Source organism: Thalassophryne amazonica, chromosome 18, assembly GCF_902500255.1.
Source record: "Thalassophryne amazonica chromosome 18, fThaAma1.1, whole genome shotgun sequence".
Taxonomy (NCBI): Eukaryota; Metazoa; Chordata; class Actinopteri; order Batrachoidiformes; family Batrachoididae; genus Thalassophryne; species Thalassophryne amazonica.
In genome coordinates this window covers 17840630-17912718 of record NC_047120.1, presented here as the reverse complement: position 1 = coordinate 17912718, position 72089 = coordinate 17840630, and the positions used below count along the sequence as shown (strand labels likewise).

Below are 72089 nucleotides of genomic sequence, written 5' to 3'. Positions count from 1 at the left end.
GTTGCACCATTGCTTTCCTCACACACCCTGGTGCCTAGGCATGATTTGGGGACCTTTTTATCCTGGGAGACATCCGAGCAGTACAATTTATCATTTTTAGACTTTTTCGCATTTGCTTTGTGGAGTTTTTAGCTGGGGTTCATTTTCATTGAAACATCCTCATACAGAGATCTCTGCCCGCAAACCCTCTTCACAGTGGGACCGAGGACACTCGAGGCAAGTGTCCAGAACCCACCCAAGTGTCCAGAACCCACCTTTATGAATTATCATGTGTCTGTTCAGAGTGCTCTTTAGTCCAAATCTTTGACCACACTCAAAACAGGCCAAATGTTTTTAGTTTATTTCTCTTAGATTTCTTTTTCTATTTATACAGTTCAATGGGCTCCAGACCCGGGGTCTATAGTTGCATTCTAAACATTATTGGCATTGTGTCGTGTATGAATTCTCATGTGTGTGTTCAGGTGGCTCTTTCGTCCAAATCTTCGACCACATTCAGAACAGCCAAATTGTTTTTGTCCTGTATGAATTATCATGTGATTGTTCAGGTTGCTCTTTAGTCCAAATCTTTGACCACACTCTGAACAGACAAATGCTTTTTGCCCTGTATGAATTATCATGTGTCTGTTTAGGTGGCTCTTTCTTCCAAATCTTTGACCACATTCAGAACAGACAAATGCTTTTTGTCCTGTATGAATTATCATGTGTCTGTTCATGTCACTCTTTCGTCCAAATCTTTGACCACAATCAGAACAGACAAATGCTTTTTGTCCTGTATGAATTATCATGTGTGTGTTCAGGATACTCTTTCGTCCAAATCTTTGACCACACTCAGAACAGCTAAATGGTTTTTTGCTTCCTTGCCTCCCCCTTTGTTGTTCTGAGTTGTTCATGTGACCAGATGCTTTGCCATATTTACAACCTTTAAACTGTTTCTCATCAGTGTTGCTTGAACTAACAATATTGGTATTTTTTCGACAGTTAAAACTTGACTGAAATTCTCTGGTCTGTTTCCAGTCATAACTGTCATCAGTCTCAGTTCCAGAACTGTCTGAGCTCCTGCCACTGGCATCTGGTTGTAAATGACTGTTTGGACCTGAGTTGCTGGCTGGTTGTGGTCCTCCATCATCCTTTCCATCATCTTCTGCTGTCAGTGTTCTGTGTACAGATGAGCTGCTGGCTACAGGCTCAGCCTCTGTGCTCTCATCACTTCGGTTTTGATGAAGCCGTGATGACTCTGGTTTTTCATCATCATTTTCATTCTTCACAGGGACGGCAGTGAAACCAAACTTGGTGAGATCTGCCTCCTCCAGCTGCTGAAGCTGCTTTCCTTGCTGACTTATCCGCAGCTTCTCTTCTTCTTTAATGTCCTCCTGGTCCACACTCGGATTCCATTCCTGATGTTCATGGAAAGTCTCTTCCTTAATCACCAACAATGGCTGAATGTCTGCAAAGAAACAAATTAACAATAAATATTCGAACAACACTCATTGAAATAAAGTAGTAGTGTGATGGGTTTGACCTGATAACAGTAAAGGCCCCTTCACACTGATCATGAATGAAGCAGAATCAGGTTGAATTGGGGAAAACGCCAAAGTTTAAGACGCAGTCAGGTGGGACAGACATTCCAACAGCCATGTACAAGTGCCGTATGACCACTTAGAATGTTGGTGGATCCGTGCCGACTAAGTTGTGCACAACCCTATGCATGCACATGAGTGCCGGACAATACGGTTCAATTGGTGCCCTGTGTCTTAGATTCTGGGAGGCAAACGTGAGCCAGCACTGTGTCTACTCTCTCCACAAGACCTGCCGACACTGGATGTTATAATACAGAAACATGTTAGATGTGTCAAACGTGTATTACTTACTTTTATTTATTTTTAATTTTTGTTTTATTTTTTATTTTTCCTTTTCTGATGACCTCCAGTAATACTGTGAGAAATCTTGGAGTCATTTTTGATCAGGATATGTCCTTCAATGCGCACATTAAGCAAATATGTTGGACTGCTTTTTTGCATTTGCGCAATATCTCTAAAATTAGAAAGGTCTTGTCTCAGAGTGATGCTGAAAAGCTAATTCATGCATTTATTTCTTCTAGGCTGGACTATTGTAATTCATTATTATCAGGTTGTCCTAAAAGTTCCCTGAAAAGCCTTCAGTTAATTCAAAATGCTGCAGCTAGAGTACTGACGGAGACTAGAAGGAGAGAACATATTTCACCCATATTGGCTTCTCTTCATTGGCTCCCTGTTAATTCCAGAATAGAATTTAAAATTCTTCTTCTTACTTATAAGGTTTTTAATAATCAGGTCCCATCTTATCTTAGGAACCTCACAGTACCATATCACCCCAATAGAGTGCTTCGCTCTCAGACTGCAGGCTTACTTGTAGAACCTAGGGTTTGTAAGAGTAGAATGGGAGGCAGAGCCTTCAGCTTTCAGGCTCCTCTCCTGTGGAACCAGCTCCCAATTCGGATTAGGGAGACAGACACCTGCTCTACTTTTAAGATTAAGCTTAAAACTTTCCTTTTGCTAAAGCTTATAGTTAGGGCTGGATCAGGTGACCCTGAACCATCCCTTAGTTATGCTGCTATAGACTTAGACTGCTGGGGGGTTCCCATGATGCACTGTTTCTTTTTATTCACCCCTTTTTGCTCTGTACGCACCACTCTGCATTTAATCATTAGTGATTGATCTCTGCTCTCTTCCACAGCACGTCTTTTTCCTGATTCTCTCCCCTCAGCCCTAACCAGTCCCAGCAGAAGACTGCCCCTCCCTGAGCCTGGTTCTGCTGGAGGTTTCTTCCTGTTAAAAGGGAGTTTTTCCTTCCCACTGTCGCCAAGTGCTTGCTCATAGGGGGTCGTTTTGACCGTTGGGATTTTTCTGTAATTACTGTATGGCTTTTCCTTTACAGTATAAAGTGCCTTGGGGCAACTGTTTGTTGTGATTTGGCGCTATATAAATAAAATTGATTTGATTTGAATTGATTTGATGAGTTTTTTGTGCTGAATTTGTGTGTGTATGCCAAATAAATTCATTCATTAATATATGTCAATTGGTGCCCTCCCCCCACCAGACTGTGCAAGGTTCAGGGGCAAGCGAAGTCCATGGCTGCAGCAGGGCAAGGTGAATGAGGAGCTTTATCCAGCCACATGGAGGTGCCACACATCCTGTCTGGCCAAATAACGCACATCATGGCACATCCGTGTCAAGTGGATGATATATCAATAATTATATATTAATTAACTATGACTCTATAAGCTTGAAATATGACAGAATTGGTACATTTTCAGCAACATTTCAATTCATTTTTCAGAAATTCTGTGCTGGGTGGCACAGCCAATTTGAACCTGAGAGCCGGGTGTAAATTTGCAGTACCAGGCGGGGCCGCCTGGTAAGCACACACATGGGGGGGACCACTTCTTTATAGTGAATGGATGTCTATAAAAACCTTACTGTAAATTATGTTCTGGGTTTTTCTCGGATGGAGCTCCCACGAGCTCACACCCCATGACTGGTGGGATAGGTTCCGGCCCCCCATGACCCTTAAAATTGGTGTAAGAAGGTACGGAAAATGGATGGATGGATGGATTATTATTACTTAGATGGAACTCAAAACAAGATGTCAAAATTCATCAAATATGACATGAACACATCTATAGTGACATTACAACTCATTAAAAATATATGTCAACTAATTTAATAAATAATTTGTGATGTTGCTGTTCGCAAACACAAAATGTTAATGGACTGCATTTCTAGAGCACTTTTTACCATCTGATACACGTTCAAAGAGCTTTTGGCCATTTATTCAATGTCTATAAATAGATGTTAAACTTTCTCTTTCAAACCTGTTTTCAAAGTATTTTTACCATAGTTCTCACATGCCTGAACTATTACCAGCAGCTGGATAAAAACCGATTTCCAGAAATGACAAAAGTAGCAAAGAAAATGGTCAGCATTTATAGATCCACATTTGATTAGTTTTGATCCTGACATAGAAAAAGTAGGGCGTGACTCATCTTTTGCATTCTGAGAAACCAACATGTCTCTTCAGAATGTGTGAAATTTTGACTCATTGGGTACAGTGTTGCAGACATAATTTCAGTGAAGTAAGTAGGGGTGTGTCAGAAAATGGACGAAGCTGGTAGACGTGCTGTAATTCAGTATGTCAAGAAAAAGGTAATGTCTCAGAAGGAGATCCATAGGGACATGGTAATGGCATTAATGGAGGATACCCTGTCTTATGCTACAGTTAACACTGGTCAGCAGATTTCAAGAAGAGCAGAACAAGCATCAAAGATGGAGCATGCTCAGGAAAACCCAGAACTGCCACCCGATACGAACCAGAAGATTCATTATATGGTCCTCACTGACAGAAGAGTAAGTGAGCTTCATGTAGTTCTTCTAGAACTTCACAAGGCTTCTCACAACCAAATCAGAAACCCACAAGGTCTCAGATGTCCAGGGAGAATCTTCTGCATTTTGAGGCAGATCCAGATAACTTCATGTGACAATTTGTGACCAGGGATGAGACCTGAGTCCATCACTTTAAACCGGAGTCCAAACAACAGTCGAAGGAATGAAAACGTGGGTTCTCCCCTGCCGAAGAAAGCCAAAGCTGTCTTATGTGATGGAAAGGTCATGGCCTCTGTCTTCTGGGATGCTGACGGCATCATAATGGTGGATGATCTCCAGAAGGGACAGACAGATAAAATGAAGCAGAAGTGGTGTGGAATGCTCTGATGAAATGTTCTGTTTCAACAGGGCAATGTTCCGGTCATAACAATGCCTTCATGAATGTGGCTTCAAATGTCTTCAGCAACCACCTTATACCCCTGATTTGGCCCCTTCAGACTTCCATTTGTTTCCAAACATGAAAAAGCATCTCGTTAGAACTCATTATATATATATGAGATATATATATATATATATATATCATTATCAGTATATATAATGATGTCATATCTTCAGTGGATGGCTTCCTTGAGCTCCAGGATGAGACCTTCTGTGAGAACAATATTAAGTCACTGCAGCCAAGCTGGAAAAAGTCTGTGGACTTACATGAAGATTATGTTGAAAAATAAAACATATTAATTCAGTTGTAGTTTCTTCATTGTTGGGCTCAAAACTTTTCATTCATCCCTCATATCTGTGTGAACAGTTATGAACACTCACGAGAACTGGTTGAGGTCAACACTCAGCAACTCCCACCTGCGTGATATTTTACACATCTCAAACACTGCTCTCAAACCAGACCTGGACACTGAAACCCAGATCTCAGGATCACCAGACTCTTTAAATGGGAACTAGACTGCATTTACAGGAGCATCTCAGAAAATTAGAAAATCATGGAAAAAGTTCAATATTTTAGTCAGGTATTTCAGAGTAAAAAATTTACATATTCTAGTTTCAGAGCATAGAAACTAAAATGTTTAATTTTTTTTTAAACTTAATTTTGCTTATTGCTGCCTACAGCTCCAAAAAACAGAAAATGTATATCTCGAAATATTAGAACATTTTAGTTCCAGTCACCATTTATGCAGTATAAATATCATGAATCTTTCAAATCTGCTTACACACAACCACAATCATGGGGAAGACTGCTGAAATGACAGCTGTCCAGAAGACACTCACGGATTCATGGAAAGTTGGCTGGAGGGGAAACGTGGTCAGAAAAGATGCACAAGCAACAGGGATGACCACAGCCGTGAGAAGATTATAAGGCAAAGCTGATTCTAGAATTTCGGGGAGCTTGACAAGGAGTGGAGTCAGTGCAGGAGTGAGGCTGGAATTGGTGCATCAAGAGCCGCCACACACAGACGCATCCAGGAAATGGGCTACATGTGTTGTATTCCTGGTGACATGCCACTCCTGAACCACAGACAGGAGTAACAGGAATAACAGAACACAGGAGTAACAGGAAGACAGAGGTCAGGAAGGAGAGGTACAGTAGTAGCCAGTAAACCAGTATTGATCAGCATGTCTGGTATTTATATTGCAAAATGTTTTTCTTTTTACTTTTACTTTTGAATTCTGTGTACTTCTTACCCTGTGTGCTGCTGGAACCTCAATTTCCCTGAGGGAGTCTTCCCACGGGATCAATAAAGTTATGTCCAATCTAATCAGACTGTCAGAAGTGTCTTACGTGGACTAAGGAGAAAAAGAACTGGACTGTTGCTCAGGAGTCCAAAGTCCTCTTTTCAGATAAGAGTAAATTTTAAATTTCATTTGGAAATCAAGGTCCCAGAGTCTGGAGGAAGAGTGGATAGACACAAAATCCAAGGTGCTTTAAGTTTGATTGACTGTGGATTTTCCACACAGTCAGTGATGATTTAGGACATCATGTCCTCTGCTGGTGTTGGTCCACTGTGTTTTATCAAGTTCAACGTCAACCCAGCCCTCAACCAAGACACCAGAACCAACAATCCAGATGAGCTGAAGGTTGCTGTCAAAGCAACCTGGACTTTCAGAACACTTCAGCAGTGCCAGAGGCTGATCACCTCCATGCTGCACTGATGCAGGAAATCCCTCAAAAAGGAGCCACAACCAAAGACTGAGTGCATAAATGAACAAACTTTACAGAAATTAGTTTTTTTTTTTTTTTTATCATTTTCTAAACTGATCTTCTGAAATATTCTAATATTTTGAGATGTGCATTTTCTAATTTTTGGATCTGAAGATCATAATTATCAAAATTTAAATATGATTCAAACATCTCAGTTTCAGCATATAGAAACTAAATTTTTTTCAGTCATTTTTAAATTGCTGTTGCTCATGTGTAAAATTTTCACACACTGAAATGCTTGAAGAAAAAATATTGAATGTTTTCATAAGATTCAATTTTTCTGAGATGCACCTGTATGCTCAAAGCACTTTACAATGACAGACACACACACCTTAATTTTGATATTTTAAATGTCAGAAGATCATGCTTTTGAGTGATTTATGGCAGTGACAACTAAAGTGTGGGCCATGAAGGTACTGCACATAGTCCATGAGAAATCATAAACTTAAATACAACTTCTTTTTTTCAATCTTGTAAAGTTTCAAAATTACTCTAAATATTTCTTTTTTATGTATTCAGAAATAAAAACAAACATAGATTTTCAAATATGCATTATTCTTCATTTATGTCTTACATTTTAATAGAAAATATGTGGAAATGCTTCATCTTAGTCTCATGTGTTGTTCAAAGTTGTGATGAAAGTTTGGGTGGGCTCCAGAAGTTTTTCAGATCCACAGTCTCAGCTCTTTGCTGCCCCCTTGTGTCCTGCTTTAATTTGTGAGAATGCAACATATTTCTGTCGGCACTGAGCTCTGGGTCTCTGGAACTCTGTACTTCTGTGAGACACTGTTACTGTGGTCATCATGTCATTGTTGCTCACGTGTTCTAGTCTTCATCTCACTCCCTCAAGCTGTTCACAGACACTGTTCCAGGTTTTGGGGGTTCCTTCCAGGACCTGTAGTCCGTGAACTGCTGATGCAGCTTCCTCAGACCTTTGAGCTTTAGCCTTTGAGCCTTTAGCCATTCAGATGATGAGTTAATGTGCTGGATTGGACCTCACAACTGTGCAGCCCAACAACAGTCTGAAAATCAGCGCATCAGGAAAAACAAAGTTTTAAATATGTTCACATTTCACGGAATGTATATATTTGATTGATTGATTTACCTGTGACAATAAATCAGAACTTTATTTTGTTGTTTTAAATCACTTTGTCTGCACGACGGGTAGATTATCTGTAGTGTCCGTGGATATCAGTGCATCTCTTGTAGTTTGTCAGTTATGTGCACCAAATAGAGAGTTACACTCATTACACTAGTTCAGTTACAGACTCTCTCAAACTATTCTTTTTTGAGTTATCCACATCAAACATGGAAAATAAAATGTGATATTTCCAGATTACAGATACTGTACTGATTTATGTTACAATTTATGTAAAAGACCGTGTCTAAACATTTGATGAAAGTACAGTTTAGTGCTATAAACTCGTATTTGCAACTTAACAACACAGAGACCTTAGCTTACCTGTGCTACGTCCCGCCTTGATGGGGTGCGTGTAACTACAGTTATGTGCATAAACTGATGATGCTTCTCGGCCTGACCTGAAGATGGCTGTTAGCACCACTCATGCTAACAGGCTAAACTGACTGCTGTCACAAAACCAAAGACAGTTCTGTTAACAAAGACTGTTTCTGGGACCAGACTTCCATCACAGCCTCTCTTTCTCCCTCTCTCTCTCTCTTTTGCAAACCCACATTTCTGCACACTTCCATATTTACACTATTTGGGTCAACATGTCACGCCGGGTAACGAAGCCAGCTATTAATGCTACCAAGTTACCAAGAAAATGGAGGAAAATACTTGACTGTAAGAACATGTTATAAAAGTATCAGTAACATAAACAAAGCAGAGTGAACAAACCTGTTCTCTAGAAGAGATATGGAAGATGAAAAACAGCATCCAGCCCTTTACCTCTTTTGTTCTCTTCTTTTACATGACACATTTCTTCTTCCTGGTCTGTGATCATTCCTTCTTCAGCAGGTGTTAGCTGTAGTTTCAACATGTCCCTCAGCTGCTGGACGCCAGACATGTTTGTAGAAAGACTTTAAAACACAAAAGAGAATGAGAGAACTTACACGGTCAGTGATCAGGAAGAGAAAAGAAGACAATGACACACAAAAGAAAAACAGAGTCAATGACCAAGTGGAGGAAAGCCTAAAAACAGGCTGATTTAATATCTGCTGCTACTCTGCTGCACAGACTGACCAATCACAAGCTGAGGCAACACTGAAATGTCCCTGTGCTGGGACAGACATCCTAAAGCAGGAGACACCAACCCTGATCCCAGACACCTGACGTGCACGTTTTCCTTACATACCTATTTGCCAAATATTGTGGTAGCAAATACAGAACTAATTTTAACACAAAACCTTGTAACTTCTGTTTTCATTTACATATATTTTATATGTTTAGTTGCTTCAATGGTCAAATTTACAGCCTTGTTGAGTGAATTTAAATGTCCAGGTTTGTTGAAAAATAACGGAAATGTTCAGTTTGGGTCATATGACAAAAAAGTTAACACTTTCCCCCATGTTGATCAATTTTGATCTTGACTATGATACACAATTTGACTGAAACCTGAAGAAACCATGCCAGATTGAAAAATAACGCAATGCTAAAATACCCTCGGCTGAATGAGCATAAAAATAGGAAACAGAAAGTGACCTTTTGACCCCTTTAAATAGGTCAAGGTTAGCCATCTTTGAACTTGTACAAGGTCTGTGTCCCAAGAATGTTCCCTGGAATTTGAAGGCCCTGGCAGGAATAGGACAGGACTTATGCTGGGCACAGACAGATGCATGGATGCACGCAAAGTCTTCACAATACCTGATGGCCATATTTTGGCCTTGGGTAAAAACAATGGAAGCACACAGAAAAATCCAACAACAATAAAATGCAGGAGCCAATCACATCTACTGCTCACACCTAGCAATGACAAAGACAACTGATGATGTCATATAGCCTAGCGGTGGCCGATGTAGTCTCAAAATTACATATTAGACTCTATAACTGTTTCCTCTGACACTGATTAACATGACAGCAGTCCCCTCCCTGTCTCATTGTGTCTCATCCGTCATCCTTTTTATGCTCCACAAATGTCCAATAATAACATGTCTGCAGCTGCTCACATGTCCAAGAACTCTTCCACTCTCAGAATGTACAGTCAAGCATTTGTATGTGTGATATTATTAACACTATCAGGAGCCATAATTCACCCTCAGTGTTAAAGAGGTTTTTAAAGTCGTCTTATCCGGACAGATTTTCAATTTTACTTTCTTTTTATTATAGGGCAGCGTGGGGGTTAGTGCGCTTGCTTCCAAACCAGAAGGTTGCCAGTTCAAGACCACACGTGCCCATTTTGGAGGTCATGTGGAGTTGTGTCAGGAAGGGCATCCGGTGTAAAACTTGTGCCAAATCAACATTCAGATACATGTCAGATCTGCTGTGATGACCCTGCGCAAAAAAGAGAGAAGCTGAAAGAACTTATGATGGTTAGTTTTCTTATCCAGTCTCCTCCTCTTCATGTTGACTTGTGTCTCTGTTTATCTGTGCAGTTGGAACATCAGCAGTTTCCTTCAGGATAAACTAATTAAATGATTTGAGTGAAACCATGGTGTTGTGCTCAGAGTTCAGCAGTTTGGAGTCATGATGTTGATACAGTAGTGTTCAGAATAATAGTAGTGCTATGTGACTAAAAAGATTAATCCAGGTTTTGAGTATATTTCTTATTGTTACATGCAAAACAAGGTACCAGTAGATTCAGTAGATTCTCACAAATCCAACAAGACCAAGCATTCATGATATGCACACTCTTAAGGCAATGAAATTGGGCTATTAGTAAAAAAAAAAAAAAAAAAAAGTAGAAAAGGGGGTGTTCACAATAATAGTAGTGTGGCATTCAGTCAGTGAGTTCGTCAATTTTGTGGAACAAACAGGTGTGAATCAGGTGTGCCCTATGTAAGGATGAAGCCAGCACCTGTTGAACATGCTTTTCTCTTTGAAAGCCTAAGGAAAATGGGACGTTCAAGACATTGTTCAGAAGAACAGAGTAGTTTGATTAAAAAGTTGATTGGAGAGGGGAAAACTTATACGCAGGTGCAAAAAATGAAAGGCTATTCATCTACAATGATCGCCAATGCTTTAAAATGGACAAAAAAACACGTGGAAGAAAACGGAAAACAACCATCAAAATGGATAGAAGAATAACCAGAATGGCAAAGGCTCACCCATTTATCAGCTCCAGGATGACCAAAGACAGTCTGGAGTAAGTGCTGTGACAGTTAGAAGATGCCTGTGTGAAGCTAATTTATTTGCAAGAATCCCCCGTAAAGTCCCTCTGTTAAATAAAAGACATGTGCAGAAGAGGTTACAATTTGCCAAACAACACATAAACTGGCCTATAGAGAAACTCTGAATTCAAGACACAGTTCACAGTGAAGACAGTGAAGCAGTGGTGCAAACATCATGATATGGGCACGTTTCTCCTACTATGGTGTTGGGTCTATATATCGCATACCAGGAATCATGGATCAGTTTGGATATGTCAAAATACTTGAAGAGGTCATGTTGCCTTATGCTGAAGAGGCCATGCCCTTGAATTTGGTGTTTCAACAAGACAATGACCCCAAGCACACTAGTAACCGAGCAAAATCTTGGTTCCAAACCAACAAAATTAATGCCTCGCAGATGTAAAGAAATCATGAAAAACTGTGGTTATACAACTAAATACTAGTTTAGTGATTCACAGGATTGCTAAAAATGCAGTTTGAACATAATAGTTTTGAGTTTGTAGCGTCAACAGCAGATGCTACTATTATTGTGAACACCCCCTTTTCTACTTTTTTTTTTACTAGTCTTGTTGGATTTGTGAGAATCTACTGAATCTACTGGTACCTTGTTTCCCATATAACAATAAGAAATATACTCAAAACCTGGATGAATCTTTTTAGTCACATAGCACTACTATTATTCTGAATACTACTGTACATGAGCTTCAGATTTTAGTAATTGTGTGCATAGTTCCATTGTTGCATATTTAAAATGAGAAAAAAAACTGTAATCAATAGTATCAATTGATCGGCTTCGTCAGTCCATCACCAAGCTGAACTGCCCTTCATTTGTCATTATAAAGCACAGTTTGTTTTATATATAGTTGCTGATATTTGGTGTCCAGTCTATAATACAAGCGACGCAAAGCTCACTTTCTGGTAGACGAAGGCACAAATTGGAAATGGCACAAAACAATCCGGAAAAGGTACAGAAAATCTGTCCATCTAGGGAAAAAGCCACAAACTGGACAACGCTGTCGTAAAAAGCCGATGGCAGACAAACCCACAAACCAGAAATAGCACAAACAAATCTGCCCATGGTAGTCAAAGCCACAAATCAGACAAAATTGTTGTAAAAAGCCACAAACAATGGTAGACAAAGCCACAAACCGGAAATGACACAAAAAAAATCTGCCCATGGTTGACAAAGCCACAAAATGGACAACATTCTTGTAAAAAGCAACAAACCAATGCTAGGTTCTGCAACAATTATTCAATTTTAAATTATTGCTTGATGATATATATACACAGAGTGAAGAACTTTGTTCATTAATGTCAGTGACATCAAACATATAATGTGTGAAATAGCAAGTGTCCCAATACTTTTGGAGGGCACTGTATCCTATTCCTAACCTTATGATGACTGTTTAAGAATGTTTCATTTTCACTGTTGCTGCACTTTGTGTGAAATCAGTCATATCGTATATCACATTGATATGACATTATTGCAATATGATAATTTGGCCATATTATACAGCCCTACTGTCAACTAGCTGATAACTTTGAATATTAATTTTAGGGATGTGAATCGTTCAACAACTCACGATTCAATTCGATTCTGATTCTTGGGGTGACAATTCAATTCAGAATCGATTTTCGATTCAAAGAGCTTTGAGAAATAGTTATATTACTGAAAAAAATGTTTATGTTTAAGAAAATGGAGCTTTACAAGGTTAATCAAGTGATTCTAGATGTAAATCTACTTATCTGCTTTGCTCGTTCGGAGGTGGCTGGCAGTTTAGCAAAGCGCTGGTCAGTAGTCGGCAGATAACGCTGCTCCCCTCTTAGCTCCAGGTGATGACGTAGCATGTGGGCTTGCGGATTTGAAGTGTTTTCGAAGTACTTGACTTTCATTTTGCAGATTTTGCACACTGCATAAGTCATGTCAAGCTCCTTCTTATGCAGCAAATAATAAAATCCAAAATGCGCCCAAACATTTGCCTTCAACAAAGACGGTGCTGGCTGAATTAGCTGTTCGTCCGCCATGCTAAGCTACAGCCACTGAACTCTGCAGCTCATGAGTGTTTGAAGCACGCCGGACCCCCCGCGGGGACGCTGTAGTATGGAAGCCGTTGCCTGACAAACAGTACACGCAGTGAGTAATCAAGAAAATGTTTAAAAAAAATGCTTTTTAAAAATCAATCCTTGGACATTTTGGATCGATTCAGAATCGTAATAAATAAGAATCGCGATTCGGACGTGAATCGATTTTTCCGACACCCATAATTCATTTACATCTACATTTAAAAAATGCTTAAAGTGGCAGGGGGTTAAAAGGGCTGTAATTAGGGGGTCTGTGGGGTGGATCCCCCCCAGAAGGTGAAGGGCAAAAAAGAAAATTGCTTAAAAAGGCGGGGGTCTGGGAAGCTGAAAGATTTTAGCCATGCTAATGCTCCCCTGAAGCATTTACTATAAAAAAAAAAGTCTGAAGGACCAAAATGACGGTGAGATGCTGAAGAGCTGAACTCCAACACAAACTAACAGCTATCATTTGGATGTAGTGGAGTTGGTCTGGACAAACCTGCTCTGGATCAGCGAACTTCAAGCTTGGAAACAGCATCCAGCACGTTGACTAGTTTCTTCTCTTCTTTAAATCCACTCGTTTCTTCTTGTTGCTCTGTGATCTGTTTGTTTCTACCAACTCAAATATCTCAGCATTAGCAGCAGTTAGCCGCTGTTTCAACAACCTTTTCAGCTGTTCCACCTTTTCGCACTAACTTCGCCTTTTCTTCTTCTTCCGGTTTACTGTCGACCTTTGCGCTAATTGATCTCTTCAAAAAACATATTCGAGGATCACAAAGTGAAGTTTGATTTGTTTAGAGAAGAATTTCCAGCGTCTCCAGCTAACTAGCTTTAGCCTCAAACGACAAACGGAAACAGTCCTTCTTCGTTGGTATATTATGACGGTTGGCAAACCAACGTGTAACATTACCGCCACCTAAAGGACTGGAATACCGAGTCTTAACATAATGGAGGAACAAACACACACAGCCTTCAGTTTGGCAGGAAAACTGCTCACAGGAGCAAAGTCACAGTCATTTACTGATTATCTGCTGCACTCTGACAATGACAGCAGTCTGAAGAGCACATTGAAGAACCCAACAGTTCAATACCCCCACTTGCTCTGAGACTGACCAATGTTCTTTTGACTTCAGTCCCACCCCAACCATATTTAACCCTTTACACCAGGGTAGGCAACAAGGGCCGAGACACTGCAGGTTTTCCTTGCAACCAATCACCTCAGCAGGGTTGCTGATGAGCTGCTCCCTTGAACATAAACACCTGGTTGTCAATGAAATCACCTGCTGAAACACCTGAACATTAATGAAATCAACTGCTGAGGTGAATGGTAGCAAGGAAAACCTGCAGTGCTTCAGCCCTTCATGGCGCATGATTGCCCACCCCTGCTTTACAACAAACTTGAAACACAACTTTTTCAATCCTGACTTTAGTTACAGGCTGAGTTAAAATATCTGCCATCATGTCTGCATTTGACAATATTAAAAAGACATGTTCTCATCATTGACTGCAGATCAAATAAAGTGATACTTGGTATGAATATATCAGCTCGTAGACTATCTTACTGAGAATAATCTCTTTGAGCCACTGCAGTCTGCTTTTAGAAAATATCACTCCACAGAGACGGCTCTCACTAAAGTGGTGAATGATCTTCTGCTTACAATGGATTCAGACACCACTACGGTTCTGTTGCTGTTAGATCTCAGTGCTGCATTTGATACAGCGGATCATCATATTCTACTTGATAGGCTGGAAAATCATTTTGGGATTACTGGGAGTGCCCTTGCATGGCTGACGTCATACTTGACCAGTCGTTCTCACTGTGTTTTGTACAGTAACACTACCTCTAACCTTAGTGACATGAAATTTGGGGTTCCACAGGGGTCTGTCTTAGGCCCCCTGCTTTTCTCCTTTTATATAGCACCCCTTGGGCACATATTGCAGCGTTTTGGGATTACCTTTCACTGCTATGCAGATGATAGTCAGTTATACATGCCGATAACTGCTGGTAATCTCGTTCACATAAAATCCTTAGAAGATTGCCTTGCAGCAGTGAGAAGTTGGATGTCTAGACACTTCCTACTTTTAAACTCTGATAAGACTGAAATGATGGTTCTTGGTCCAGTGAGACATCGGCATCAATTTGACTAGTTAACGCTCAGCCTCGGCTCGTGTGTCATACATCACACTGACAAAGTGAGGAACCTTGGGGTAATTTTTGATCCTTCGTTGTCCTTTGGCCTCCACATTAGAAATATTACTAGGACTGCTTTCTTCCACCTGCGAAATATAGCGAAGATTCGTCCCATCCTGTCTATGGCTGATGCTGAGACCCTGATCCATGCATTTATCTCTTCTAGTTTGGACTACTGCAATGTTCAATTTCTAGTTTACCGCAGTCTAGCATTAGGGGTCTCCAATTGGTTCAAAATGCTGCAGCCAGACTTCTGACACGAAGCAGAAAGTTTGACCACATTACACCCATTTTGGCATCCCTTCACTGGCTTCCTGTCCCAGTGAGATCAGATTTTAAGGTTCTGCTACTAACCTATAAAATTATTCATGGATTGGCACCTCCCTACCTAGCTGACCTAATTAAACCTTACGTACCGGCTCGGGCTTTACGTTCTCAGCGTGCAGGACTACGAGGTCTATTAGAAAAGTATCCGACCTTATTATTTTTTTCAAAAACCATATGGATTTGAATCACGTGTGATTACATGCTTGAACCCTCGTGGGCATGCGAGAGTTTTTTCATGCCTGTCGGTTACGTCATTCGCCTGTGGGCAGTCTTTGAGTGAGGAGTCGCCCACCCTCTTGTCGATTTTTCATTGTTTAGGAATGGCTCAGAGACTGCTGCTTTGTTTGATAAAAATTTTTTCAAAAGCTGTAAGGCACAATTGAGTGGACACCATTCGATAAATTCAGCTGGTTTTCGGTAAAAATTTTAACGGCTGATGAGAGATTTTGGTCTGGTAGTGTTGCTTTAAGGACGGCCCATGGCGCCTGACGGCGATCTGCGCTTCGAGGCGGCAGCGTCTCGCCATTTCAAGTTGAAAACTTCCACATTTCAGGCTGTGTTGACCCAGGAAGTCGTCAGAGAACAGAGAATTTCAGAAGAAGTCGGCATGAGGAGTTTATTCGGACATTCCATTGTTAACGGACATTTTCTAATGAAAGAACGTGCGGGCAGAGTCGCATGTCGGGCCGGACCAGACCGCGGGGGGTCGCGACAGGAAAAACACCTCCATTGGAAACCTTAACGAACAAGTTGGAACATGCCCAAGCTGTTAAACAATTTCTCAGTTACTCACTTGTTGAAAGCCATCAAAAGCTGCCTGAATTTTACAAATGGTGTTCAATACAGAGGTGTTTTTCCTGTCGCGGCGCACACAGATTCGCCGAGTCGTCACGGAAATGACTCGGCGGATTTGCGCGCACGTCTTTCATTACACAATGTCCTTAAACAGTGGAATGTCCGCATAAAGTCATCATGCCGGCCTCTTCTGAATCTTCTCTGTTCTCTCACGACGTCCTGGGTGAATTAAGCCTTAAATTAGGATGTTTTCAGGTTGAAACAGGCCGACGACAGCGCCTGGAAGCGCTGCGCGACGTCCCGTTCCGTGGGAAGTCCTTACAGCGACAGAAACACCCCATAATCTCTCATCAGCCGTTAAACTTTTCACAGAAAACCAGCTAAATTTCTCGAATAGTGTCCACTCGGATATTCCTCACAGGTCCAGAAAAAATTTTGATAAAGCAACGCGCGCCGTCTTGAGCAGAGTGTGAAACAAAGGAATTCAGCCGAGAGGGCTGGACCACATCTCACTCAAGGCCTGCCCACAGGGAAATGACGTCACCGACGTGTGAAAAAACTCACGTATGCACACGAGGGTTCAAGCATGATTGGTGTAATTGCACGTCATTCAAATCCATATAGTTAAAAAAAAAATAAAAGTGTTGGTTTCTTATCTAATACACCTCATACTTTGTGTCCCTAAGGTGAATAAGAAGTCTGCGGGTCATAGAGCTTTCTCTTATCGTGCCCCTGTTCTGTGGAATGATCTCCCTGCGTCAATAAAACAGTCAGATTCTGTGGAGACTTTCAAGTCCAGACTGAAGACGCACTTATTTTCCCTTTTGTATGGCTAGCATACTGGTGCAGTTTTGTTTTATGCTTTTTACTCTTTTAATTCATTTATTAGTAATTGCAGCCAGTACATTCTGAGTGCCGGTCCCAAGCCCGGATAAATGAGGAGGGTTGCGTCAGGAAGGGTTAACCGGTGCTATTGCCCAACAGGGTGCCGGTGGAAATTGGGCTACTGCTGGGCAAAGACGACGAGGAAGAGGAGGAAAACGTTGCCACGAACAGCGGGAGAAGAAGAAAACTAGAAGGGTGGAAATGAGAGTGGGGACTTTGAATGTTGGTAGTATGACTGGTAAAGGGAGAGAGCTGGCTGATATGATGGAGAGGAGAAAGGTAGACATATTGTGTGTGCAAGAGACCAAGTGGAAGGGAAGTAAGAGCAGGAGCATCGGCGGTGGGTACAAGTTGTTGTACCATGGTGAGGACAGGAAGAGAAATGGTGTTGGGGTCATTTTAAAGGAAGAGTATGTTAAAAGTGCGTTGGAGGTTAAACGAGTGTCTGACAGGGTGATGAGTGTGAAGTTGGAAATTGAAGGGGTGATGATGAATATCATCAGTGCATATGCCCCACAGGTAGGTTGTGAGATGAAGGAGAAAGAAGATTTCTGGAGTGTATTAGATGAGGTGGTGGAGAGTGTGCCCAAGCATGAAAGAGTGGTGATAGGAGCAGACTTCAATGGGCATGTTGGTGAAGGGAACAGAGGTGATGAGGAAGTAATGGGTAGATATGGTATCAAGGATAGGAATTGGGAAGGACAGATGGTAGTTGATTTTGCAAAAAGGATGGAAATGGCTGTGGTGAATACCTACTTTAAGAAAAGGGAGGAGCACAGGGTAACATATAAGAGTGGAGGAAGGTGCACACAGGTGGACTACATTCTTTATAGGAGATGCAAGCTAAAAGAAATCACAGACTGTAAGGTGGTAGCAGGAGAGAGTGTCACTAGACAGCATAGGATGGTTGTTTGTAGGATGACTTTAGAGGTAAAGAAGAAGAAGAGAGTGAGAGCTCAACAAAGGATCAGATGGTGGAAGCTGAAGGAGGAAGACTGTTGTGTGAAATTTAGCGAGCAGGTGAGAGAAGCACTAGTTGGAGGGGAAGCAATTTTGGACAACTGGAAAAGTACTGCAGATGTGGTGAGGGAGACAGCTAGGGCAGTACTGGGTATGACATCTGGACAGTGGAAGGAAGACAAGGAGACCTGGTGGTGGAATGAAGAGGTCCAGGAAAGCATAAGGAGAAAGAGGTTGGCGAAAAAGTTTTGGGATAGTTGGAGAGATGAAGAAAGTAGACAGGAGTACAAGGAGATGCGGCGTAAGGCGAGAAGAGAAGTGGCAAAAGCAAAGGAAAAGGCATATTGCGAGCTGTACAAGAAGTTGAATAGTAAGGAAGGAGAAAAGGACTTGTACCGATTGGCCAGACAAAGGGACAGAGCTGGAAAGGATGTGCAGCAGGTTAGGGTGGTAAAAGATGCACATGGTAATGTGCTGACAAGTGAGGAGTGTGTGCTGAGAAGGTGGAGGGAATATTTTGAAGAGTTGATGAATAAAGAAAATGAGCGAGAGAAAAGGCTGGATGATGTGGTGAGAGTAAATCAGGAAGTAAAAGAGATTAGCAAGGATGAAGTGAGGGCTGCTATGAACAGGATGAGGAGTGGAAAGGCAGTTGGTCCAGATGACATTCCAGTGGAGGCATGAAAATGTCTAGGAGAGATGGCAGTAGAGTTTCTAACCAGATTGTTTAATAAAATCTTGGAAAGTGAGAGGATGCCTGAGGAGTGGAGACGAAGTGTGCTGGTTCCTATTTTCAAGAACAAGGGTGATGTGCAGAGCTGCAGTAACTACAGAGGCATAAAGCTGATCAGCCACAGCATGAAGTTATGGGAAAGAGTAGTAGAAGCTAGGCTTAGAAAACAGGTGAAGATCTGTGAGCAGCAATATGGTTTCATGCCGAGAAAGAGCACTACAGATGCAGTGTTTGCTCTGAGAATACTGTTGGAAAAGTACAGAGAAGGACAGAAAGAGTTACATTGTGTGTTTGTGGACTTAGAAAAAGCTTATGATAGGGTGCCAAGAGAAGAGTTGTGGCATTGTATGAGGAAGTCTGGAGTGGCAGAGAAGTACGTTAGGGTAGTGCAGGACATGTACAAGAATAGTGTGACAGCAGTGAGATGCGCAGTCGGAATGACAGACTCATTCAAGGTGGAGGTGGGATTACACCAAGGATCAGCTCTGAGTCCTTTCTTGTTTGTAGTGGTGATGGACAGGTTGACAGATGAGATCAGACAGGAGTCCCCATGGACTATGATGTTTGCAGATGACATTGTGATCTGTAGTGAGAGTAGAGAGCAAGTTGAGTCTAGTCTGGAGAAGTGGAGATATGCTTTGGAGCGAAGGGGAATGAAAGTCAGTAGAAGCAACACTGAGTACATGTGTGTGAATGAAAGGGAGCCCAGTGGAATAGTGCAGTTACAAGGAGTAGAAGTGGTGATAGTAGATGAGTTTAAATATTTGGGGTCAACTGTTCAAAGTAATGGAGAGTGTGGTAGAGAGGTGAAGAAGAGAGTGCAGGCAGGGTGGAGTGGGTGGAGAAAGGTGGCAGGAGTGATTTGTGACCGAAGAATATCAGCAAGAGTGAAGGGGAAAGTTTACAAAACAGTAGTGAGACCAGCTATGTTGTATGATTTAGAGACAGTGGTACCAACAAAAACACAGGAGGCAGAGCTGGAGGTGGCAGAGCTGAAGATGTTGAGATTCTCTTTGGGAGTGACAAGAATGGACAAGATTAGGAATGAACATATCAGAGGGACAGCTCAGGTGGGACGGTTTGGAGACAAAGTCAGAGAGAAGAGATTGAGATGGTTTGGACATGTGCAGAGGAGGGACCCAGGGTATATAGGCAGAAGGATGCTGAGGATGGAGCCACCTGGCAGGAGGAGAAGAGGGAGACCAAAGAGGAGGTTCATGGATGTGCTGAGAGAGGACATGCAGGTGGTTGGTGTGACAGAGGAAGATACAGAGGACAGGGTGAGATGGAAACGATTGATCTGCTGTGGCGACCCCTAACGGGAACAGCCGAAAGACAAAGAAGAAGAAGTGGGCCGCGGCCTCAACTTTACCTAAATTCTGGGTTTTTTAGTGAAGTTTAGGGCTAGTGGCTGGCAATCACCTTAGTATTTCTCTGTTTTTCTTGTTGTTTAATGCTGGCAAATTATACAGTATTTTTTGTCTTTCTGATGCCTGATTGTTTTTTTCTCTCTGTTTAAGGTGCAGCTCCATCCAGAGATGGGAGTTGTATTCGTGTTGGCGATCCTCCTGTCCTGTGCGCCAATAGCATTTCTTGTATATTTGTCCATGAATTGTTCTGTGAATTGTTCTGTAATTTATGTTTGTAGCATGGCCCAAGCAGAGGGTCACCCCTTTGAGTCTGGTCTGCTTGAGGTTTCTTCCTCAGACGGAGTTATTCCTTACCACTGTTGCTCTGGGGGTTGGTAAGGTTAGACCTTACCTGTGTGAAGCGCTTTGAGGCAACTCAAAGCGCTATGAGATCAGCCAGTCAACTGACTCTCGAAGTGCCGAGATCCCGGCTGAAAACCAGGGGAGACCGACCGTGCATTTTCAGTGGCGGCTCCGAGACTCTGGAACAGGCTTCCTTTGAATGTCCATATGGCCCCGTCTTTAAACATCTTCAAGTCTTGGTTAAAAACTCATTTGTTAGCTCTGGCTTTCGACTCAAGCTAGCCGATTCCTGATTTGGTTGTGATTATCATTTTAGCCATTTTGTTCCTGCTGTGTTTTTATTATTATGATGATGATTATTATTATTATTATTATTTGGGTGTGTGCAGCACTTTGGGCAGTTTTTTGTATTAAATGTGCTATATAAATAAATTTGACATTGACATTAACTCTGTTGTGATTTGGCGCTATATAAATGAAAATAAACTGAAAAAAAAATGAAAAATATGTTTGCTTCTCTGATGACATACAGGATCTCTAGACAAACCAATAGCACTGACTGTCCTCAAGGATTGTTACTGGTGTGTATTCACGTCCATTGTCCAATGCATTCAACAACTGTACATAATACATGCTTTCCTGGGCTGTAGCTGACAGTGTCGTATATTCTGACTGATCAACTATAGGTTGTTTCTTTACCTTCCAGGAAATGACAGGTCCTGTGTCAGATAAACTAAAACAGTACCCAGCTGCACTCCGCCTGACATTATGATCTGCTGCCCAGTCAGCATCACTATATGCTACAAGTTTGAGTTTGACATTACTTCTTTCTGTAACACAATTCTTGGTTTACAGTTCACTTTAAATACCTCAACACTTTTCTTCTTCTTCCGGTTTACTGTTGACCTTCAGGGTTCTTCAATGTGCTCTTCACACTGCTGTCATTGTCAGAATGCAGCAGATAATCAATAAATGACTGTGACTTTGCTCCTGTGATCATTTTTCCTGCCAATCAAACGAACTGAAGACTGTGTGAGAGTTTATTCTTCCATTATGTTGAAACACGGTATTCCAGTCCTTTATGATGGCAACGTCAGCGTCGAGCCCATACTCCAGTCCAGTAGATGGCAGTGATGCTACAAGTTGGTTTGCCAACCGTCATAACAAGCCAAAGAAGAAGAACTGTTTCCTGTTGTCGTCCGTGGCTAAAGCTAGTTAGCTGGAAACTCTTCTCTGAACACATAAAACGTCACTCTGTGATCCTCGAATGTGTGTTTTTTTTTTTGAAGAACTCCAGAAGCACAAAGGTCGACAGTAAACTGGAAGAAGAAGAAAAGGTGAAGTTAGCGCGAAAAGGTGGAACAGCAGAGAAGGTTGTTGAAACAGTGGCTAACTGCTGCTAATGCCGAGATGTTTGAGTTGGTAGAAACAAACAGATCACAGAGCAACAAGAAGAAACGAGTGGATTTAAAGAAGAGAAGAAACTAGGCAACGTGCTGGATGCTGTTTTCAAGCCTGAAGTTCGCTGATCCAGAGCAGGTTTGTCCACTAAACTTTATTTCAGACCAACTCCACCACATCCAAATGATAGCTGTTAGTTTGTGTAGGAGTTCTTATTATAGACTGAACACCAAATATCAGCAACTATATGACAAACTGTGCTTTATGATGGTAAATGAAGGACAGTTCAGCTTGGTGATGGACTGACGAAGCTGGTCAGTTGATATTATGAATTACAGTTTTTCCTTATTTTATACACAAAAATGGAACTATGCACACAATTCATAAAATCTGAAGCTCATGGATCAGCATCATGACTCCAAACTAGGTATGAGACAAAAAAATGAAAGTCCATAAATTGTTCTTTTTACAGGTGCAAGTGATAGAGCATGAACAAAACAAAGAAATTGACACCAAGATTGTCAAGATTGGCTAAGAAATAAGGAAGTTATGGTCATTTTAGTCTAAAAAAAAATCCATATATTTTTTTCCTGTCGGCATGGTCGTTTTCGCGTTCTCAAAAACCACATTGTCAATATCAGATTGTCATGAAACGTCATCATTATGTCGACAAACTATTATATTTTAGGGCTACTTACCTTTGAATGAGTGCTGTAATGGCGATCGCGGTTTTACGCTTGGTAAAGCTGAGCAAAATTTTCAGCACAAACGAAGTACATGAAAGAAACAGCAGAATTGAACCGGACAAAAACAAGGTCAAAGAGGAACTTCCTGCCTACGTCATTACAAGGAATTCCATGGGAAATACCCCAGCGGGACAGTGAAAAAAGCGATCTTTGTGGGGAATCCTCTGCACACTGCGCACAACGATAAACACGCATCGATGGAATGCACATGCAGGCCTCAATCGGGAGATTGTCTCGTCCTTATCCAAACTACTGAACTCTGAGCACAACATGGTTTAGGGCCCCTTCACACCTAACATGATTGATGCCGACTAGCGCATGGAGGAGGAATTGCATGCCATTCATGAAAAATCGAAGCCGCCTCCAACGCCTTGTACACCTGTTGCTACAATGGGCCATACTAAAATACGAAATGGAGTGAAACTGGGTGAAATGAGGACTAATCACGAAATGGAGGTAAAATGTAATGAAATGGAGCAGAGTGAACCAGACTGACTCCAAATAAGTAGTAGTATATAAGTAATTTAATTGTTTTTGTGAGATGCACTCAGTACATAGTAGTAGGGGCAGGTGCTCAAGAGATGAAACTTCATTCAGTGGGTCAGTCTGCTCCATTTCTCTACGTTTTACCCTTGTTTCGTTATCAGTCCCCATTATGCTAAAAGTAATTAAATAAAAGTAGTTAATTGAATCATATTTGGAGTCAGCCTGCTCCATTTCTTTACATTTTACCCCATTTTGTGATTATCAGGCTCCATTTCACTACATTTCTTCATTTCGTATTTTAGTATAGCCGACTGCAATTATTCACACACACCAGTGGCCGAAAGACAGAGAATGCCCTCTAAGAGCCCTTTCGACCCCTCTCACGGCAGGTGTCTGCCAAATTCCACAGTGATGAAAGTCCTCCAGAAATGACTGGAATTCAGGGTTTTTACTCACGTGGTGAACATTTCCGGGTTATTTTTGATAGGTTACGTCACTGTCCATTCATTCAGTTCCACACACAAACGGTGGCGGTAATGCTCCATGTTGGTTTGCAAGCTGCCAATAAATGAAAGAAGAAGAAGAAGGGTTACGTTTGTTTTCCTGGTTGGATTTAATGTGGGCTGTCCTCACGAAGTTTGTGTTCAAATTGTCTCCACGCAAACTCAAGTCTGCTTAAATCTGCATTTTATGGTTCTTCTGGACACAGGCTTTCTGAAGTTTTGAGGTGAAAAAAAAAACTAACATAATGGCAGATTTCACAATTTTGTAAAGAGGGGACAGCCTGTGTTGTGATAACAGCATGAAGAACAAGTTTAGATGGCAGTGGTTGGAGAAAAAAACAAGAATGTCAATTTTTATTTTTAGTCTTTCTCTGTCAGGAAGACAAACCAGGGAGGTAAGAAGATATTTTTATTTGATGGTCAGTTGCATTTACAAATGTTGGTATTAATGTACTTTTTATTATATTTGTTAACCCTTGTATTATGCTGAAAAAAATACATGGCTTATATTGCAGGTAATTTTGACCCATTCTGTGTAAATTCGATCAAAACAGTCAAAAAACTAGGTTAAACTTTTAGTTTATATAAAAATTTAGAAAAGAGACATACGTTTTTAATTCTAACGCTGTATTTAAGAACTATTTAGTTAAAGTTAACACTGTAGTTAACACTTTTTTCTTCATTTAACTTGCCCCATTTTCTCAGATTTCCAATTTTCGGTGTTCTTCAGACAGAATGTAACTGTGCTTTCTGCAGATGTAATTCATGCATTTCACACAACCAAAGTACTGGTTATCCTTTCTTTTTCTTCATGACATTTTGTGGCTATTCCTCATCTAAAGTCATGCATGAACTGGTGTGTAAAATCTGGACACTTTGATGTGTAGTGGAATGTCTATGCAGAATTTGTATGATGATGTTGTGGGGCATTTTGACCCAGACACTTGAATGTGAGCTGTTCAGATCCAAAACAAACATGTTTCTTTCATGTGCTCAGACGTGCAGCTGTGTGCATAAATGCATTCATGTGCAATAAATACTATACAGAATGTATAGTTGTGGGAAAATTGACCTGACCCAAGAAAAAAATAATTTTTTTGGAAAAAGGTTTGGTGGGTAAATAGACCTGGAAATGCACCAGAATGCATCTGAGATTCAAAATTTTTTCTGGGGGAGAACACCCAGACCCCCCACCAAGGGCTTCAGTTCTTGCCAAAAATTTTCTTTTTTTTTTTTTCCTCCCATGGCCCACTTTCATCAGTGATTCCAGATATCACACACAAACATCCAACACTGCTCACTGGCCGTTTAGAAAATGCGGTGCTGTTGGCGCTGTCAGCACGAAAATAGTGAGCAGGTGGTCCACTTTTGACCTAGCAGTGAAATTTGTCTGAGTGCCCCTATGAGTGTGGCATTGCAAAGCATCACATGTGTGCGTGTGTGCTCCCCCGCTCTCCCCCAACACATGTGATGTGCGGGGTGAGAGCACACGACATGCTCTGATATGTATGTACAGACATGATCACATGGGGGCCGGACAGCCACGTCTGAGCGCACACAGCGCACCGCGCATTGTCTGGCAGGACAATGGCAATATGACAAGCCAACAGTGCCACAAATATGCCACTTTCAGTCATGTATCACCAAAAACACGCCGTAACAAATGCCGTTTTGTCAGTTATTATGGTGCTTTTGTCGCCGTAACTAAAGACGATGAAAACGTCCTCTTCTATACACCGTCTAATTTCTCTTTAAAAAAAAAAAAAAAAAAATTATCTCCTTGTTGATTTTAGGCATTGTACTTTCCTGTTATAAAACAGTGATTGTAGAGCAGTGGTAAAGTTTCCATCTGGTAATCTGAGCTTTTGTACATTGCAGGTTCGAATCCCGCGAGTGGCATTTAGTTTTTATTTAACCAGGGTTATTTAACCTCAGGGTTCTGTATTGCGTCCCCTTTTATTTATTATTTATATCAACCCAGTGGATTTCACTAATTATACAACTGGTTTTTAAAAAATTTTTCTCCACATCAGCGGCGCGATGTGGTGCTACATGTTCCAGCTGCTCGCACTGTGTTTGCACATGAGCGTGCACGAAAACCGCCGCTGATGTGTCGTGCACACCTGTGCAACCATGCGTCCCTCACGACAGCAGGTGGATGTTTCATGGTTCCCCATTTCGTGTTTGGTTCGCAGATTTTCTTTACTCAAATCAGAAGACCAAATTTTTTTTTCTGAAGGGAACTGCTGATGTTCCAACTGCAGAAATAAACAGATTCAAGTCAACCTGAAGAGCAGGATACTGGATAAGACACATAACCATAGTCCAGTGCATCTGGAAAGTATCCACACCGCTTCACTTTTTCCCACATTATATGTTACAGCGTTATTTCAAAATGAATGTATTTGCACACACACACACACACACACACAAAATGTGAAATCATCAGATTTTACAAAATCTTCCTGGGTCACCAACTCAGATTTTCATTTTTTTCTTTTTTTTTACAAGTACCCACATATATTTTTTTTAATCACGGTACCCACAATCCTATTTTATATTCATGAATGCATTTTGAGCTTTTGTTCATTTTTAAAGGCCTTATCGCAGCTAAAAATGTTGATATAAATCTCAAATTTGGAATACACCCTCTTTCGGCACCCCAGATACAGTAGTAAATTTCAAAAATGGGATACAGAGCTAATTTTTCATTCTGTAGCATCACAAAAATGGAAGTTTGTCCATTCTCGCAAAAAAATTACAGAATTTCAAAGAGCTGTACTAAAGAAGGGATTCAATGGATAGTCTTCATGTTGTAGAATACACATATCTGGGGTTCTAGGTACATGTGTGTGTAAAACATTGTGGTCATAACTTGAAGGGTTTTTCTGTCAAATGTATTTATTAAAGTTTTACAGATTTATATACAAAGTGAACAAACAGTAACAACAACCGAACAGTAAAGAACCCCCAAACATTCCTGTCAAGTATACAAAAGACAAACAAACAAAAAGACAGAAATAAAATAACAGGAAACACACAAAAAAGGAATGACACATTGTTACACTGCTACACAGTTTTTATTTGAAAACAGGGAAATATAAACATATATGTACATATATATATACAGTGGTCCCTCGCTATAATGCGGTACACCTTTCGCAGCCTCGCAGTTTTGCAGATTTTTTTTTAGTCCAATTTTACATGTTTTTTTTTTGTTTTTTTTACAGCGCATTGTGTTCTGCATCCTCATCAAGCAGGCCGGTAGTGGCACCGTGAAGGGAGAGTACGCACATTGTGTTCTGTGTGTCTGTTTATAAGAATCTTCTCGCCTAGAAGAAAAAAGAGCACCAACAACTACCCATAACTGTGTTCTTCACTCGGAAAAAGACATTTTTATTATTTAGAATTTATTCAGTTATTTTTAGAACGTAACTCCTGCGATAAACGAGGGACCACTGTATGCGTTTTATTGTGTTGTTTTTTTTTAGGTGGCATCTTGAATAGCTGCTATGGAACAGTTGTATGGTTTCCTAAATAGTCCAGAAAACGTTGCCAGATCTTGATAAATTTGTCCGCTTTATCCTGAAGGGAATACCAAATCTTTTCCATATGCAAGATGTTTAAAATTTCAGACAACCACATTTTGAACTGGTGTACCGTATCACCGTAAGTTAATATAATCTTTTTTGCTAAAATCATACCATATTCAATTGTGTGCAGTTCAGAGGAGCTGAGGCACAGAAGAGATCGAGATAACCCAAACAATGCTACTTTGGGATCTGGGGTTAAGCAGCACTCATACATGCCTTCAAACCACTGAAAAATTTCCAGCCAAAAATTATGCAGTTTTCTGCAACACCAAAATAAATGGGTCCCGGAACCCTCCACACATTTACAATGGTCACATAAAGGAGAGGTGGAAGGAAAAATTTTGTGCAATTTAGTCTTAGAGTAGTGCAGCCTGTGTAAAATTTTAAATTGAATTATTTGATGCCTTGCATTTATAGAGCAGAATCAGATTTTGTTTAGGCTCTCCTCCCATTCCTCATCCTCTATCTGTATGCCCAGCTCCCCTTCCCATGCATTTTTCAAGAATAAAGAGTTCAAATGATATAATATGCCCTCGTAGCACTACTTTAAAATTTTCCCACAACACCGAGTCAGACACATAATTTTTATCATTGGTCTCTGTAAATTCTAAGATTTTATCAGCAATCAATTGTGAACAAGATTTTTCAGTCAGAAGATGTGGATTAAACCGCTAGTTATATGTCTGCTTTGAAAAGCGGAAATCTAAAACTATTGAAGTTGGGGAGTGATCTGAAATAAGAATATTGGGATATTTAGTGGAGATTACATGGGGTAACAATTTGGAATCTAGCAATAAATAGTCTATTCTAGAATAAGATTTGTGTACTTGTGAAAAATATGAATAGTTCCTTTCTGTAGGATTACACAATCTCCATATATCAACCAAGTTGTTAGCACTCATTAAGGTTTTCAACTGAATTGAGGAGGCCATCACAGGAGAAAATTAAGAGGATTTATCTAAATGTGCATCTAGCACACAAAGTCTCCACCAAATATCACATGGGTCTCAGACAGATTGGGAATCATTTAGAATTTTTTACGAAAAAAAGAAGGATTGTCAAAGTTGGGGCCCTTAAACATTTAAAAGTGTGACATGGAATGAGTGAATATAGCCGGTTATTCAAATATACAGAAAAAGCATAGCACACTCAAAATATTGATGTCCTGCCAGTTTTATTTCATAATAACGTTTCGGCCAAAGGCCTTCGTCAGATTGCAGCTTCAGTTGGACCAAGTGTTCAAAATTGTTTGTCAACCCAGGTGCTCAAAACCCCCTCCAACAAGTGGGAGGTCCCAAGAGTGATGGCACCCAGTGATTTCAGCCCATTCTAAAAATCAGAAGACAAGATTATTAAATGTTCATAGGTTAAACATCAGCATAAACAATACATGATTACAAAAACATAATCACAAAAAATATCTTAAATCGAAGTCAATGTTGAGTCCATGAGGAGTGAGAGTCTTCAAATGGTGGATCCAGAAGTGCTCTCTTTTTGACAGTAGCACTTCCAGGTTCCCACCTCTTGGTGGCAGAGTTACATGTTCAATACTAATATATCTTAAAGAAGAGATAGGATGATTGAACTCCACAAAATGAGCTGCCACAGGATAATTTAAGTTTTTACATCTTATTGTGCTCCTATGTTCTGCAATCCGTGTTTTTAAAGCCCTGCTTGTTTTTCCCCACGTAGGCTTTTCCACATGGGCAGGTAATCATGTAGATAACAGATTTTGTGTTGCAGGATATGATGCCTCTGATGGGTATGACTTTACCAGTGTGGGGATGTTTAAAACTGTTACAGCAGTAGGTGTAGTTACATTGACTACAGCCTCCACACCTGCGATTACCATCAGGGATAGGAGTCAACATGATTTGGCCTGTTTTTGGTGGAGAAGGAGGAAGATAGGAATATACCAGTTTGTCTCTAAGGTTTCTTCCTCTTTTGTACACCACCAGAGGGTGCTGTTTAAAGGCCTCCCCCAAGGTAGAGTCAGTTTGTAAAATGTGCCAATGCTTTGAAATGATCTTTTTAAACTGTTCAGCAGGTTTTGAATAAACAATAGAGAATATGATCTTTTTATTGGCACTTTTGGGGGGATTGACCGTAAGTAAATCAGACCTTGGTCTATTTTTTATCTTTGTGGCAGCCTCATTCAAAACTGATTTTTTGTAACCTCTCTGTTCAAAATTTGTCGTCATCATGTTTAAATTTCTTTCAAAGTCATCATTCTTGTAACATTTTTTTAAGCCTACAAAACTGACTGCATGGGAGGCTCTTCTTCAATGGAAGTGGATGATTTGAGTCAGCTCTAAGTAAAGAGTTCATTGCTGTAGGCTTCTTGTATAAGTCCGTATACAGCCGATTCCCCTCCCTAATAATCCACAAATCCAAGAAGCTCAAGCACTCTTGGTCAGAGTCCATGGAGAAAGATATAAATGGACAACATGAGTTCAAATATGCATAAAAGGAGACAGAGACTTGAATCCTTTTATGCATATTTGAACTCATTCCATTGTCAGTTGTTGGCAGCTTTCAGCAATTGGTGGCAATTTTGTCCAAATAATCATCCACATTACACCATTTTTCTTCCAGTCCCAATTGCCAGGACTTTCTCTTTCCATATTGCAGATCGCGGCTTGACCCCAGATACATCCTGCTTGATAAACTGCACGCTTTGTATGCTCACTCAGTGCTCCGCGGGTTGGAGGAATAGACTCATAGGACCTCTGCTTCCGAGCAAACAAATTGAGTCTTGCATCATCAATACTTGCAGTCGGACTTGATCTATCATACATCATAATCACAAACTTTTCCAATACATTCTGATCGTGTTCGCTTATCACTGGTGGATACTTGCTAAGCTTTGAGAATACATCTGTAACACTGGGACAAACATCCCATGTCTGCCATGCAGTTTTCTTTCCCTTACCTCGAAAGGCGGAGACAACATCACATCCCGTGAACGCATGGAAGAACAACAAACCGTTCGATTTATCAGCGCCAATTTTCTCATGGATATCGTTGACTGGAATCCATCTTAAACTCTTTCCTTGACCAAACTCTATCCAGAGTGATTGTAGTCCTATGTTGATAAGATCAGGCAAGACATTCACGCTGATAACCAAAACATTTGTGTCATTAGCTTTAATCATGATGGATTTTCTTCCTTCTGCTGCAGCATGTCTGGCATGTACAAAAAGTCGCGTATCTGCTTCCTCGTGATTACATTTTGAGAGACCTTCAACATTTACTGGCCTGTTGCAAACAACACTGTCTTCTCTTGTACATAAACAACATTTGTTGTGCAAAGTTCACTCACTTTCGTAGCTAGAAAGTTGAACAGTTCTGTTTTGTTCGTATTGTGTCTCATGAAATTCTGCCAATTTTTTGGAATGTTACCTTTTTCTGATACCCTTCGCCTTCCTCCAAACCCTCGTTTTGTCCTCGTCTCAGCCTTTAAACTGCTTGATTTGTAGACATCAAACACCAGATCGATTCTAGAACATTTTGAGCAGTAGGATTGAAATTTTGGAACAAACTCCAGAGTAGCATACTCTTCAAAGGTCTTGGAAATCTTTGGATGGGTGGAATTGACTAAAGCTGACCCATCGATAATTATTACTTCAGCACCAGGTTGTTTCTCTGCAAGTGTGACTTTTCCTCAAGAATCTGTGCCAGTTGAGATTTTTGACTTGGATGCAGTCTGCCATTGTCACTAAGAGATGCCGGTGAAGATTGATTTTCATGCTTGAAAAAATCGTTTAAATCACACTCTCGTGACTGGCAAGAATGTTGGACTCCATGCTGAGTTTCACAGCAGTGACGTCACCAGAGTGCCCTGGTTGTGCTTCGACTGTCACTCTTTTAAATAAATATCTCTTGAAGATTAAAACAGTACAAAACACTCCCTCAATAATGAATAAGCAGTGTTTTATTCAATTCAGAACGAAAGCACGTAACAAATTATTGGGTACTAAAAACTTACACTATATTTTTGGGCGCCATTTTGGAAAAAAATGGCCGGGATTACATAACGTAACTATTCACAAATATCTCTCATCATGTTTGGAAGACAAAAAAGGCATAAATTCCACAATATAAACCGCAGATCAGTTTTTACAAGCATTTGAGGTAGGAATATGCAATATTTTGGTGTAGGTCGCCGCCATCTTGAAAAATGGCCACCATATTGATTTGTTTGGGTGGCTAACGTGCTTTATTTATTCAACTATGTTTGGAAAATATATGTACCAAGTTTGATGCTTGCATCACCAACTGAAAGATTTTTCCATATATAGACTTAATCTGCTGGTCTAACAGTGGATCCAAGAGACACGCGGAGACGGGCTGGATAGATGAATCCACCCCGCGCTCCACGAGCCATTAGACGCTTACGCACATCCCCGAAGACCTGGCGCTGCCTCACAACCTCAGCTGGGAGATCTGGAAAGATGAAGATTGGCTTGTCGTCGTATTGGAGCAGAAATGCCTCATGTGCAAGCCGCAATGTCTTCTCCTTGATGAGATAGTGATGCAGACGAGCGATGGTTATGCGCGGATGTTCACCCTCACCAGGTAGATGAGCACCCAGCTGGTGCGCTCTGTCTACTTTTACTGGCTTTTCAAACTGGTCTGCACCAAGCAGCTCAGGGAGGAACTCAGACAAAAACATTTCCATCTGACCTTTCTCCATCTTTTCAGGAATTCCCACTATCTTGATGTTCTGTCTCCTGAAACGAGCTTCTAAGTCCACCACTTTATGACCCGGCTCGAAGCGTGTCAAGAGCGTTCTCAACCAGCTTTATACGCCGCTCGTGGTCACAGCCAGCCTTCTCAACATCTTGAACCCAGGCACCCAGACTAGCCACGGATGCCCGGGTGACTGATAGCGACACCTCGAGCGCGTTGAATCTCTCGTCCATCCTATTTTGTAAGCCGCGAAAGGCAGAGAGGATGTCTGTCAGTTCATCGTCGTCCAACTTGCTAGCTGTAGCAGAAGTTAGCTCAGAGTCGTCAGCTAGCGCAGGCGGTTCAGTATCACTTTCATTGTTAGGTTTTTCAGGCTTCTTTCCGTTTTCACTTCTTGGTTGCAGCGTGGGCTAGAGGAGCTCTGTCAAGGAACATCTACTCCATTAGGTGCTCACTAGCACCCCCCCATAACTTGAAGGGTTTTTGAATTATTGACTCTTGAAAATCGAACATGATCATAGAATGTCAAAAATAGACTTCCAGTCTCTGTATGATTTGAACATGTGAGCAAGTGCTCAGCTACTTCATAATTTTTTATGGAGAGCATATTGATATACCAACTTTATGTCAAAATGTTTTTATCTAGGTCAAATGCCTTCATAGTGAAAACAATTTGCAAAGCAGGGTACCGTAACATGGCGCAAACCAATTTTGAACCTGTATTTGCATATTCAGAAAGCAATATATCAGCTCTGAATGGAAGCGTAAAGCTCAAATTTGGTATTTAAAATATTTGGCACCCTAAAATAATGGATCAACTTTGAAAGACAGATTACTGAGCTTATTTTTTCATGGCATCATAAAATTAGCAATTCAGTCATCAATGCAATTTTGTCACAAAGTTTTGAAGAGCTGTACTCCGAGAGTAAATTGAGAGATAATTTTGATACTTGACACCTGACATTCACATCAATGAGTTCAATCTTTGTCTCGTCAAACCAAAGAATTTTGAGTCCTTCGGGTGCCTTTTGGCAAACTCCAGGCTGCTATGTGCCTTTTACTAAGGAGTGACTTCTGTCTGGCCACACTACTATACAGGCCTTATTGGTGGATTGCTGCAGAGATGGTTGTCCTTCTGGAACAGGGGTGGGAAACTTGTTCCAGAAAGGGCCAAGAGGGTGCAGGTTTTGTTTGCAGCCACTGACTCCACCAGGTGATTTCACTGATTAACTGATTACATCTGCTCAAAGTGATATTAATCAGTGAAATTACCTGGTGGAGTCAGTGGCTGCAGAGAAAACATGCATGCTCTTGGCCCTTTCTGGAACAAGTTGCCCACTCCTCTTCTGGAAGGTTCTCCTCTTTCCACAGAGGAATGCTGGAGCTCTGACAGAGTGATCATCAGGTTCATGGTCACCTCCCTGACTAAGGCCCTTCTCCCCTGATCGCTCAGTTTAGACGGGCGGCCAGCTCTAGGAAGAGTCCTGGTGGAGCAGAACAGCTTCCATTTTTGCTTGGTTTGTGCTCTGTTATGCTGTCAACTGTGGGACGGTGGGACCTTATGTGTGTGTCCTTCCAAATCATGCCCAATCAACTGAATTTACCCCAGGTGGACTCCAGTTAAGCTGTAGAAACATCTCAAGGATGATCAGTGGAAACAGGGTGCACCTGAGCTTAATTTTGAGCTTCATGGCAAAGGCTGTGAATACTTATGTACGTGCGATGTCTCAGTTTTTTTATTTTTAATAAATTTGCAAAAGTTGTCATTATGGAGTATTGTGGAGTATTGCAGGATTTTGAGGAGAAAAATTGAATATCATCCATTTTGGTACAAGGCTGTAACATAAAATGTGGAAAAAGTGAACCACTGTGAACACTTTCCGGATGCACTGTACATTCTTTCAGCTTATGGACATTATTATACAGTTGTATGTAAAAGTTTGGGCACCCCGATGATTTCCATGATTTTCCTTTATAAATCATTGGTTGTTTGGATCAGAAATTTCAGTTAAATATATCATATAGCAGACAAACAGTGATATTTGAGAAGTGAAATGAAGTTTATAGGATTTACAGAAAGTGTGCAATAATTCTTTAAAAAAATTAGGCAGGTGCATAAATTTGGGCACCCCAATAGAAAAAATACATCAATATGTAGTAGCTCCTCCGTTGGCAGAAATAACAGCCTCTAAATGCATTCTATATCTTCCATTGAGAGTCTGGATTCTGGTTGAAGGTATTTTGGACCATTCTTCTTCACAAAACATCTCAGGTTTGTTGGTTTCTGAGCATGGACAGCCCACTTAAAATCACACCACAGATTTTCTATAATATTCAGGTCTGGGGACTGAGATGGCCATTCCAGAACATTGTACTTGTTCCACTGCATGAATGCCTTAGTAGATTTTGAGCAGTGTTTACGGTCGCTGTCTTGTTGAAAGATCGAGCCCCGGCACAACTTCAACTTTGTCACTGATTTATGAACATTGTTCTCAAGAATCTGCTGATATTGACTGGAATCCATGTGACCCTCAACTTTAACAAGATTCCGAGTACCTGCACTGGCCACACAGCCACACAGCATGATGGAACCACGTCCAAATTTTACTGTAGGTAGCAAGCGTTTTTCTTGGAATGCTGCATTCTTTTTCAGCCATGCATACCGCCCCTTGTTATGTCCAAATAACTCAATTTTAGATTCATCAGTCCACAGCACCTTATTCCAAAATGAAGCTGGCTTGTCCAAATGTGCTTTAGCATACCTGAAGCGACTCTGTTTGTGGCGTGTATGCAGAAAAGGCTTCCTGTGCATTACAGCATCTCTTTGTGCAAAGTGCGCTGTATAGTTGAACGATGCACAGAGACACTATCTGCAGCAAGATCATGCATGTTGCATGTTCTCACCATCCTTCGCTTCAGCTTATCTAACATCTTTCTTGGCCTGCCGCTTCAGGCCTTAACTAGTACTGTGCCTGCGATCTTTCAGTTCCTCACCGTGGAAACTGACAGCTGAAATCTCTGAGATAGCTTTTTATATCCTTCCCTAAACCATGATGTTGAATAATCTTTGTTTTCAGGTCATATGAGAGTTGTTTAGAGGTTCCCATGATGCCACTCATAAGAAGAGATGCAAAGAGGGGAAACATTTGCAAATGGCCACCTTAAATACCCTTTCTTATGACTGGATTCACCTGTGTAAGGCGGTCAAGGGTCAGTGAGCTTACCAAACCAAATTTGTGTTCCAATAATTAGTGCTAAATGTATTCAAATCAATAAAATGGCAAGGGTGCCCAAAATATGCACCTGCCTAATTATGTTTAAATAATTATTGCACACTTTCTGTAAGTACTAGAAATGTCATTTCACTTCTCAAATATCAGTGTGTTCATCTGCTATATGATATTTAACTGAAATTTCTGATCTAGACTAGGGCTGCCACAAACGACTATTTTGATAGTCGACTTGTCAACGATTATTTTTACGATTAGTCGACTAGTCGGATCATACATAATTTCCTAAATTAAGGCCTGCAGCATTTTCCGAGAAATGTCAGGGGATGAAAACATGAACATTTACAAATCGGTGACTATTTCTTAGACTTCACTTACAGCAATCATTCAGAAATACAGTGTAGTACTTTATAGTAAATCATTGTCAGGTAGGCAGCTCTCAAAAACTAAATGTCCATGCTGGAAGGAGACAAGTGAGGGAAGCCACCAAGACACAACTCTGGAAGAATGTTTGACTTCTGTGAGTGGACTGGGAATAGTGCGACATTTTTACTTTCGTCTTCATTTTACATATAGTCCCAACTTTTTCTGATTTGTGGTTGTTTCTGTTGCATTTCTGAAATTACAGAACTGCTATAAAGTGTGAACATTTTATTGTGTTTTAAAACTTTGTGGAGCAAATGCAAACACCAAACTCCTATAAAGAAGGAAAAAATACACAGATGTGCAGGAAAACTTTGATATAAACTGAACAGAACATTGCAGGCTAATTTGGCTCCCCATATTTTTTGTATAAATAAACCAGAATAAAATAAGAGGTAACTCACTTTGAAATTAATAAAACATATAGCTGCAGCTTATAATAACTTTGAAAACTAACAAAAATCAGCAGCTTCTGACTCCAGTTCATTTACTGTGATGAAGTCATTTTTCTTTCTCCTCATCAGTCACGTTTTGTGGTTGAACACTGCATTAAGCTTAAGATCTTTCTAAAATAACAGCTGTTAAAGTTCAGAGTTCTCACCTCCTTTTTGTGATCTGTGCCTCTGAACATCAGCTTCTCCATAGCAGGGTTTTATTTTTAACCTGTGTAAGCGTAATTTTTGCTCAGTTCATTTATATATTCTCATGTTTTTAAGGATGTTTTAAGGATATTTGACCGTTTATTTCATCTCATGATCTCATAACTTCAGTATACGACACACATATGGTGTGAACAGGTCGGTGTCATCAGAACCGTGCGGGTAGAGAAAGTGGAAGGAAGTAAAGGCAGCTCCACGGTTTGGTTTTGTTCTGTGTGTGTGTGTTTTTTTTTTTTTACATGTTCTCTTGGGTTAAAATGCTCTCTCTGCTCCGCACTTGCTGTCTCAAGTGCACTGATGGTTCCCTCGCTCGCAGTCTGCAGCCAGTTGACTCTGCGCGCGCACAGACACACACCTTGACAGCTCCGTCGGTAAACTGAGCATTTTAAACGGCTTTGACAAGACGGCCATTGTTTTAATCGGCCGTCTTTCCCAAAATTTGAACGTCCAAATGACGGCAGGACGGCTCGCTGCCTAAAACTATGAATTGAGAGAAAAACAAAGACTTAAATAAAATAAACGACTCGTTGACTAATAAATTAGTTGTCGACAGTTCCAATAGTCGACGTAGTCGTGACTAGTCGTGGCAGCCCTAATCTAGACAACCAATGATTTATAAAGGAAAATAAAGAAAATTATCAGGGGTGCCCAAATGTCTGCATACAACTGTATATCCTGTCTGTCATCAGCTGGTTGCAGAAGGTACGTCAGAAAAACGTGCACGTCAGGTGATCTCTGGGATCAGGGTTGGTGTCTCCTGCCTTAGGATGCCTGTCCCAGCACAGGGACATTTTGGTGTTGTCTAACACTTGTGATTGGTCAGCCTGGGCAGCAGAGCATCAGCGAATGATTAAATCAGCCTGTTTTTAGTCATTCCTTCACTTGGTCATTGACTCTCTTTCTTTTGTGTGTTTTAAAGTCTTTCTACAAACAGGTCTGAAATCCAGCAGCTGACGGACATGTTGAAACTACAGCTTACACCTGCCGATGAAGGAATGATCGTGAGTCATTTAAAAGAAGAGAACAAAAGAGGTAAAGGGCTGGATGCTGTTTTTAATCTTCCAAATCTCTTCTATAGAACAGGTTTGTTCACTCAGCTTTGTTTGTGTTACTGATACTTTATAAAATTTCATTGTAAAGGTCAAATATTTTCCTCCTTTTCTTTGGTAAGTTGGTAGCATTAATAGCTGGCTTTGATACCAGCATGTCAGTCTGAATGGTGTAAATGTGGAAGTGTGCAGAAATGTGGTTTTGCAAAAGAGAGAGGGAGAAAGAAAGGCTGTGATGGAAGTTTGGTCCCAGAAACACTCACTTTTCACTCACTCATCTTCAACTGCTTATCCAGGATCAGATTGCAGGGGCAATAGCTCCAGCATGGGACCCCAGGCTTCCCTTTTCCAGACCACATTGACCACCTCTGACTGAGGGATCCCTAGGCGTTCCCAGGCCATTGTGGAGAATAAGCTGTCCACCTAGTCTTGGGTCTTCCCCAGGGTCTCGAACACATCCCTAGGGAGGCACCCAGTGGGCATCCTTACCACATGCCCAAAGCTGGCTCCTTTCAATGCGAAGGTGCAGCGGCTCTACTCTGAGTTCCCCACGGATGACCGAGCTTCTCATCCTATCTCTAAGGGAGACACCAGCCACCTTCCTAGGGAAGCCCATTTCGGCAACTTGTACCCACAAGCTAGTTCTTTCGGTCATGACCCAACCCTCATGACCATAGGTAAGAGTAGGAATGAAGACTGACCAGTAGATTGAGAGCTTCGCCTTTTGGCTCAGCTCCCTTTTTGTCACAACAGTACGGGAGAGCAAATGCAATACCGCTCCTGTTATGCCGATTCTCCGGCCAATCTCATGCGCCATTGTCCCCTCACTCGTGAACAAGACCCCAAGGTACTTGAACTCCTTCATTGGGGAAAGACCACATTCCCTACCTGGAGTAGGCAATCCATTGGTTTCCTGCTGAGAACCAAAGCCTGAGATTTAGAGGTACTAATCCTCATCCCAGCCGCTTCTCAAGACATACTTAAGAAATTTGTCCACCTTGTAGTCAGTTCTTTTCTGGTGCTGAGCAACATGAGTGGACCGTCGGCTTGATATGTTATGTCGTTCCACAAACTTGAAATACTAGCCATTCAGGGCTGTGAAGTACTGGTTTCCATGCTGCTTGTGCAGCCACAGTGCCTTTCAGACTCTTCCCTGTTATGCGGGCGCCTGCCGTTCCCCTTTTGTGGAACCATTTTAGCAGCTCCTCTTCAATGTCCTCATAACGCACTTTACTCCCCCCACCAGGCAGCCGTTTTGGCCAGGGCTGCAAGCTTATCCTTGTTCCTACACCACTCCGTGATGCTTTTCCTATCGACAAGGAAAATCTAAGCAGCGTGGTGCTTCCCCTTCTCTTCCATTTCTTTCATGACTTTTAGCTTGAATGCTACCGAGTAGCAATGCTTACGTGGAGCTATTTTAAGTAATGGTGTAGCAACTACTGCATGCAGAAAAAACATTTGTTTTGAGTCTACGCTGCTTCTCATGCATCCAGTCCACATGTCCGTACTTACAGTAAGGCCGTACTGTGTACAGCATGCATGCAAGCATGTGAAAATGATCATCAATAAATGACACCCCCCGCCTTTTTTTTTTTTTTTTTTTGAAAATTGCAGGGCCCTGGGGCATTTAATAGAGTGAATATTGTATATTTAGTGTACTTTATACTTATATACTTTTGTATGTGTGAAATGTATCCTCTTGATGTACATTTCCCTTTTGTTGTTTCCATTAGTTCAATGACTTACTGTCATCAGGTCAAACTCACCACTCTGCTACTTTATTTTAATGAGTGCTGTTCTAATATTTATTGTTAATTTGTTTCTCTACAGCCATTGCTGGTGATGAAAGAAGAAGCTCTCCCTGAACACCAGCAATGGAATCTGAGTGTTGACCAGGAGGACATTAAAGAAGAAGAGAAGCTGTGGATAAGTCAGCAGCTTCAGCAGCTGGAGGCGGCAGATCTCACTAAGTTTGGTTTCACTGCCGTCCCTGTGAAGAGTGAAAATGATGATGAAAAGCCAGAGTCATCACAGCTTCATCAAAGCGGAAGTGATGAGAGCACAGAGACTGCAGCCAGCAGCTCATCTGTCCACAGAACACTGACAGCAGAAGCTGATGGAGAAGATGCAGGAGGAATACAACCAGCCAGCAACTCTTGTTCAAACAGTCATTTACAACCAGATACCAATGGCAGGAGCTCAGACAGTTCTGGAACTGAGACTGGTGACAGTTATGACTGGAAACAGACCAGAGAACTTTGGTCACGTTTTAACTGTTGAAAAAAATATCAGTATTGTTAGTTCAAGCAATTGCAATACTGCTGAGAAACAATTAGAAGGATCTAAATATGAAAAAGCATCTGGTCACATGACCAACTCAGGGCAAAACAAGGGGAGCCAAGCAAGCAGAAGACCATTTAGCTGTTCTGATCAGGTTAAAAAACATAAACAAAAGGGCACTCTGAACAAATACATGAGAATTCAGACAGGACAATAACCATTTGGTTGTTCTGGGTGTAGTAAACGATTTGGCCAAAAGAGTGATCTAAGCAAACATATAAGAGTTCATACAGGAAAAAAACCATTTAGCTGTTCTGAATGCGGTAAAAGATTTGGACAAAAGAGCAGTGTGTACAGACACATGATAATTCATACAGAACAAAAAGCATTTGGCTGTTCTGAATGCGGTCAAAGATTTGGACAAAAGAGCAGTGTGTACAGACACATGATAATTCATACAGAACAAAAAGCATTTGGCTGTTCTGAATGCGGTCAAAGATTTGGACTGAAGAGCAACCTGAACACACACATAATTCATATGGGACAAAAAGCATTTGGCTGTTCTGAGTGCGGCCAAAGATTTGGACAAAAGAGCCACCTGAACACACACATGATAATTCATACCGGACAAAAAGCATTTGATTGTTCTGAATATGGTCATAGATTTGGACGAAAGAACCATCTGCATACACGCATGATAATTCATACTGGACAAAAACAAGATAAATGAAAAAACAAAAGACAAAAACCATTTGGCTGCTCTGAGTGCGGTCAAAGATTTGGACAAAAAAGCAACCTGGAGACACACATGATAATTCATACACAAGCCTCGAGTGTCCTCGGTCCCACTGTGAAGGGGTTTGCCAGGAGAGATCTTGGTATGAGGATGTTTCAAAAGAAACAAACCCCAGCTAAAACCTCCACAAAGCGCCTAGGCACCAGGGCGTATGAAGAAAATGGTGCAACTTCTCCCAGTGCTGTGGGGAGACATCTCCTCTGTAGCAGTACTCAGCTGGGTCATCCACCAGATCAGCGGTGTCATCCACCAGATAGTTCTGATCCTGGACCCCAGCAACAACACCATCAATGGGCTAAAAGAATCCAGTGAAACTGCATCATTGTAAATTGGTCCATTGGGGAGAAGAAAAAAGATCTCTCACTGCTTCCCCTACTCAAACTTGAGAAGTGGGGCAGGAGATCAAAGGCAGTATTTGAGGAGAGGAAAGGTCACCATCTTGAAGAGAGCCCTCGCATACAAAGCCAGTAATGTTAAGGGTGCAGCTTTAGACCCCGGGTCTGGGGCCCACTGCACTCTTGTAGAAGGAAATTCAAGGCAAATGAAAAAAAAAGACAAAGTATTTGGCTGTTCTGAGTGTGGTCAACAATTTGCACAAAAGAGCAACCTGAAAAGACACATAATAATTCATACGGGACAAAAAGCATTTGGCTGTTCTGAGTGTGGTCAGAAATTTGCACAAAAGAGCAACCTGAACAGACACATGGTAATTCATACGAGCGAAGCAGCACGAAGCTTGCTCTTATGGTAGACAAAGACACAAACCAGAAATGACACAGAAATTCAGCCCAGTGGAGAAAAAGCGACAAACTGGACAACGTTATCGTAAAAAGCCAAAAACCAATGGTAGACGAAGCGACAATCCAAACGCTGTGCCTCTCTGCCGAGTCAAATTACAGTCAGGCAGGGATTAATAACTTCAAAGTGAATCACCGGTTTAAGTCAAATGACACCTCTTTCCAAACGTTGTAAGACAAACAAACTACAATTGACTAAAAAGTTTTTTCCCCTCCCAAAATGAGATGTTATGAATTACATTGATGCTGATGTGCAGTGCAGCTGACTGAGCTCAGCTCAGAGGTATTCGCCCTATTGAGGTTTCAAATCCCGCAAAATCTCACAAAACTTTGAAGAGTTCGCCACTCAGTGACATGTCTTTAACATGGAGAAATGCAATGAGACTATCTGATCAGGCTGCACTTTAAAGGAGACCTGCACTGAAATAAATGTGGTCAGATTTCAGAAAGAAATAGCTGATATGTATTTACAAGACCCTTATGAATGCAGTAAAGTAAATCTGTAAGCCCAAATTTGTAATTCAGTGGAGAAATCTTCGTTTAAAAATGACAAATTTGTAGCTAAAATTTAGCCCTCTGTGAAAACAGTTTGTACATCCGGATCATTTCCATGACGTCAGGGACAAGACGACGCGCTCCCGCCTTCAGTCCAATCCCGCATTGAAACTGATTTTATCTGTTAGTAATGTTACTGTTATACACATCCTGGTTTCAACATCCAAAAGTAAGCTGCAATGAATGTGAGATACAGCTCTGATACATGATACATGCTCAGATCAGCGGCGACATCGACGTTCTTCCCCCATGCCTCTCTCTCTCTCTGCCTCCACTGCACTTAACGAGTGCATGCGCTCATTAAATGCCGCCGCGGGCCACTCACACCCCTGTGTCTGCTGTGCAGCCGCAAACACGGCTCTTTCTACTGAATGGTGCAGCCTTGGCACAAGTCCAGAGACTACGCTTGCCGTTTTAATGTGAAGCAGCCGGTGACACCTGTTGCTCGCAAGGACAGACTTGTGGCAAAATCCGCAGCGCCGCACGTCTCGGTAATCGGAGCCGCAGAGCTCAGTGGCCGCTGAGAGAGATTTATATCGTTTTAATGACTTGAATTCTTTGCGGGTCTCACCTCCATATCCCGCGATGGTACTGGAGGCGAAAGACAGTAGACTGTCAATGCAACACCACTCAATCAAACGGGCATATGAAAAAGTCCACCAAAATAATTTTCAAGCGCAAATAAAAGAAATGTGTACTCACCAAGCGTACCCCAAGACAATATGAAGTTTAAAAAAGTAGATCCTTCCAAGAAAAAGACATAAGACAAGAAAAAGGTGCAGATGAAACCTGATGTAAATCCACAAATTACAGTTGGTGCGTGCAATGCATGCTGGGAGAGGGTCTTCTCCGTGATGTCTTGGCAGCGTCCATGATGAGAGGGACAGTTTTGCGGAGGGCTAAATGTTAGCTGTAAATTTGTTATTTTTAAATGAAGATTTCTCCGTTGAATGACAGATCTGGGCTTGAAGATTTACTTAACTACATTCAGAAGGATCTTATGTGTAAATATGTCATTTTTGGTCCAAAGATCTGACTGCATTTATTTCAGTGCAGGTCTACTTTAACTGCTGCACACGGACCACAGCATTAACATCGCAATATAAAACTTTATATTGTACCTAAAACTCTTGTGACTATATTTTCTGGGTTTATAGACTTTATTGAGATTGTTTTACATAAAAATACAAGAAGCTCAGGTTGTTTCTCCGTTATTTTCAATGGGAGTTGCTGGGAGCTGCGATCGCTTCCTGTTCATGTCGCTCTGGGGGAAAGTGAAGTTTGCTCTTTAATGTCCTGCCTATTGTCCTTTACAATATTGTTTGTCCGTTTGTTCCAGACTAATATATAAAATGTATGAAATACGTTTTGCTCCATGCAGGTTAAACATAGCAGACACGGATTATTTGGAATATTTGTTTTAGCAAGTTGTCAGGGTTTCATGCATGCAGTCTCTTATGAACGTGATGAATTTTGGTATTATAATGCACATTTGGAATTGTAGTTATGTTGCTGCTCTATGCTGTTTTGACTGCAGTGAGTCTCTGGCGCTCAAGGGATTATGGGATATCTCAATAGGGCGAATGGAGTGACATTCATGCCATTAATGTCTGAAACGAAATGCTTTTGACAAAAACTACAGATTTTGTTTATTTCTATTTATGTCCAGAGATCAAGGATCCACCATGTAGAGTTTATGTCCAGAGTTTAAGGATCCAGTGACCAATTTCATATTTATTTACTTTAAGACTCAATAAAATGTTGTTGACATAGAAAACCTGTAAAACCTACTTTTAGTACACAGAAAATTCACAAGAGGATAAGGTAAGAAGATACAGGAATCAATCAGGAATCGGATTGATAAGTGGAATCGATAATGGCATTGATATTGATAAAATCTTATCAATACCCATCCCGAGACCTAAATGTCATGGTCAGATGCTGAAAAGCTTTGCTTGTTCGTGTCCGTGACATATATTACAAAAAATAAAGAGGAAAACAGTTTAGCTGTTCTGAATGTGGTAGAAGATTTGGAAAAAAGAGCAACCTGAACACACACTAACCTTGAATGTCTTTGGTCCCACAGTCAGGGGGTTTGACAGGAGAGATCCCGGTATTAGGACATTTCAATGAAACAAACCCCAACTCAAAACTCCACAAAGCAAAGATGGAAAAGTTTTAAAATGCTTAAATTAAACTGGCCGGATGTCACCACAGAAGAAAAGGTCCCTAAACCATGCCAAGGCACCAGGGGGTGTGAGGAGAGCAATGGTGCAACTTCTCCGAGGGCTACAGGGAGACATCTCTCCTGTGGCAGCACTCAGCTGGATAATTCACCAGATCAACGTAGTTCTGATTCTGGACCCCAGCAACAAAGGGCCAAAAGAAACAAACTACATCATTGTAAATTGGTCCCTTGTGGAGAAGAAAAAGATCTTTCACTGCTTCGCTTACTGTTGGCATGAGAAGTGGGGCAGGAAGTCAAAGGCAGTATTTGAGGAGAGGATAGGTCACCATCTTGAAGAGATAAGACTAATGTTTAGGGTGCAACCATCGACCCCGGGTCTGGGGCCCGTTGCATTCTGTTAGAAGGAAATTCAAGACAAATGAAAAAAAAAAAGACAAAATTGCATCACAATTATGCCGTGGTTTTCACAAAAATACTGAATGGAGAAGAGGACACACCAGACTGACTAATGACTGGGAACACAAGCCTACTACCAAAAACCAAGGAAACACAGCTACCCAACAAGTACAGACCCATCTGCTGCTGAACAACAACATATAAATGGCTGACAGGAATCATAGCTGATGCAATTTCTGAACATCTTGACACTGGTGGCTACCTGGAAAATGAACAGAAAGGTTTCAGAAAAAGATTAGGAACTAAAGACCATTTATTGATATATATATATAAAGCTATCCATAAGGACTGCAAAAAAAGGAGGAGAAACCTTAGCATGACATAAATTGATTACAAAAAGGGCATTTGACAGCGTGCCACACTCCTGGATAATGAGATGCTTAGAACTCTACAGCATCAATGAGGAAATAAGATCTTTCCTGAGGGCACAAATGAACAAGTGTAACACCACCATCACCCTAAACCACACAGAGGAGCAAGTAGTAATTCCAGATGTACAGGTTCTAAGAGGGACATTCCAGGGAGACAGCCTCTCCCCACTTTTATTCTGCTTCACCTTAGGCCCACTGAGCAAGATCCTGAAGGAGCATGACATTGGGTATGACTTAAGTCGAGGCAGAGAAAGGAAAAATCAAAAAATTGTGAACCATCTGTTGTACATGGATGACTTAAAAATCTTTGCCGACACAAAACAGGGACTCAGTCGGCTTGTGGAAGCAGTCCATAAGTTCTCCAAAGATGTTGGCATGGAATTTGGACTGGATAAATGCTCTAAATGCACAATTAAAGAGGAAGCAGCAGAAAACATACAGTTGGATGAAGGGAGCTACACTGAAGATTTGGCTGAGGATTCCACATACAAATACTTGGGAATTGAAAAATGCTACAGTGCAGCACAAGAAAAGGAGAAAGAGACAAGAATACCTAAACCACTTAGAAAAGATCTGCAAAACAGAGTTGACACCAAAGAACAAGATCACAGCCATAAGCCAGTTTGCAATACCAGTGGTGACCTATGGGTTTGGCATAGTAGCCTGGCCCCAGCGTAAGCTCAGTAAGTTGGATGTAAAAACCAGGAAGATGCTCACCCTCCACAAAGTCACATACAGAAATCAGTGCATGGACAGAATATATCTCCCTTGCAGAGAAGGCGGTCTGGGTCTCACTGAAATCAAACAGGCCTACAGCACACCGATAAGTATTGGAATAGTACTTAAAGAGCTCTGAAGAAGAAATCATGAAAAAGGTTGCACAACATCACAAGAAGATCTTATCCGAACAGACCTCAGTCATCAAACTGGCAAAAAACTTTGGTGGAGAGTTCTTACAAGAGAAAGAATGCAACAATCTGATGCCTGAAACAAAACTCGCAAGACAGACCAGAGAACAATACAGCAAAAGAGAAGGAAAACATTGAGTGGACAGATGAAAACAGCACAAAAGGGCTGGGTGATTCCAAGAAGAACTTGAAAAGGAATACAGTGGACAAAGTTGGATCAATGCAGTGGCTGAAAAATGGAGAACTTGATTTTGATGGAGAAAGAATTCTAACTGGAGCACAAGATCAGGGATTTCTAACAAATGACTTCAAAAAATGGCAGGGATCTCACAAATGATACATGCCGATTCGGTCATACAGCTGTTGAGAGTGTAAACCATCTAACATGAGCATGGATATTATATAGGTGCTGGTCAGGTGACTTTGCTGGCCAATTAAGAACAGGGATACCATGGTCCTTAAACCAGGTACTGGTAGCTTTGGCACTGTGTGCAGGTGCCAAGTCCTGTTGAAAAATTAAATCTGCATCTCCATAAAGTTGGTCAGCAGCAGGAAGCATGAAGTGCTCTACAACTTCCTGGTAGACGGCTGCATTAACCTTGGACATCAGATAACACAGTGGACCAACACCAACAGATGAGATGGCCCCAAACCATCACTGACTGTGGAAACTTTACACTGAACCTCAAGCAACATGGATTCTGTGCCTCTCCTCTCTTCCTCCAAACTCTGGGACCTTGATTTCCAAAGGAAATGCAAAATTTACTTTCATCAGAGAACAATACTTTGGCCACTCAGCAGCAGTCCAGTCCTTTTTGTCTTTAATCTAGACAAGGTGTCAAGTCAGTAGTCTTCCCCATGATTGTGTAGCCTACAGAACTAGACTGAGAGGCCTTTGCAGGTGTTTTGAGTTAATTAGCTGATTAGAGTATGACACCAGGTGTCTTCCATATTGAACCTTTTCACAATATTCTATTTTTCTGAGATACTGAATTTGGGGGTTTCAATAGTTGTCAGTTATAATCATCAAAATTAAAAGAAAAACACTTGAAATATATCACTGTGTGTAATGAATGAATATAATATACAACTTTAACTTTTTGAATGGAATTACTGAAATAAATCAACTTTTCATGATATTCAAATGAAATGACCAGCACCTGTACATCCCGACACAACAAGATCTGTAAATATCGCCACTGAAAAGTATGCGAGGAACTGGAGATTGAAGTAAAAGAAAACATCTGGGAGCATGAGCCAGCACCAATCCCATCCAACAGAAAACTAACCATCTTCTACAACAAAGAGATCTCAGCAGGAAGACATATCGAAGGAGGTGCAGTAAAACCTGATATTGTCATCTGGAACAAGCAAGAGAAAACAGAACCTTGAGGCAATCCCCGGTCACCCAAGCAGACACGAGGTGCAGTTGTCTGCAATTAAGGGAACGATCACCATCTTGAAGAGAGCCCTCGGATACAATGCCACCAGTGTTTAGGGTGCACTTTTAGACCCCGGGTGAGGGGGCCAGTGCATTCTATTAAAAAGAAACCCAAGAGAAATGAAAAAAAAAGACAATTTGGCTGTTCTGAATGTGGTCGACAGAGCTTCCTGAACAGACGGATGATAATTCATCCAACAACCCCAATTCCAGTGAAGTTAGAATGTTGTGTGAAATGTAAATAAAAAAAAGAACACACTGATTTGCAAATACTCTTCAACCTATATTTAATTAAATACACCACAAAGACAAGATATTTAATGTTCAAACTTAGACTTTTTCGTTTTTGTGCAAATATTTGCTCATTTTGAAATGGATGCCTGCAACACATTTCAAAAATGCTGGGACAGGGGCAACAACAGACTGGGAAAGTTGATGAATGCTCAAAGAACACCTGTTTGGAACATTCCACAGGTGAACAGGTTAATTGGAAACAGGTGAGTGTCATGATTGGGTATAAAAGGAGCATCCCCAAAAGGCTCAGCTGTTCACAAGCAAAGATGGGGTGAGGCTCACCACTTTGTGAACTACTGCGTGAAAAAATAGTCAAACAGTTTAAGAACAATGTTTCTCAAGGTTCAATTGCAAGGAATTTAGGGATTCCATCATCTACAGTCCATAATATAATCAGAAGATTCAGAGAATCTGGAGAACTTTCTACACATAAGCGGCAAGGCCAAAAACCAACATTGAATGCCCGTTACCTTCGATCCCTCAGGCGGCACTGCATTAAAAACTAACATCATTGTGTAAAGGATCTTACCGCGTGGGCTCAGGAACACTTCAGAAAACCATTGTCAGTTAACACAGTTCGTCTCTACATCTACAAGTGCAAGTTAAAACTCTACCATGCAAATCGAAAGCCATACATCAACAACATCCAGAAATGCTGCCACCTTCTCTGGGCCTGAGTTCATTTGAAATGGACAGACGCAAAGTGGAAAAGTGTGCTGTGGTCTGAAGAGTCCACATCTCAAATTGTTTTTGGAAATCATGGACGTTGTGTTCTCTGGACAAAAGAGGAAAAAGACCATCCAGATTGTTACCAGCGCAAAGTTCAAAAGCCAGCATCTGTGATGGTATTCGGGTGTGTTAATGCCCATGGCATGGGCAACTTACACATCTGTGATGGCACCATCAATGCTGAAAGGTACATCCAGGTTTTGAAGCAACATATGCTGCCATCTGCAACGTCTTTTTCAGGGACATCCCTGCTTATTTCAGCAAGACGACGCCAAACCACATTTTGCACGTGTTACAACAGTTTGGCTTCGTAGTATAAAACAGTGCGGGTACTAGACTGGCCTCCCTGCAGTCCAGACCTGTCATCCATTGAAAATGTGTGGTGCATTATGAACCGTAAAATACGACAATGGAGACTCTGGACTGTTGAACAACTGAAGTCATATATCAAGCAAGAATGGGAAAGAATTCCACCTACAAAGCTTCAACAATTAGTGTCCTCAGTTCTCAAACGCTTATTGAGTGTTGTTAGAAGGAAAGGTGATGTAACACAGTGGTAAACATACAACTGTCCCAGTTTTTTTGAAACATGTTGCAGGCATCCTTTTCAAAATGAGAAAATATTTGCACAAAAACAGTAAAGTTTATCAGTTTGAACATTAAATATCTTGTCTTTGTGGTGTATTCAATTGAATATAGGTTGAAGAGGATTTCCAAATCATTGTATTCTGTTCATATTTACATTTTACACAATGTCCCAACTTCATTGGAATTGGGGTTGAACTTCTACCATTGCTGCAGGGAGACGTCTCTCCTGTGCCAGTACTCAGCTGGATAACCCAGCAGTTCACCAAAATACTGATCCTGGACCCCAGCAACAACAGCCTCAACAGGCTGTAATTGTAATGGTAAACTGTAAATTGGTTTATTGAGGAGCTCAACGCATAAGAAGTGGGGAAGGAGGACAAAGGCAGTATTTGAGGAAAGGAGAAGAGAAGTGGATCTGCCAGCAAAGAAGAAAGAAGACACCACTGTTCAGGCGAGTGGGTCGAGGAAATGGTCTCCAGTAATGCAGAATAAACGATGCATATACAGGTGAGCTCTTTAGCCTCCTTCGTGGGCATCTTTATTGTAGTACAACTTAGCAGCACGGTGGAGCAGAAGCCGTGGCCATGAGCGCTAGACAAGGCAGCATGAGCACGGTGGTGGGTGGGGGTGTTGTGTGTGTGGGCGGGGGTGTGTGTGTGTGTGTGTTGTGTATAAACTGAAATTCACACAAATGACCCCCCCTTCACTTGATTGATCTTGGTTATCATGGTTATTTTTTCCTTCTAAACACTGTTCAAAATTCATTGTTGTGGAAATACTGATAATATAGCCTTTGTTGTCATTGTACATATTTCATACTTACACTGAAATTTGTCCTCTGCATTTAACCATCTTACTTACAGTTAGACACAATCCAACCACAAGGAGCAGTGGGCAGCCACAGCCCGGCGCCTGAGGACCAAATCCAGATGTAGAGAAAGGAGCAGACCCTAAATAAGCATGCTTTGATTGTAGGAGGAAACCGGACTAACCGGAGCAAACCCACCCCATCACCCAGTGCCACCATATGAAATTATAAATTCTAGGAAAAATGTTCTTGAGGGTGAAATTCACCGAAAATGTTTATATGCTTTCATTTTTGATGGCTTTTGATTCAGATTGATTTATTGATTCATTTAAACACTCTTCACAATTCTTTCTCACAAAATGTTAAATTTTGTTGTAAACAAATGCTGTTTGTTGGACAAACAAACAAAAAAATTCAACCAAAATGCTTCTTTTCCCCCCATTTGTCATAAATTTGAATATGGGCAAAATATCAACTTTTGGTCATGAAAACCATGAAATACACCCAAAATTGAGTGAGTTTCCGAGAGAGAAAACAAATCACCAAAACAGACGGCATTTAAGAAAATTTAAACTCAAAAGTTTGTGAGAGAACCTCAAATTCCAGGAAAAATATTCCAGCAAATTTCTGTCCCCTGATACAGTTGACACACTGCTGGCACAACATTTCAGCTGGTACTTATCAGGTTTCATTCAAAAGTCTATTTACACAATAGTGTAAACACTAAATGACTCTTACAAATTTACAGCCATTGATAAAGAATTTTATTTGGGGATATGTCATCATTTTCCTCACCTGCATAGTGCAGGGAATAAACCCAGGTGGGTGAGCTCTGGTTATTGATTAGAACCAGTTCATGATCTCTGCTGCTCTACCTGTAAGGTCAGAGGTCAAACCATCAGCGGTGACAGAAGGTCGATGGTGGAGGTGGAACAAGGAGTGTCTTAAGGGGAACAACATTTTTCCCAAATCAGCGGCGTTTCTGATTCTATCATGAAGACAGTTTGGCAGCAGAAATGCTGGAAGATCAATATGACAGAAGAGACGGACATGAACTGAGGACAAGATTTACAACGCTGCCGTTCAGTTGCTCTGATCCAGGTTTCTGACAGCTTCAGTCAGCTGGATGTTGGCTCCTCCCTCCTCTGCATGGACAGACACGCCCACCATAATGTGTCAGCTGTGTTCTGTGGGTCATTCTGTAAAACACTCCTGCATTAGTTGATGCAGCTCTATGACATCATATTAAAATGCTATCAATCAAACCCCTGTGGAGGCTGCTCACCTTTGACCTTGCAACATATTAGATAAAATCCATTCAACGAAAAAAATTCATGGTATTAATTTGGAACCTGTAGTATCACTCCAACCTAAATTATCCAAATTAATTTTTACTTATTCATATACAAATTATTTAACACATCAAACATCAACAAAGTTTTAAGTTAAATGGTTGAAAAAAGGTTGTCAAATATTACTATGGCAACTCTTTAGAGAGACAAATGTCCAGTGTTTGTTATCCATGATATTACATTTCTCAGGTCAGTGGTTTTATTACACAGCTGACGTATTTTTAATAGAACAAGATTCTGATAAATATAAAGCTGTGTGAGGAAAAATTCAGTCCAGCAAACTGTCTGTCTCCGTGTCTGAGGCGTCACTGTTCACCATTTGGTCCATAAATGTACTGGACCATAACTGCATTTATAACAAAAATCCATCAGATTAACAACAGCTTCTTCTCAACAGTAACAGCTGTTACTCACTCACTCATCTTCACTGCTTATCCGGGATTGGGTCGCGGGGGCAACAGCTCCAGCAAGGGACCCCAGACTTCCCTTTCACAGGCCACATTGACCAATTGGCCACCACCGACTGGGGGATCCTGAGGTGTTCCCAGGCCCGTATGGAGATATAATCTCTCCACCTAGTCCTGGGTCTTCCCCAGGGTTTCCTCCAGATGGACGTGCCCGGAACACCTCCCTTGGGAGGCACCCAGGGGCATCCTTACCAGATGCTCGAACCACCTCAGCTGGCTCCTTTCAACAAGAAGTAGCAGCAGCTCTATTCCAAGCTCCCACGGATGGCCAAGATTCTCACCTATCTCTAAGGGAGACACCAGCCACCCTCTGAAGGAAGCCCGTTTCAGCTGCTTGTACCTGCGATCTACTTCTTTTGATCTTGACCCATCCCTCATGACCACAGGTGAGAGAAGGAACGAAGATTGAGCAGTAGCTCGAGAGTTTCGCCTCTTGCCTCAGCTCTCTTTTGTTACAACAGTAACAGCAGAGCGAATGCAACACCGCCCCTGCTGTGCCAATTCTCCGGCCAATCTCACGCGCCATTATCTCATTACTCGTGCTAAGACCACGAGGCACTTGAACTCCTTCACTTGGGGCAATGTTGCATTCCCTACCTATAACAGGCAAGTCCATTGGTTTCCTGCTGAGAACCATGGACTCAGATTAGAGGTGCTTATCCTCATTCCAGCACCTTACACTCGGCTGCGAACCGATTCAATGAGTGTTGAAGGTCACAGGTAGATGAAGCCAACAGGACGACATCATCTGCAAAAGTAGTGATGAGACCTGAAACCCCCAAACTGAAACCCCCACCCGACTAGCCTTGATATCTGTCCATGAATATCACAAACAGGAAACATTTCTTGAATTACATGGTGTAGTCTTTATTATAAAAATAAGAATCAGCACAAAGCAGAAAAAAAGTCAGAAAAAAGTTTAATATAACATTCAGGAAATGACCAAAATCTATAAAAATGATGAAGAAAAATATATAAAAAAAAAATTGAAAATGATTGATATTAGAAAACAGGAAACACTCAAATATGTGAAAAACACTAACATAATCTGAAAGTTTAAAAATCTAAAAGTTGATCAAAATTGATTAAAATAAAAAAGTACTTAAAAACAAATATTTTTAAAAAAGGGCGATGGGATCAAAATCAGAAATTATTTAGAAACATTATTCACTATCAGTGTTCAAATGTGAAACTTCTCACCCTGATTAAATTTGGAAAAATTATTAAATACAATATTAGTTCTGAATCTTAAAAAATTCTGTGTCTGACTGTTAAACCAAACTAAATGCACCTGATTCAACACACACTGGACCAGAACAGAACCAGAGTTTAATGTCCAACTTGTTACATTGATTCTGACTCCTGTTAAAATATTGTTGATTTTCAAGATGGAAGTCAGAAATCCTGAGCTCAAAGTAAATTTTGGCCTTTTTTGGGGTGAAAACTGAACATGTTGATATAGAGACAAGAACAACTTTTATGACAAACTGCACATGTTGGTGCTTCTCGCCCAGTATTACCAAAGGTGTGACATTTTTTTTTTTACTCATCTTATTATTATTATTATTGAATAATTGTCATCCTTGTTTCAGACGGTTTGCTCTCATGTTGCAGAAGATAAAGCTGTCAATCTATTTCTATAGTTTGTTGTGTCAACGTGGTGCAATACAAATTGGATCATATTCACTGGCAGATTGTAAGAGTTGAGAACGATTCTACCACGCGCCACCTTCAGATGTCCATGCTGTTCTTCCTTCACTGACCTTCAATCAATTTTATTTATATAGCGCCAAATCACAACAAACAGTTGCCCCCAAGGCACTTCATATTGTAAGGCAAGGCCATACAATAATTACGTAAAAACCCCAACGTCAAACGACCCCCTGTGAGCAAGCACTTGGTGACAGTGGAAAGGAAAACTCTCTTTTAACAGGAAGAAACCTCCAGCAGAACCAGCTCAGGGAGTGGGCAAGTCCTCTGCTGGGACTGGTTGGGGCTGAGGGAGAGAACCAGGAAAAGACATGCTGTGGAGGGGAGCAGAGATCATCACTATGATTAAATGCCGAGTGGTGCATACGAGCAAAAGGAGAAGAAACACTCGTGCATCATGGGAACCCCCCAGCAGTCTAAGTCTATAGCAGCATAACTAGGGATTGTTCAGGGTCACCCTGATCCAGCTCTAACTATAAGCTTTAGCAAAAAGGAAAGTTTTAAGCCTAATCTTAAAAGTAGAGAGGGGTGTCGTCTCCCTGATCTGAATTGGGATCTGGTTCCACAGGAGAGGAGCCTGAAAGCTGAAGGCTCTGCCTCCCATTCTACTCTTACAAACCCTAGGAACTACAGTAAGCCTGCAGTCTGAGAGCGAAGCACTCTATTGGGGTGATATGGTACTATGAGTCCCTAAGATAAGATGGGACCTGATTATTCAAAACCTTATAAGTAAGAGAAGAATTTTAAATTCTATTCTAGAATTAACAGGAAGCCAATGAAGAGAGGCCAATATGGTGAAATATGTTCTCTCCTTCTAGTCTCCGTCAGTACTCTAGCTGCAGCATTTTGAATTAACTGAAGGCTTTTCAGGGAACTTTTAGGACAACCTGATAATATGAATTACAATAGTCCAGCCTAGAAGAAATAAATGCATGAGTTAGTTTTTCAGCATCACTCTGAGACAAGACCTTTCTAATTTAGAGATATTGCGTAAATGCAAAAAAGCAGTCCTACATATTTGTTTATATGCGCATTGAATGACATATCCTGAGCAAAAATGACTCCAAGATTTCTCACAGTATTACTAGAGGTCAGGGTAATGCATCCAGAGTAAGGGATCTGGTTAGACACCATGTTCTAAGATTTGTGGGGCCAAGTACAATAACTTCAGTTTTATCTGAGTTTAAAAGCAGGAAATTAGAGGTCTATCCATGTCTTTATGTCTGTAAGACAATCCTGCAGTTTAGCTAATTGGTGTGTGTCCTCTGGCTTCATGGATAGATAAAGCTGGGTATCATCTGCGTAACAATGAAAATTTAAAGCAATACCGTCTAATATACTGCCTAAGGGAAGCATGTATAAAGTGAATAAAATTGGTCCTAGCACAGAACCTTGTGGAACTCCATAATTAACCTTAGTCTGTGAAGAAGATCCCCATTTACATGAACAAATTGTAATTTATAGATAAATATGATTCAAACCACCGCAGCGCAGTGCCTTTAATTACCTATACAGGCTCTAATCTCTGTAATAAAATTTTATGGTCAACAGTATCAAAAGCAGCACTGAGGTCTAACAGAACAATCACAGAGATGAGTCCACTGTCTGAGGCCATAAGAAGATCATTTGTAACCTTCACTAATGCTGTTTCTGTACTATGATGAATTCTAAAACCTGACTGGAAACTCTTCAAATAGACCATTCCTCTGCAGATGATCAGTTAGCTGTTTACAACTACCCTTTCAAGAATTTTTGAGAGAAAAGGAAGGTTGGAGATTGACCTATAATTAGCTAAGATAGCTGGTCAAGTGATGGCTTTTTAAGTAATGGTTTAGTTACTGCCACCTTAAAAGCCTGTGGTACATAGCCAACTAATAAAGATAGATTGATCATATTTAAGATCAAAGCATTAAATAATGGTAGGGCTTCCTTGAGCAGCCTGGTAGGAATGGTTCTAATAGACATGTTGATGGTTTGGATGAAGTAACTAATGAAATAACTCAGACAGAACCATCGGAGAGAAAGAGTCTAACCAAATACCGGCATCACTGAAAGCAGCCAAGATAACGATAAGTCTTTGGGATGGTTATGATTAATTTTTCTCTATAGTTAAAATTTTATTAGCAAAGAAAGTCATGAAGTCATTACTAGTTAACGTTAAAGGAATACTCGGCTCAAGAGAGCTCTGACCTCTTTGTCAGCCTGGCTACAGTGCTGAAAAGAAACCTGGGGTTGTTCTTATTTTCTTCAATTAGTGATGAGTAGTAAGATGTCCTAGCTTTACGGAGGACTTTTTTGTAGAGCAACAGACTCTTTTTCCCAGGCTAAGTGAAGATCTTCTAAATTAGTGAGACGCCATTTCCTCTCCAACTTACGGGTTATCTGCTTTAAGCTGCGGGTTTGTGAGTTATACCACAGTCAGGCACTTCTGATTTAAAGCTCTCTTTTTCAGGGGAGCTACAGCATCCAACGTTGTCTTCAATGAGGATGTAAAACTTTTGACGAGATACTCTATCTCACTTACAGAGTTTAGGGAGCTACTCTGCACTGTGTTGGTATATGGCATTAGAGAACATAAAGAAGGAATCATATCCTTAAACCTAGTTACAGTGCTTTCTGAAAGACTTCTAGTGTAATGAAACTTATTCCCCACTGCTGGGTAGTCCATCAGAGTAAATGTAAATGTTATTAAGAAATGATCAGACAGAAGGGAGTTTTCAGGGAATATTGTTAAGTCTTCAATTTCCATACCATAAGTCAGAACAAGATCTAAGATATGATTAAAGTGGTGGGTGGACTCATTTACTTTTTGAGCAAAGCCAACTGAGTCTAATAATAGATTAAATGCAGTGTTGAGGCTGTCATTCTCAGCATCTGTGTGGATGTTAAAATCGCCCACTATAATTATCTTATCTGAGCTAAGCACTAAGTCAGACAAAAGGTCTGAAAATTCACAGAGAAACTCACAGTAACGACCAGGTGGACGATAGATAATAACAAATAAAACTGGTTTTTGGGACTTCCAATTTGGATGGACAAGACTAAGAGTCAAGCTTTCAAATGAATTAAAGCTCTGTCTGGGTTTTTGATTAATTAATAAGCTGGAATGGAAGATTGCTGCTAATCCTCCGCCTCGGCCCGTGCTACGAGCATTCTGGCAGTTAGTGTGACTCGGGGGTGTTGACTCATTTAAACTAACATATTCATCCTGCTGTAACCAGGTTTCTGTAAGGCAGAATAAATCAATATGTTGATCAATTATTATATCATTTACTAACAGGGACTTAGAAGAGAGAGACCTAATGTTTAATAGACCACATTTAACTGTTTTAGTCTGTGGTGCAGTTGAAGGTGCTATATTATTTTTTCTTTTTGAATTTTTATGCTTAAATAGATTTTTGCTGGTTATTGGTGGTCTGGGAGCAGGCACCGTCTCTACGGGGATGGGGTAATGAGGGGATGGCAGGGGGAGAGAAGCTGCAGAGAGGTGTGTAAGACTACAACTCTGCTTCCTGGTCCCAACCCTGGATAGGTAGGATAGGATAGGACCTTGATGCCAAGCACCTGTTTGACTTGATGACAGCTACACTTCATCTTAAGTAAAAAATATTTTCTAATCAACATTGATGAATATACAACATGACATTCTTACGGATAGTTTTATCTCAGTCAGACATAAATCCATGCTTTCCTTAATTTATCATTTTATTTGTGTGTCTGTTTTGAATATTGTTTTCTACATTCCAATTCCAGTGTCTGCATATTCTTATGAATTAGTAGTTCTTTGCTGTTCAAAAGGTCGTACTTGCAGTACAGGCAGCATAAAATCATCTTAAAATGACAGTAATATTTATCTCAGTTATTTCTGGGACAGTTTATCATCGAGGGAGGTGATGGTCTAGTGGTTAAGGCATTGGGCTTGAGACCAGAAGATCCTCGATTCAAATCCCAGCCTGACTGGAAAATCACTAAGTGCCCTTGGGCAAGGTCTTTAATCCCCTATTGCGTAGTGAGTGCCTTGCATGGCAGCATAACTGACAGCTGGGGGAATGTGAGGCATTATTTGTAAAGCACTTTGAGCATCTGATGCAGATGGAAAAGCCATTTAATTATCATCCAACAAAAATGGTAAATACATGGACTGCATTCATATAGCGCTTTCCATCTGCATCAGACGCTCAAAGTACTTTACAATTATGCCTAGCATTCACCCATTCACACACCAATGTCAGAGTGCTGCCATGCAAGGGCGCTCACTACACACCAGGAGCAACTTGGAGATTAAGGACCTTGCCCAAAGGTCCTTAGTGATTTTCCAGTCAGGCTGGGTTTGAACTGAGGATCTTCTGGTCTCAAGCCCAACACTTAACCAGTAGACCATCACCTCCCCAACAAATAGTTTTCATTATGTGCCCGAATATGTTATTATAGCAAGAAAATCAGAGCTGTGTTGAATCAACAGCAGTTCTGTTTCATTTTCATATTCAGCCAATACGAAAGGTCAGAGCCGACTGTACTTCCTCAGGAGGCTCAGATCTTTCAATGTCTGGAGAAATATGTTGCAGATGTTTTATCATTCAGTGGTCTCCAGCGTCATCTTCTGCACTGTACTGTACGTGCTGGGGCAGCAGGCTGAAAGCAGCTGACATGAACAGACTCAACAAGCTCATCAGGAAAGCTGGCTCTGTCCTGGGGGTGAGCTGGAGTCTGTGGTGGAGGGGCCGGAGAGGAGGATGCTGAAGAAACTGCCTCAGCATCCTGGACAACACTCCCACCCCCTGCATGCCACACTGACATCCTGTCAGAGCACCTTCAGCCATTTACTGAGACCACTAAAGTGCACCACAGAATGCCACAGGAGGTCACTCCTACCAAGGATGAATACAAAATGAAGTTATTCAGTTATGTGGAGTACTGTCAAACATCTTGTGCAAATGTCTTCCATTCATTTTGCAGCACTTGTGGGGAAAAAAAAAGGAGCCAGCTGAAGTGGATGTGTCATCTGGTAAGGATGCCTCCTGGGCACCTCCCTAGGGAGGTGTTCCAGGTACATCCAGCTGGGAGGAGACCCAGGTTAAGTCCCCTACTAGGCGGAGAGATTATAGCTTCACACTGGCCAGGCCAGTGTGGTGGTTTAATATGTGGTTCATATTTTGGTGGTTAATGTGGCCCAGAAAAAAAAAGAAAGTTTAGTGTCCCTTACTGGAACTGTTGCCCCCGTGACCCCTGGGAAATCCTACTCAAGAGAGATTTCATGTGATGTCATAATTCATAGTGAAGCTGCACAGCACGACAGACCCCCATACTGTTGTTATAAGGCAGACAGGTAGACAGTTAGGTGGACTAGATTAGGATAAGCTTTATGCTACATTATAGTTTTATGTTGTCTTGTTTCACATTCAGCTTCTATAAAGCCATTGTTACAAATACAAGTACAAAGTATTCAGTGTACATATCACCATTCCATTTATGTTACTGAAAAAAGAAAGGAAAAAACATTTGCTGTCATTGAGACTGACTGAGTTAAAACCTGTGTCGCAGACCGAACAGTCCCCTTAAAAATCGGTCCCTGCCTGCCTCCACTGATGTGCATGGGTCATTTGGAACCACAGCAGCACATCTGAGAGTCTTTTCACCCAAAGCAATCAAATGGATTAATGGGATTATTACCATCAGATGACAAAGTAAAACATCCTAAATAATTCAAAAGTAGTTTAAGCAGAAATGAGGCAAAACTCTGTGACGATTTGAAATGACGATGTGCAGTGAACGCATCAGCTAGCAGCTCATGTAGCCGCAGTGCTCTGATCGCTTCATCCATCTTTTATGATGAAATAATGCTGAATTTATGTGAAATGATTGTTGTACAAAAGCTTCAGATATCTGTCGCTGAGCCAGATGATGACTGGAGTGCAGTTTTAAGCAGAAATCCATGAACCTGGTTCTAATGACACATACGCAGTGAAGGCACCGCGGACCATTTTATGGGGGACTGTTTGGTCAGCGACACCTGCACTGCAACGTTTGTATTCTGTTTTCATGTTATATGCACTATTTGGTATTGTTTGAACATATCACATCTGTATTATGCATATTATTAGAGCTGTCAGGGCGTTCAAAATATTTGCACAAAATCTGAAAAGTAATTCTGACTTTATGTTATTTCATTTAATAATTTTCATTGTTGTTATTTATGTTATTTATATTTATGTTTGTATATTTATGTTATATTTATGTTTAATATGTGCTTGCTTGGGGTGTGTTTGATCAACAATTAAACTTTTAAGGACTGTCATACAGCTGTTATCAAGCTATAAGCTATTGGGGTCAAAGAACCCAAGATGGCGGCGCGCACAGACGCAGCGGCTCACGGTTCTCCACTCTTCTGATTTATTTAGTATGTTTGTATGTGTGTTGCTGGACAAAGCCTACATTCAGTCGCTAGGATCTGCTGAATCTGGGATTTCGCTGTGGAATGACAATCTCAATCACGTTGGACTATCAACACTTTCATAACATACCGGAGGACAGCCAGGACTCCGGGGTCTCCGTTGGTGGTCCTCCCAGGCGGCAAGCCCAAAAGGAGGCGTAAACAAAGGAAGCAAAAGCGAGGCTGCAGGCCGGCCCGCTAGCACGGCTTAAGAGACAACCACTGAAGCTGCCGCTCCCCAGCCTCTTCCTATCCAACGCCAGATCCATTGTGAATAAGATCAATGAGCTGAGATTGCAGACTGCGGTAAACAAGTGTTTCCGGACTGTTGTGTCACAGTAATAACAGAGACCTGGCTACAAACATCTGTACTGGACTCGACTATTGAGTTAGCCAACCGCACGGCTCACCGCTACGATAGGAACAGCGACTCCGGTAAGAGCAGAGGAGGGGGACTGTGCATCTATACCAATAACAGCTGGTGCAGAAATGCAGAGACTGTAGACAGCCATTGTTCCCCGGACTTGGAATATTTGACTGTGCGATGCAGACCCATTTATCTTCCTCGCAAGTTTACCGTCGTCATGGTGACGGCCGTATACATTCCACCTGATGCTAATGCTAACTTAGCCCTGGAGGAGCTACACAGAGCGGTTAGTAGCCAGCAGAGCGCTTACCCTGAAGCCGTGCACATCATAGCAGAGGACTTTAACCATGCTGAACTTAAGTCAGTACTCCCTAGATTCCATCAGCATGTTAAATGTGCAACTAGGAGTGTAAAAACGCTGGACAAAGTATATAGCAACATAAAGAAAGGCTATAGAGCAAGACCATTATCACATCTGGGACTGTCAGATCACTTGTCCATGCTGTTGATTCCTGCATACACCCCCCCTCAGGAGGAGAGCTCCCCCAACCATAAGGACTATACGAGGGCTGTCAATAAAGTATAGGTACTTTTTTTTTTTTCAAAAACTATATGGATTTCATTCATATGTTTTTACGTCAGACATGCTTGAACCCTCGTGCGCATGCGTGAGTTTTTCCACGCCTGTCGGTGACGTCGTTTTAAGGACTTCCCACGGAGCGAAACGTCGCGCAGCGGTCCCAGGCGCCGTCGTCAGCCTGTTTCAAGCTGAAAACCTCCACATTTCAGGCTCTGTTGATCCAGGACGTCGTGAGAGAACAGAGAAGTTTCAGAAGAAGTCGGTTTCAGCATTTTATCTGGATATTCCACTGTTAAAGGAGATTTTTTTTAATGAAAGACGTGCGGACGGGTCCGCGCTTCGGGACACAGCCGGCGCAGTGCAGCGGCACAGGAAAAACACCTCCGTGTTGATAACCATTTGTAAAATCCAGGAGGCTTTTGATGGCTTTCAGTGGAGTGAGTATATGAGAAATTGTTTAACAGCTGTACATGTTCCAACTTGTCCTTAAGGTTTCCAACAGAGGTGTTTTTCCTGTGGCGGAGCGTCGCGGCGGCTGCGAGCTGACGCTGCAATCCGCCCGCACGTCTTTCATTAAAAAAAACTCCTTTAACAGTGGAATATCCAGATAAAATGCTGAAACCGACTTCTTCTGAAACTTCTCTGTTCTCTCACGACGTCCTGGATCAATAGAGCCTGAAATGTGGAGGTTTTCAGCTTGAAACAGGCTGACAACGGCGCCTGGGACCGCTGCGTGACGTCTCGCTCCGTGGGAAGTCCTTAAAGCGACAGTATCACCTCAAAATCTCTCATCAGCCGTTAAAATTTTCACTAAAACCAGCTTAATTTTTCGAACCGTGTCCACTTCGATGTGCCTCACAGGTTTAGAAAAAAATTTGATCAAACAAAGCGCCAGTCTCTCAGCAACTTCTCAGACAAAGGAATTCCGACGAGGGGCTGGACGACTCCTCCCACAAGGAGTGCTCACAGGCGAATGATGTCACCGACAGGCGTGGAAAAACTCACGCATGCGCACGAGGGTTCAAGCATGTCTGACGTAAAAACATATGAATGAAATCCATATAGTTTTTGAAAAAAATAAAAAGGACCTATACTTTATTGACAGACCTCGTAAAAACTTGGCCAGAGGGGGCATTACATCAGCTGCAGGACTGTTTCAAGGGCACAGATTGAAGTGTGTTTGAACACCAGGACCTGGAGGAGTACACCACATCTGTGCTCTCTTACATCAGTTTTTGTGTTGACAATGTCACTATTGACAAACGTTTCCGGGTGTATGCTAACCAGAAACCCTGCATGACTAAAGAGGTCAAGGTACTGCTGAGGCAACGTGATGTCGCTTTCAGGTCTGGGGATGGGGTGCAGTACAGCACAGCCAGAGCCAACCTAAAGAGAGGCATCAGAGAGGCCAGAACAACATACAAGATGAAGGCTGAGGACCACTTCAGCAACAACATGCGCCAGTGTGGCAGGGACTCCATCACCTCACCCACTTTTAACTCCAGCACTGCAATGGCGGAGGGTGGCGCTGCGCTAGCGGAGGAGCTGAACCACTACTTCGCATGCTTTGAGGTGGAAAGACAAAGCTGGCTCCTTTCAATGCGAAGGTGCAGCGGCTCTACCTCTGAGTTCCCCCGGATGACCGAGCTTCTCATCCTATCTCTAAGGGAGACACCAGCCACCTTCCTAGGAAGCCCATTTCGGCAACTTGTACCCACAAGCTAGTTCTTTCGGTCATGACCCAACCCTCATGACCATAGGTAAGAGTAGGAATGAAGACTGACCAGTATTGAGAGCTTCGCCTTTTGGCTCAGCTCCCTTTTTGTCACAACTACGGGAGAGCAAATGCAATACCGCTCCTGTTATGCCGATTCTCCGGCCAATCTCATGCGCCATTGTCCCCTCACTCGTGAACAAGACCCCAAGGTACTTGAACTCCTTCATTGGGGAAAGACCACATTCCCTACCTGGAGTAGGCAATCCATTGGTTTCCTGCTGAGAACCAAAGCCTGAGATTTAGAGGTACTAATCCTCATCCCAGCCGCTTCTCAAGACATACTTAAGAAATTTGTCCACCTTGTAGTCAGTTCTTTTCTGGTGCTGAGCAACATGAGTGGACCGTCGGCTTGATATGTTATGTCGTTCCACAAACTTGAAATACTAGCCATTCAGGGCTGTGAAGTACTGGTTTCCATGCTGCTTGTGCAGCCACAGTGCCTTTCAGACTCTTCCCTGTTATGCGGGCGCCTGCCGTTCCCCTTTTGTGGAACCATTTTAGCAGCTCCTCTTCAATGTCCTCATAACGCACTTTACTCCCCCCACCAGGCAGCCGTTTTGGCCAGGGCTGCAAGCTTATCCTTGTTCCTACACCACTCCGTGATGCTTTTCCTATCGACAAGGAAAATCTAAGCAGCGTGGTGCTTCCCCTTCTCTTCCATTTCTTTCATGACTTTTAGCTTGAATGCTACCGAGTAGCAATGCTTACGTGGAGCTATTTTAAGTAATGGTGTAGCAACTACTGCATGCAGAAAAAACATTTGTTTTAGTCTACGCTGCTTCTCATGCATCCAGTCCACATGTCCGTACTTACAGTAAGGCCGTACTGTGTACAGCATGCATGCAAGCATGTGAAAATGATCATCAATAAATGACACCCCCCCCTTTTTTTTTTTTTTTTTTTGAAAATTGCAGGGCCCTGGGGCATTTAATAGAGTGAATATTGTATATTTAGTGTACTTTATACTTATATACTTTTGTATGTGTGAAATGTATCCTCTTGATGTACATTTCCCTTTTGTTGTTTCCATTAGTTCAATGACTTACTGTCATCAGGTCAAACTCACCACTCTGCTACTTTATTTTAATGAGTGCTGTTCTAATATTTATTGTAATTTGTTTCTCTACAGCCATTGCTGGTGATGAAAGAAGAAGCTCTCCCTGAACACCAGCAATGGAATCTGAGTGTTGACCAGGAGGACATTAAAGAAGAAGAGAAGCTGTGGATAAGGTCAGCAGCTTCAGCAGCTGGAGGCGGCAGATCTCACTAAGTTTGGTTTCACTGCCGTCCCTGTGAAGAGTGAAAATGATGATGAAAAGCCAGAGTCATCACAGCTTCATCAAAGCGGAAGTGATGAGAGCACAGAGACTGCAGCCAGCAGCTCATCTGTCCACAGAACACTGACAGCAGAAGCTGATGGAGAAGATGCAGGAGGAATACAACCAGCCAGCAACTCTTGTTCAAACAGTCATTTACAACCAGATACCATGGCAGGAGCTCAGACAGTTCTGGAACTGAGACTGTGACAGTTATGACTGGAAACAGACCAGAGAACTTTGGTCACGTTTTAACTGTTGAAAAAATATCAGTATTGTTAGTTCAAGCAATTGCAATACTGCTGAGAAACAATTAGAAGGATCTAAATATGAAAAGCATCTGGTCACATGACCAACTCAGGGGCAAAACAAGGGGAGCCAAGCAAGCAGAAGACCATTTAGCTGTTCTGATCAGGTTAAAAAACATAAACAAAAGGGCACTCTGAACAAATACATGAGAATTCAGACAGGACAATAACCATTTGGTTGTTCTGGGTGTAGTAAACGATTGGCCAAAGAGTGATCTAAGCAAACATATAAGAGTTCATACAGGAAAAAAACCATTAGCTGTTCTGAATGCGGGTAAAAGATTTGGACAAAAGAGCAGTGTGTACAGACACATGATAATTCATACAGAACAAAAAGCATTGGCTGTTCTGAATGCGGTCAAAGATTTGGACAAAAGAGCAGTGTGTACAGACACATGATAATTCATACAGAACAAAAAGCATTTGGCTGTTCTGAATGCGGGTCAAAGATTTGGACTGAAGAGCAACCTGAACACACACATAATTCATATGGGACAAAAAGCATTTGGCTGTTCTGAGTGCGGCAAAGATTTGGACAAAAGAGCCACCTGAACACACACATTATAATTCATACCGGACAAAAAGCATTTGATTGTTCTGAATATGGTCATAGATTTGGACGAAAGAACCATCTGCATACACGCATGATAATTCATACTGGACAAAAACAAGATAAATGAAAAAAACAAAAGACAAAAACCATTTGGCTGCTCTGAGTGCGGTCAAAGATTTGGACAAAAAAGCAACCTGGAGACACACATGATAATTCATACACAAGCCTCGAGTGTCCTCGGTCCCACTGTGAGGGGTTTGCCAGGAGAGATCTTGGTATGAGGATGTTTCAAAAGAAACAAACCCCAGCTAAAACCTCCACAAAGCGCCTAGGCACCAGGGCGTATGAAGAAAATGGTGCAACTTCTCCCAGTGCTGTGGGGAGACATCTCCTCTGTAGCAGTACTCAGCTGGGTCAATCCACCAGATCAGCGGTGTCATCCACCAGATAGTTCTGATCCTGGACCCCAGCAACAACACCATCAATGGGCTAAAAGAATCCAGTGAAACTGCATCATTGTAAATTGGTCCATTGGGGAGAAGAAAAAAGATCTCTCACTGCTTCCCCTACTCAACTTGAGAAGTGGGGCAGAGATCAAAGGCAGTATTTGAGGAGAGGAAGGTCACCATCTTGAAGAGAGCCCTCGCATACAAAGCCAGTAATGTTAAGGGTGCAGCTTTAGACCCCGGGTCTGGGGCCCACTGCACTCTTGTAGAAGGAATTCAAGGCAATGAAAAAAAAGACAAAGTATTGGCTGTTCTGAGTGTGGTCAACAATTTGCACAAAAGAGCAACCTGAAAAGACACATAATAATTCATACGGGACAAAAAGCATTTGGCTGTTCTGAGTGTGGTCAGAAATTTGCACAAAAGAGCAACCTGAACAGACACATGGTAATTCATACGAGCGAAGCAGCACGAAGCTTGCTCTTATGGTAGACAAAGACCACAAACCAGAAATGACACAGAAATTCAGCCCAGTGGAGAAAAAGCGACAAAACTGGACAACGTTATCGTAAAAAGCCAAAAACCAATGGTAGACGAAGCGACAATCCAACGCTGTGCCTCTCTGCCGAGTCAAATTACGTCAGGCAGAGATTAATAACTTCAAAGTGAATCACCGGTTTAAGTCAAATGACACCTCTTTCCAAACGTTGTAAGACAAACAAACTACAATTGACTAAAAAGTTTTTTCCCCTCCCAAAATGAGATGTTATGAATTACATTGATGCTGATGTGCAGTGCAGCTGACTGAGCTCAGCTCAGAGGTATTCCACTATTGAGGTTTCAAATCCCGCAAAATCTCACAAAACTTTGAAGAGTTCGCCACTCAGTGACATGTCTTTAACATGGAGAAATGCAATGAGACTATCTGATCAGGCTGCACTTTAAAGGAGACCTGCACTGAAATAAATGTGGTCAGATTTCAGAAAGAAATAGCTGATATGTATTTACAAGACCCCTTATGAATGCAGTAAAGTAAATCTGTAAGCCCAAATTTGTAATTCAGTGGGAAATCTTCGTTAAAAATGACAAATTTTGTAGCTAAAATTTAGCCCTCTGTGAAAACAGTTTGTACATCCGGATCATTTCCATGACGTCAGGGACAGACGACGCGCTCCCCGCCTTCAGTCCATCCCGCATTGAACTGATTTTATCTGTTAGTAATGTTACTGTTATACACATCCTGGTTTCAACATCCAAAAGTAAGCTGCAATGAATGTGAGATACAGCTCTGATACATGATACATGCTCAGATCAGCGCGACATCGACGTTCTTCCCCCATGCCTCTCTCTCTCTCTGCCTCCACTGCACTTAACGAGTGCATGCGCTCATTAAATGCCGCCGCGGGCCACTCACACCCTGTGTCTGCTGTGCAGCCGCAAACACGGCTCTTTCTACTGAATGGTGCAGCCTTGGGCACAAGTCCAGAGACTACGCTTGCCGTTTTAATGTGAAGCAGCCGGTGACACCTGTTGCTCGCAAGGACAGACTTGTGGCAAAATCCGCAGCGCCGCACGTCTCGTTAATCGGAGCCGCAGAGCTCAGTGGCCGCTGAGAGAGATTTATATCGTTTTAATGACTTGAATTCTTTGCGGGTCTCACCTCCATATCCCGCGATGGTACTGGAGGCGAAGACAGTAGACTGTCAATGCAACACCACTCAATCAAACGGGCATATGAAAAGTCCACCAAATAATTTTCAAGCGCAAATAAAAGAAATGTTGTACTCACCAAGCGTACCCCAAGACAATATGAAGTTTAAAAAAGTAGATCCTTCCAAGAAAAAAGACATAAGACAAGAAAAAGGTGCAGATGAAACCTGATGTAAATCCACAAATTACAGTTGGTGCGTGCAATGCATGCTGGGAGAGGGTCTTCTCCGTGATGTCTTGGCAGCGTCCATGATGAGAGGGACAGTTTTTGCGGAGGGCTAATGTTAGCTGTAAATTTGTTATTTTTAAATGAAGATTTCTCCGTTGAATGACAGATCGGGCTTGAAGATTTACTTAACTACATTCAGAAGGATCTTATGTGTACAATATGTCATTTTTGGTCCAAAGATCTGACTGCATTTATTTCAGTGCAGGTCTACTTTAACTGCTGCACACGGACCACAGCATTAACATCGCAATATAAACTTTATATTGTACCTAAAACTCTTGGGACTATATTTTCTGGGTTTATAGACTTTATTGAGATTGTTTTACATAAAAATACAAGAAGCTCAGGTTGTTTCTCCGTTATTTTCAATGGGAGTTGCTGGGAGCTGCGATCGCTTCCTGTTCATGTCGCTCTGGGGAAAGTGAAGTTTGCTCTTTAATGCCTGCCTATTGTCCTTTACAATATTGTTTGTCCGTTTGTTCCAGACTAATATATAAAATGTATGAAATACGTTTTGCTCCATGCAGGTTAAACATAGCAGACACGGATTATTTGGAATATTTGTTTTAGCAAGTGTCAGGGTTTCATGCATGCAGTCTCTTATGAACGTGATGAATTTTGGTATTATAATGCACATTTGGAATTGTAGTTATGTTGCTGCTCTATGCTGTTTTGACTGCAGTGAGTCTCTGGCGCTCAAGGGATTATGGGATATCTCAATAGGGCGAATGGAAGTGACATTCATGCCATTAATGTCTGAAACGAATATGCTTTGACAAAAACTACAGATTTTGTTATTTCTATTTATGTCCAGAGATCAAGGATCCACCATGTAGAGTTATGTCCAGAGTTTAAGGATCCAGTGACCAATTTCATATTTATTTACTTTAAGACTCAATAAAATGTTGTTGACATAGAAAACCTGTAAAAACCTACTTTTAGTACACAGAAAATTCACAAGAGGATAAGGTAAGAAGATACAGGAATCAATCAGGAATCGGATTGATAAGTGGAATCGATAATGGCATTGATATTGATAAAATCTATCAATACCCATCCCGAGACCTAAATGTCATGGTCAGATGCTGAAAAGCTTTGCTTGTTCGTGTCCGTGACATATATTACAAAAAATAAAGAGGGAAAACAGTTTAGCTGTTCTGAATGTGGTAGAAGATTTGGAAAAAAGAGCAACCTGAACACCACACTACCTTGAATGTCTTTGGGTCCCACAGTCAGGGGTTTGACAGGAGAGATCCCGGTATTAGGACATTTCAATGAAACAAACCCCAACTCAAAACTCCACAAAGCAAAGATGGAAAAGTTTTAAAATGCTTAAATTAACTGGCCGGATGTCACCACAGAAGAAAAGGTCCCTAAACCATGCCAAGGCACCAGGGGGTGTGAGGAGAGCAATGGTGCAACTTCTCCGAGGGCTACAGGGAGACATCTCTCCTGTGGCAGCACTCAGCTGGATAATTCACCAGATCAACGTAGTTCTGATTCTGGACCCCAGCAACAAAGGGCCAAAAGAAACAAACTACATCATTGTAAATTGGTCCCTTGTGGAGAAGAAAAAGATCTTTCACTGCTTCGCTTACTGTTGGCATGAGAAGTGGGGCAGGAAGTCAAGGCAGTATTTGAGGAGAGGATAGGTCACCATCTTGAAGAGATAAGACTAATGTTTAGGGTGCAACCATCGACCCCGGGTCTGGGGCCCGTTGCATTCTGTTAGAAGGAAATTCAAGACAAATGAAAAAAAAAAAAGACAAAATTGCATCACAATTATGCCGTGGTTTTCACAAAAATACTGAATGGAGAAGAGGACACACCAGACTGACTAATGACTGGTGAACACAAGCCTACTACCAAAAAACCAAGGAAACACAGCTACCCAACAAGTACAGACCCATCTGCTGCTGAACAACAACATATAAATGGCTGACAGGAATCATAGCTGATGCAATTTCTGAACATCTTGACACTGGTGGCTACCTGGAAAATGAACAGAAAGGTTTCAGAAAAAGATTAGGAACTAAAGACCATTTATTGATATATATATATAAAGCTATCCATAAGGACTGCAAAAAAAGGAGGAGAAACCTTAGCATGACATAAATTGATTACAAAAAGGGCATTTGACAGCGTGCCACACTCCTGGATAATGAGATGCTTAGAACTCTACAGCATCAATGAGGAAATAAGATCTTTCCTGAGGGCACAAATGAACAAGTGTAACACCACCATCACCCTAAACCACACAGAGGAGCAAGTAGTAATTCCAGATGTACAGGTTCTAAGAGGGACATTCCAGGGAGACAGCCTCTCCCCACTTTTATTCTGCTTCACCTTAGGCCCACTGAGCAAGATCCTGAAGGAGCATGACATTGGGTATGACTTAAGTCGAGGCAGAGAAAGGAAAAATCAAAAAATTGTGAACCATCTGTTGTACATGGATGACTTAAAAATCTTTGCCGACACAAAACAGGGACTCAGTCGGCTTGTGGAAGCAGTCCATAAGTTCTCCAAAGATGTTGGCATGGAATTTGGACTGGATAAATGCTCTAAATGCACAATTAAAGAGGAAGCAGCAGAAAACATACAGTTGGATGAAGGGAGCTACACTGAAGATTTGGCTGAGGATTCCACATACAAATACTTGGGAATTGAAAAATGCTACAGTGCAGCACAAGAAAAGGAGAAAGAGACAAGAATACCTAAACCACTTAGAAAGATCTGCAAAACAGAGTTGACACCAAAGAACAAGATCACAGCCATAAGCCAGTTTGCAATACCAGTGGTGACCTATGGGTTTGGCATAGTAGCCTGGCCCCAGCGTAAGCTCAGTAAGTTGGATGTAAAAACCAGGAGATGCTCACCCTCCACAAAGTCACATACAGAAATCAGTGCATGGACAGAATATATCTCCCTTGCAGAGAAGGCGGTCTGGGTCTCACTGAAATCAAACAGGCCTACAGCACACCGATAAGTATTGGAATAGTACTTAAAGAGCTCTGAAGAAGAAATCATGAAAAAAGGTTGCACAACATCACAAGAAGATCTTATCCGAACAGACCTCAGTCATCAAACTGGCAAAAAACTTTGGTGGAGAGTTCTTACAAGAGAAAGAATGCAACAATCTGATGCCTGAAACAAAACTCGCAAGACAGACCAGAGAACAATACAGCAAAAGAGAAGGAAAACATTGAGTGGACAGATGAAAACAGCACAAAAGGGCTGGGTGATTCCAAGAAGAACTTGAAAAGGAATACAGTGACAAAGTTGGATCAATGCAGTGGCTGAAAAATGGAGAACTTGATTTTGATGGAGAAAGAATTCTAACTGGAGCACAAGATCAGGGATTTCTAACAAATGACTTCAAAAAATGGCAGGGATCTCACAAAATGATACATGCCGATTCGGTCATACAGCTGTTGAGAGTGTAAACCATCTAACATGAGCATGGATATTATATAGGTGCTGGTCAGGTGACTTTGCTGGCCAATTAAGAACAGGGATACCATGGTCCTTAAACCAGGTACTGGTAGCTTTGGCACTGTGTGCAGGTGCCAAGTCCTGTTGAAAAATTAAATCTGCATCTCCATAAAGTTGGTCAGCAGCAGGAAGCATGAAGTGCTCTACAACTTCCTGGTAGACGGCTGCATTAACCTTGGACATCAGATAACACAGTGGACCAACACCAACAGATGAGATGGCCCCAAACCATCACTGACTGTGGAAACTTTACACTGAACCTCAAGCAACATGGATTCTGTGCCTCTCCTCTCTTCCTCCAAACTCTGGGACCTTGATTTCCAAAGGAAATGCAAAATTTACTTTCATCAGAGAACAATACTTTGGCCACTCAGCAGCAGTCCAGTCCTTTTTGTCTTTAATCTAGACAAGGCGTCAAGTCAGTAGTCTTCCCCATGATTGTGTAGCCTACAGAACTAGACTGAGAGGCCTTTGCAGGTGTTTTGAGTTAATTAGCTGATTAGAGTATGACACCAGGTGTCTTCCATATTGAACCTTTTCACAATATTCTATTTTTCTGAGATACTGAATTTGGGGGTTTCAATAGTTGTCAGTTATAATCATCAAAATTAAAAGAAAAACACTTGAAATATATCACTGTGTGTAATGAATGAATATAATATACAACTTTAACTTTTTGAATGGAATTACTGAAATAAATCAACTTTTTCATGATATTCAAATGAAATGACCAGCACCTGTACATCCCGACACAACAAGATCTGTAAATATCGCCACTGAAAAGTATGCGAGGAACTGGAGATTGAAGTAAAAGAAAACATCTGGGAGCATGAGCCAGCACCAATCCCATCCAACAGAAAACTAACCATCTTCTACAACAAAGAGATCTCAGCAGGAAGACATATCGAAGGAGGTGCAGTAAAACCTGATATTGTCATCTGGAACAAGCAAGAGAAAACAGAACCTTGAGGCAATCCCCGGTCACCCAAGCAGACACGAGGTGCAGTTGTCTGCAATTAAGGGAACGATCACCATCTTGAAGAGAGCCCTCGGATACAATGCCACCAGTGTTTTAGGGTGCACTTTTAGACCCCGGGTGAGGGGGCCAGTGCATTCTATTAAAAAGAAACCCAAGAGAAATGAAAAAAAAAAGACAATTTGGCTGTTCTGAATGTGGTCGACAGAGCTTCCTGAACAGACGGATGATAATTCATCCAACAACCCCAATTCCAGTGAAGTTAGAATGTTGTGTGAAATGTAAATAAAAAAAAGAACACACTGATTTGCAAATACTCTTCAACCTATATTTAATTAAATACACCACAAAGACAAGATATTTAATGTTCAAACTTAGACTTTTTCGTTTTTGTGCAAATATTTGCTCATTTTGAAATGGATGCCTGCAACACATTTCAAAAATGCTGGGACAGGGGCAACAACAGACTGGGAAAGTTGATGAATGCTCAAAGAACACCTGTTTGGAACATTCCACAGGTGAACAGGTTAATTGGAAACAGGTGAGTGTCATGATTGGGTATAAAAGGAGCATCCCCAAAAGGCTCAGCTGTTCACAAGCAAAGATGGGGTGAGGCTCACCACTTTGTGAACTACTGCGTGAAAAAATAGTCAAACAGTTTAAGAACAATGTTTCTCAAGGTTCAATTGCAAGGAATTTAGGGATTCCATCATCTACAGTCCATAATATAATCAGAAGATTCAGAGAATCTGGAGAACTTTCTACACATAAGCGGCAAGGCCAAAAACCAACATTGAATGCCCGTTACCTTCGATCCCTCAGGCGGCACTGCATTAAAAACTAACATCATTGTGTAAAGGATCTT

General features: G+C 41.4%; 4 long non-coding RNA genes across 4 annotated transcripts; 2 read left to right on the top strand and 2 right to left on the bottom strand.

Moving 5' to 3' along the window:
* Positions 1 to 13924: 13924 nt before the first annotated feature.
* LOC117530510 lies at positions 13925 to 39249 on the bottom strand. Its single transcript, XR_004566390.1, has 4 exons — positions 39129 to 39249; positions 32769 to 32774; positions 31889 to 31895; positions 13925 to 13935 (listed from the first exon to the last, which is right to left on the bottom strand). It is a non-coding gene; the product is annotated as an uncharacterized LOC117530510 (long non-coding RNA).
* Positions 21996 to 39261, top strand: LOC117530505. The gene is made up of 3 exons (XR_004566382.1): positions 21996 to 22057; positions 37171 to 37283; positions 39131 to 39261. It is a non-coding gene; the product is annotated as an uncharacterized LOC117530505 (long non-coding RNA).
* An 8275-nt stretch (positions 39262 to 47536) lies between these two features.
* On the top strand, positions 47537 to 68356 carry LOC117530522. The gene is made up of 3 exons (XR_004566401.1): positions 47537 to 47548; positions 48921 to 48922; positions 68145 to 68356. It is a non-coding gene; the product is annotated as an uncharacterized LOC117530522 (long non-coding RNA).
* LOC117530508 lies at positions 57495 to 63467 on the bottom strand. Its single transcript, XR_004566388.1, has 3 exons — positions 63322 to 63467; positions 57787 to 57789; positions 57495 to 57507 (listed from the first exon to the last, which is right to left on the bottom strand). It is a non-coding gene; the product is annotated as an uncharacterized LOC117530508 (long non-coding RNA).
* Positions 68357 to 72089: the final 3733 nt, after the last annotated feature.